Source organism: Chenopodium album, chromosome 15 (assembly GCF_948465745.1).
Source record: "Chenopodium album chromosome 15, dcCheAlbu1.1, whole genome shotgun sequence".
Classification (NCBI taxonomy): Eukaryota; Viridiplantae; Streptophyta; class Magnoliopsida; order Caryophyllales; family Amaranthaceae; genus Chenopodium; species Chenopodium album.
The window spans coordinates 19158336-19230424 of NC_137848.1; the positions used below are offsets into that span (position 1 = coordinate 19158336).

A 72089-nucleotide genomic window follows, 5' to 3' on the forward strand; every position below is an offset into this window, starting at 1 on the left:
GCTCACCATTAAGACCAGAATCGGAACTAGCGGGACCACCAAGCAACTTAACACCACGCAAAGGTCGAGCAATATTAGGTGGAAAGACACCCATAAGCCTGCTCCGAGGGTCTTTTGTAGGCCAGAAAACTTCAGTTTTTTCCACGTTAAGATGTAACCCAAAAGGAGGCCCTTCCTCTATAATCATTTGCAGGACCTTCCCCACCACCAACGTGTCACCAATAACAGTACCATCATCCAAATACCAAGCCTGAAGACATACATCAAAAGTGTCTCTGATTTTACACACTAGAGGTTGTAAAACCAAAGCAAAAAGTAGAGGACCAAGGGGATCATCCTGCTACACCCCCTGAAATGACCATAAGGTTAAGTCCCCATAATAAAATCTGGCTGGATTAGAATAGCAGAATTCCACCCATCGCGAAATGCTTGGACAACAGCAACGAACTTCACGTAACATGACCGAACGGTCAACAAGATTGAAGGCATTTTGAAAATCGACCAATAACATAGAAAGACCAACATCAGAACCACGGTCTTCAATCAACAGATTCACTGCATGAAGAATTGCCTCACCACCTGAAGAAACCCCAACACCAAATTGAAGACCATCAAAGTAACTTCCTAAAGACTGGCTAACCATAACAGCACCCACCTTCGAAACCAGACACCGCCAAACAGTACCCACAACAATAGGATGAATACCACCACCGGGCTTGACAAGTGGTGTAAGAGGAGCACTAGTAATATGCTCTCCCAGTTGTACAGAACATCTTCCAACTAGAAAGAGAGTAACCACTCTTGAAATAGAGTCAACTAACTCATCTGAGACAGTCACAGCAGCACAACTCAAGCAATCCATAAGCTACTGAGCACGTAAACCGTCCTTACCACATGATGTGCCACGTGGAAAACTCTTAATCCGTTCTAAAACAATATTAGAAGTAGTAACGAGATGAAGGTGGTCAACAGGTATATCAGGCAAGGATGGAGCTTGAGAAGTTGGGTGTTTAGACTATGAATCCATGAGAATGGTATCATTATAAGGAGCAACGCTTGAAGAAGAAAGTATCCGGACTGCAGTGGTGTAATGGCCATCACAAATCTTCCTACGACATTGCTTGATCTTACGCTCCTCTAAATCAAGGTCCTCATCATCTACCATTGAGAAAGTAAGAAAATCCTCTACCAAAGTATCCCTCACAAGCTGCAAATTACCACCTGGTGCACTCCAAGAACAAATAGCACGGGAAATACTCTCTTATTGAAGCCGACATTTTACCGAAGACCGGACGAAAGGTTTTAAGGGTGCAAAGAGGTAACACCAACAAAGAGACCCAACTAGAAATGTCATCAGCCTTAAAGATCACCTTATCAAGAGCACCTTTCAGAATCCGAGAAAACTCCAAACGACACTTGGGAAGAATAGACTTCACAATACAAAACCCCTTAGAGAACAAACAATCAAGAAGAGCCACATCAAAAATTATTATTATTATTATTGTTGTTGTTGTTGTTGTTGTTGTTATTGTTATTATTATTATTAAATGGTTCCTAAAAACGTTTATGCGCCATGTGTACCCTTTTTGTTCGCACTAAAATCGTGACACTTCACCAGTCAATAATTCATATCATTGTGCGATATCGGCACTCAATAACCCATAGCATTGTGCCACGTCGCCACTTTACAACCCAGGGAAATGTTAACTAAAATGCATAGAAAGAGGTATGAATTCCTAACCTGATGGAATGAATAACACACATCTTGCCATCTTAACTAGCAGTAAGTTATGCTTTATTCATCCACATAATTATATTTAAATGTAGAATAAAAAATAACATGCAAGCAAACTGAAAACAAAAAAGACTCATAAAATTCTTTGTATTCCAAATCATTAATATTAATAAATTCAAACACTTTATGAAAAGAAAAGAAATTACTCAAATTAACATCTCGGGGGAACGCTCAGGTAACACACTTTTTAATATTTAACTTAATTGGGTTGTAAAAAAATGTAGTACTTACTAATAAACAGAGGGAGTAAAGGAGTTGTGTAACTTTCGTAAATTTGGTCATGTACTGTGGGATAGTATAGTTAGGGCTTGTTCCGATTTAGTGAAAACAACTGAAGTGATTTGATTGGGGCTGAATTGAAGTGAAATGAATTGTTTATGAGATAAGGAAATTAAGAGCTGAACTGAACTGAACTGATTGGAGATGAATTGAATTAAAATTAAGCTGAATTGAACAAACCCTTACTTAAGTTTTGTTTTTTCCTAACTTTTCCCTTGGGTTTGGGCTTATTAATAAACTTTTACCATGGGCCGAACCCCTAATGCCCCCCTGCAAACTATCCATTATAAATTGTGTCAATTATTCTTAGACAAAGGGAGTATATGGTTGAATATACACTCAAATTCATTTATACTTTTATATTTGACTGAAGAGGAAATCAAAATAAAAATGTTGTGTCCTCGTTGTATCTTTTAAGGGATTCCAACAATCCAACGATGAATTTCTAGCTATAACGTTACAAAGTTTTTTCCTTTTGATTTTGTTCAAGTATGCTAAGATTTGAGACACCTAAATTAGTAACATTCATTAGTCATTGCTTTGAGATTTAGTTTTATAAACTCTGCTTACATCACTGACATTTAGGTGAATAGTATTGGACGATCTTAAGTATTCACCCCCCTAAATCGACACTTGTTCATACCATAATATTAATATAATTAGCCAAGTCGTTTTAATTCTGGAAACACTGACTTAATTATATTATTATTATGGGCAGACCGCAGATGTGACATAATTAGACCATCAATTTCTAGTGGGTCACATGAGTAGGTGGAAGTGAAAGAATACTTGAACAGTACTCATTTTTGAGAGTCTTGTGCTTAAAAAATGTACCAAAATAGGAAGGAAAAAAAATATAACTTAGTTTTTTTTTACTAATTACGTATTGGCTTACCGATAAGGAAGTACTCCCTTCGTTTTTAAATAACTGTTTTATTTTTATTTTTTGCACTATTTATTTGTTCTACTTTGACTCATGTTTGTGATTTATATATAAGAAAAAATATAGTCTTTTAGGTACTTTTTGGAATCGTCTCAATGAATAAATTATTAATTTTTAATTTTTAGAATTTATATTTATTGATAGTTAAAGATATTATTAATTAAAGATTAGCATCGCTATACGTGCCCAAGAGAAATGGAGCAAGTATGTAAAAATGAAGGAGGTAACGTTTTAATCTTGAATAGATTCGATTTTCATTAGAAGCACTTTAAAGGTGTTGATCCGCTTATTCTTCTTCAATTCCCCAGTCGCAAAATGATTAACGTGCTAATTTGAACCAGACCTATTAAAGAATCCAAATTAAAAAGAGTAACAGTTCATGAAGAAAAAGAAAAAAAAAATTAATATAATTTCCGATTTGTTCATGCCACGTAGAACAAAAAGAAGTAGCTTGAGATAGAAGGCAACGGACATAAAAAGTTAAAAACACCAAAGGATGAAAAAGACTTTGTGAAAAACTGTGGAAGTATGCATAAACTCGGCTCATTGGCTGGGATTCATCTTCTTTAACAAGGGAAAAAGGCGTAGAAGATGACACTTCACCAAAGTTACAAGGAAAATGTGATAAATATAATAATTCTAATGATTATTTTTCAATGGAAAAGCATATAATAAATATTTCTTAGTAATAAATACTATAAAACTCAATGAGAATAGTGATTTTTCTCTCATACTTCACCCTTGTCTAAGCAAACTATCCCTCTATCTCTCCCTTTTATTTCCATCCTCATGAAGGGCCTCACCTAATTTTGTGCCACACCCATTTCTCTCCTACATGGGGTGGCTACAATCCTTGTTCTCTCCCTTGAAGAAACTATGGCTTCGCGCTCATTCGGCTCAAAACAAGAGTAAGTCTATCTATCCTTCAACTCAATTTTTATCTTACAATGTACATAATATTACATCTCTGTCTTGATTCAGTTGTCACATTATTAGTCTTTTCAAGTGATTCTAGACATACCGTGTATAATCATAAATTTAATGTACTCATTCTCTTAATGCTATCATTTTGTACTAACATTGTTCGACTTGATCGTAAAATAGGAAGAGGGATATACATTTTGTATGAGGATGTGAAGTCTTGCCAATATGAAGATGTACATGTTTTGTGGTCGATACTAGTGGAATCGTCGTCTTCGTCACATAAACCAGCAGCATTATTGCCATCTACACAAGCGAATCTCCTATGCCCACCTCCTAAGCAAGTTAATGAGAGAGGATAACACACAATCATATCATTTTGGTGGGTTTCCATTTGTACATAGTTTTTTTTTTATTTTTTATTTTTTAATTTAATGTGTTTTTGGTACATATTATAATATAATGTAAGCCTTTTTTCGGTTTGCAGTGTGAACATCAACTTAGATTGAATAAGAAGTTCCGTAATTTTGAAATTAAACACTTTCCCATCAAATGCTCCAAAGTTTGGATGTCTTTTTATTTAATTAAGTTGTGCATTTTATGCATAAAGCATATCTTATCCGATCTAACTTATACTGTGATACAAGATAAGTAACTTACCAATTTTTTGTTCAATGTAGATATTATTAATAATTTTTAAGTGTATATAGAGGGACAAGTTTGTGAATTGTGATGAGCAAGAAATTATTGATCATGAATCTTGATTACCAACAACATAACTAAACTGCTAAAACAATGTAGATGGTCAAAGTATATATAATGTTGTTTTGATGATAAGTTTTTAGTTAATTGGTCAACATATAATGTTGTTTTGATGACAAGTTTTAAGCTAAAAGTGTAATACGCCGTAGCATTTTATCTTCTTGATCGTATCACAAGCATATTTAATTATACAAGCTTAAAATGCGGACGTGAAGAAATAAATGCAACCCTTCTCTGCCTTTCTACAACAACAACAAAAAAGAAGTCCAATTTGCAATAGATGGGAAGGAACATTTTTTAAGCGACTAACTTATAATTTTAGGTTTTCATGTTGTTAGTTTGTCGGTTTCAACAGTGGATAGGCAGTTTGTTTCTTTGAAAATGCCATTAAAAAGATTTTATTCAAGTCACATAAGATTTGCTTTGGAATGGATGGGACAACTTATAAGTTTTATAGTACTTTTACACAAATCTTAGATGACAATGACCCATAAACCAATCTTCTCTTTAATAAGACCTTCGCTACATATGATGCTAAGTAGAAAATTGTACAATTTTCAACACTAATACGAGGTACACTACTTAACATATTAAACTTTACTTTGTATTATTTTTGTTAAACTCAAGAATATCGTGGAGAAAACGATTTGGCCTTTGCATTGATAATAATCACATATATATACACAACACAATAGGAAACCTAACTTGCCTAAAACTCCTAACAAGATAAACTTAACATAAATACAATATTAACAAATATAACCAAACCGACTCTAATACTCCCCCTCAAGTTGGAGCATGCAAATCTCAAATGCCCAACTTGCATAACAGAAAACCAAACTGCTGATGTCCAAGAGCCTTGGTTAGAATATTTGCCAACTGATGACCTGTCGAAACTTAGGAGGTAGAAATATTACCGTTTATCAACTCATCACGAACAAATTAAAATGACAGTCTACCTCAGTATGCTTCGTACGTTCATGAAATACAGGATTCGCTATATGCAAAGCCGACTGACTATCACAAAACAACTGCATAGGCTTTGAATGATTGACACCAAGAACAAACAATAACTGCTTCAACCATTTTAACTCACGAGTAGTGAGAGCCATAGACCTGTATTCGGCTTTGGTCGAGAATGTGGCCACAGTAGGCTGTTTCTTAGTCTTCCAAGAAACAGGGGAACGACCTAAGAAAACAAAATAACCTGACAAGGAACGCCGAGTCAACGGACACGCCGCCCAATCACTGTCACAAAACGCCATCAAGCGTAAACTGTTCATAGGTCGCAACAAAATACCTTGTCCCAGACTATCCTTAAGGTAGTGCAAAACATGAATGGCTGCATCCCAATGAGAAACATGTGGAACACTCAAAAACTATGCCAAAACATCCACTGAATAACTCAACTCCGGTCGAGTGACCGACAAATATACCAACCGTCCAACCAAACGACGATATTGTTCTGGTTGAGCGAACGGCTCATCGGAAGCATGTGCAAGACGATGATTCTGCTCCATCGGAGTGTCAATAGGTTTACAACCCAACATACCTGCCTGAGTCAAAATATATAGAGCATCAACTTTCGTTGAGAGAGGAAGATGCCCTCCAGACTCCGAGCAACCTCAATGCCTAAGAAATACTTTAGCAAACCCAAATCCTTCATATAGAAGCATTTGCACAAATAGGCTTTGAACCGAACAATGGCATCATGAAAGGAGCCTGCAATAATCAAGTCATCGACATATACAAGAACATGCAAAGAGACACTGCCTTGTACATAGCTAAATAGAGAGTAATCAGCATAGGAATTTTTAAACCCAAAAGCTCGCAGAGCACTAGACAACTTTGAAAACCACTGTCTTGCGGCTTGTTTCAAGTCATATAAAGACTTCCGTAACCTGCAAACTTTGCCAGGTGTCGGAGTACCATACCCTGGAGGAAACTACATATATACTTCTTCATCCAAATCACCGTGAAGAAACGCATTATGAACATCCATCTAATGTAACTCCCAATTCAAAGTTACAGCAACAGCTAATAAAATACGTACTGTACCCATCTTTACAACTGGAGAAAACGTCTCATTATAATCAACACCTTCAACCTGTCAGTTGCCATGAACAACTAAACGAGCCTTGAGACGTTCCACCTTCGATTTGTCGGTGTACTTGATCTTGTACACCCAACCACTACCAATAGCCCTCTTTCCAGGAGGAAGATCCTCAACGGTTCATGTGCCATTACGCTCTAAAGCGTCAATCTCATCTTGCATCGCCTTACTCCATCCGACGTCTTTAACCGCCTCTTTGAATGAAGACAGTTCCTTTCCCTTAGTGATTGTCGCCATAAAACACCTGTGTCTGTTAGGAAAACGATTATATTCAACATGACAAGCTATAGGGAAAAGTTTGCCTGAGGAATGTGATTGAGGAGGGACGACAATTGATGTAGCAGGGTCTATATTTTCAGTGATGATGGTATGAGTAACATAATTACGATGCCAGGAAGGAGGACTTTTTTCACGATGACCACGTCCCAAATTATCCGGCGAACTCCCCCTCAAATATTCCGGCAAAATAAAAATATTCTCATCGACTATTACTTGCTCAACAATACTAGACGGACGCTCGAGATCACCAATATTATCAACGAACGAACCATTACCACCATAGATCGCATCACAAGACAAAGACGAATTCGGCGGCATAGTGGGCTGAACAAGGGGTTGCGACTGCCGCAAGCCACCCTGGGCAACGCCCGCTTAGTTTCCAGCGGGCTGGGCAGTACCTGTTGGCTGGTGGTATGCCCAGCGCCCGCTGGAAAACCAGTGAGTTGGGCAGACCCAGCAGGCTGTTGGGCCGTTGGCTGGCCAGCGCCCGCTGCCTCGCCTGTGGTCTAGGGCATGCGGGGCTGCTGCTGGGTATCTCGGCCAGCCCCTGCTACCTGTTCTGCAGGTCAGGCAGTGGGCTCCACAACCGGGTTGTGGCGCCCTCGGATTGCCGCAACAAGGTTGTGGACCGGACTGGTTCAAAAAATTGATCTTCACCATTTTTCGCATCGAACACTTGTAATCCCACCTCAACATCATCCCATAGTGATGGATTAGCAAAATATCGCTCCCATTGCAACCTTCGCTCATCGGGAAGCGATTCTAGATACGGAAATTTATCTTCAAAAAATTGAACATCACGACTAATAAAAAACTCATTACTCACCAAATCATAAAGGCGCCACCCTTTTTTACCATGAGGATACCCAACAAAAATGCATTTGCGACTCCGGGAATCAAACTTGTCCTTAACACGAGGACGATTCAAAGCATAAGCAAGGCAACCAAAAATCCGTAAGCCATCATAAGACGGCACTTGTCCAAACAAACACTCATGAGGGGTCTTACCTTTCACAACTGGAGTTGGAGTGCGATTAATAAGATGCACCGGCAGTCATAACACACTCACCACAAAAATAATTGGGCAACTTAGCCTGAAATCGCAGAGTACGAGCCACATTCAAAATATGACGATGTTTCCGTTCAACCCGACCATTCTGCTGAGCCGTGTCAACCCACGACGTCTGATGTAAAATACCTTTCTTAGCAAAGAAAGACCCCAAACTAAGAAACTCTTGGCCGTTGTCACTATGGACCATCTTCACCTTACGACCAAATTGAGTCTTTACCATAGCACAAAACTCACGAACCAACTGAGAAGCTTCATATTTACCAACCATTAAGAACACCCAAGTGGAACGCGAGAAATCATCAACAATGGTAAGAAAATACCGAGCATCAAAACTAGAAAAAATCTTATTCGGACCCCAAATATCACAATAAATCAAATCAAATATACCAGATGCTCTATTCGTACTCAATGGAAAAGAGTTGCGGGGTTGCTTCCCTATAAAACAAATATCACAATCAAACGAACAACCAGAAGAACTACTATGACCATAAGTACTACGAGAAACTCCCGGAATAGAACTAACCACTTGCATCGATGGATGACCAAGACGTTTGTGCCATAACAAACTTGCATCTGAAATCACCACTTTGTTTGCCTGAGGATTCCAAGTACGAACCGGACGAAAAATATAGACCGCATCACACTGCTCCCCCACTCCAATCAGGTTCCTCAAACTGCGGTCCTGAATAATGCATAGCTTGTCAGTAAACATAACAAAATAAGATTGTTTTTCTAACAACTGAGACACAGACAACAAGTTGCATTTAAGAGCATGGACATAAAGAACATTATCAAGAGTTAAATTATCAGACAAAATAACTCTCCCTTCTTTTGTAGCAGTAGTGCTTTTCCCATTAGGCAAACCAACAGGAGACGAAATATCAGATAAATTCGTAAATAAGTCAATATTACCAGACATATGATTTGAAGCCCCAGTATCAATGAGCCAATCAATAGTATTATAGGTGCGGTTAGACGAAGAACTCGAGCGCTAAACGACAGTTAGAAGTTCTTTCCATTGCTCATCGGTGATAGTAGGAACACTCTTACGATCTGCTTTAGTAATAGGTTCAAATGCACGGTTAGATTGAGCCCCCATTGATCAGAACACCAAACTAGCTCAATCAACAAACTAACTCAACGATTATGCAACCAGAAAACAATATAGGTTAAGGTGTTGTAATTATTAATTAAATAAGATTATTACAGCAATAACCTTATAATGTTGAACAAAGTACATATCTCGGTTTAGAGATGCGAATGAGCAGTTTGTATATTGACGGCTTATGTCAGTTTTCTTCGTGACTTTTGGTGGTTTTTGCTGCTAGTATATAGGTGTTGCTAAACATATGATGGATAGGATTTTTTAAGAAAAAAGGAGTTTTGTATTTTTCTCAAACGAAACTTGAGAAAATGTCAGTTGATTATTTTCTTAAATCCACTTTTGCAAACTCAATTATCATCATCATAATTATCATAAGTTTGATTACATTAGATCATAAACATACTACACACTGTTGTGATTGTCTTCGTTATATCTCCTAGTAATTTCGTGATACCCAGTGTGTATATAAGGGTCGAAATATTACTTTGGGAAACTGATTTTGTTCAGGCCTCGAAGTGTTAATTTGTCCAATTTCGTGTCATTTTTGTGACCTGGTAAAACAATTTCCCCAACAATCCGAAGTAATAATTTCCTACAAAGATGACATGGTGTAAGAATTGTCTTGCAATTTCCATAATTTGGACAAATTAAGAGGAGTGGTTTTACGAAGATGGTAAAAGTTCGTCATTGCAATTTTGGTGATATATCTTGGAGTGATAATTGCTCACATCCCCGAAGTTAATGGAGGAGGAAATCGAGTCATTGGAGGCCACAAGGAAGAGGATCAAGCGGGAGAACGGTTTGTTCGATACCATTAAATTGACGCAATTCGCGGTATTTTATTATTGTAATTATCCATAGCGAATTGGTTAGTGTTTCTAATTTTCTATGTTATTATATTTTATTTCATGCTTGAAATGATGAATGGTTTGATTATATTCATTGTTTGATTATTTATTTTATGATTATTTAGCATGGATATTTTATTATCAATTGTTTATTTGATGATGATTTTTTATGGAAGTATTAACATGTATGTCATTATGTTAATTGTTATATAATATGTATATTGATATTATATATATATAGATATATATATGTGTGTGTGTGTGTGTGTTTTTATTGTAGTTTCATGGGATTATTATCGATGATAATTAATGTGGCAAGAGTTATGCTTTAATAAAGTATTTATTGGTCTATGCATGGTAAAAAGTCTGTTGTAGTTTTCAATGGGTCATGCGGTAATGACTAATGGCAACGGTAATTAGAATAAATTTGAGGCATTTTGAATGTCTTGATTCAATTCAAGTGATGCTTATTTCGATAGGTCATGAACGATTAATGTGGATAATATGGTATATACTATTGTTTATTTAATTTATTCATTTTGAAATTGTTGTTTTAGTTTACAAGACTATGATTTATTTTATGTTTTTTGGTGTTGTCTTGGTAATTATTTCATGCAAAGTCAGTTGTATAAGTGTATGTATGTGAAACAAATTTGATGGCAATGAGGAGTTTGTCAAATTTGTACATATGTTGTATAATTCTTATGCATGAAACTGATTTTGGTTTATGATGAATGAATTAGATGATTTTATCTTTCGTGATGTCTATGATTTGGAGGAACTATTTAATTCTTAATTGTCACGATGAAAGGATAGATGTTTTGACAAAATATTTATTTATTTTGTTGGTTTGAATATGTTATTATTTGATGTATATTGCGGTTAAGGCAACATAGTTATGATTTATTTGTTTGTTTATATTATTTCATTGGTGTTGTCATATAATTGATGTTTATTTATGTTTAATTCTCTCATTTAAATCCAATGTGAAAAGAATAATTTATTGCTTGATTAAGTGCATATGTGTTTTTCATAGCATACTTTCCTTAGGCAATATAAAGTGTTTAGCAACCGTCATTGATATTTTTTCAAGATGTTGCTATGTTTGTTTATTGTGTTCTAAGGATGAAGCCTAGACATATTTAAATTCTACAAAGTGAAGTAGAGTTGTAAACAAACGGAATTATTTAAATATTAAGTATCGATAAAGGAGGTGAATGTTATTAACCAAGTTATTTCCAGTCTATAGGTTTAGTACATGAAATTACCGCGGAATTTACACCACAACAAATGGTGTAGCAGAAAGGAAGAATAGGACACTAGAAGAAATTATTAATTCTATGTTGTCATATTCGATTTTAAGTGATGGATTTTGGGTTGAAGCCGTTTTAATGGCATGTTACGTGTTAAATCATGTTCCCATAAAAGGGAAGGATGTTACCCCAGATGAGCTATGGTACAAAAGGAAACTAAACTTGATTCATCTCAAAGTTTGGGGTTATAGGGTAATTGTAAAAATGCCGGAACCTAAACGTAAAAGTTAGGTGAAAGAAGAGTTAAATGCATTTTATAGGATATGCGGAACATAGCAAATCCTATAGGTTCTATGTATTAGAGCAAAATGACTTTTGGTTGGTTCACGCCACCATTGAGTCAAGGGATGTATGGTTTGATGAAATTAGATTTTCTTCAATTCCTAAATCAAAGGATGTAACTTTAAATACCAATGCTCAAAGTTTTGATCAAGGTTTCGTTGATCAAGAGGTGGATGACCAAACTCATTTAAAGGAGGCATTTACATCATCATCACAACTAAGGATAAGCAAGAGGGCAAGGAATGGAAAAATCTTTTAGCTCGGATTTTCATGTGTACTTGGTTGAAGGATCAAGGGATGAAGTTTCGCTACAACATCCATACATTTTAATGTGGAAGATGATCCTTTAACATATGATGAGGCTATGAAGTCTCGAGATGTTCCAATTTGAAAGGAAGTAATTAATGATAAGATGAAATCATCATGGGAAATGACACTTGGGTATTAGCTAATTTACCGCCTAATTTTAAACCAATAGGGTGTAAATGGATCTTTACAAAAAATTGAGGATTGATGGAACTGTTAAAAGTTCAAGGCTCAGTTAGTGGCACAAGGTTTTATACAAAAGCCCGGTATCGGTTATTTTGATACATTTGCACAAGTAGCTAGATTCTCAACTATTAGGTTGTTAATTGTACTTACGGCAATTAAGAATCTAGTGATCCATTTAATGGATGTCAAGACAACGTTCTTGAATGGAGATCTAAAAGAAGAGGTTTATATATGTAAGGCTAATAGGCAAAAGTTTGCAAGTTAATTAAATCACTGTATAGGCACCTAAGCAATGACGTCAATAGTTTGATGGATAGTGTTGTCTAACGGTTTTAAGTTATATAATTTAGACATGTGTGTATAGCAAATTTATGACAATGGTTAAGGTTACATAATTTGTTTATATGTAGATGACATGTAGATCTTTGGATGGAACGAATTTGTCACAAGCTGAAATGACAAAATCCTTCCTTAGTTCATAGTTTTCCATGAAAGACATGGGAACAGAGGATGTCATCTTGGGCATAAGAATAAAGAAAGAAAAAGGGTAGTTGATCTTGTCACAATCTCATTACATTAAGAAAGTGCTCAAGAAGTTCAATGTTAATAAAAGTTCGACCTGTCTTTATTCAACACCTATGGATCCTAGCATAAAGTTATTACCTAATAATGTTAATGCAGTATAACAACTGGAATATGCTAGAATTATAGGATGTTTGATGTATGCTATGACACGTACTAGGCCGGATATCGCTTATGCGGTTGGTCAGTTAAGTAGGTTCACTAATAATCCTAGAACGTTACATTCGCAAACGGTTCGTTGTTTGTTGAAGTAATTGAAGAAAATCATGGATTATGGTTTGTGTTATAGGGGGTATTCTTCGATTGTTGAAGGATATTTGGATGCAAGTTGGATCTCAAATAGAGATCATTCATTCACAAGTGGATGGATATTCACATATGGGGGAGGTGCCATTTCATGGGCATCTAAGAAGCAAATTAACTTGCATTGCGGATTTTATAATGACAACGGAGTTCATTGCATTACATTCCGCTGGTAAAGAAGCAGAATGGTTAAGGGTTTTAATGCATGATGAGATTTCTTTGTTATAAAAGTCAATATCACAATTAGCAGTGATATATTGTGTTAACAATGTAATTTTGGCTAAGGCATATAGTCAAGTGTATAATGGTAAGTTAAGACATATTGGTGCAATGTATAGTTACATCAAGGACTTAACAAGGATAGTGTAATTACTATTGTTTATACGAAATTTAATCTTGCCGGTTGCTCTTCAAAAGCATGGGTTAGAGATGTTAATAAAAGGATGGCAATCATTTTAGATTAGAGCCCTATGGTAATCACAATTAGGAGAATCTCAACTTAACGCCCAATAAGACGTTGGGTCTTAAGTTCAATGAGATTAATTCTCTTATTTGATGATCGGGAACTTGTTTAATCATCCAAGGTTAAGTTCCAGTTTTACTGTGATGAAAAGAGGTTGTTATAACTTAATAGAATTCCTGATGTACTGCTCGATCACAAGAGCACGTTTGGAAGTCTACCTATATAAGTACGAAGTTTAGCCGCTTCAAGGAGCTATTGGGGCATAGCTTTGAAGTACTTACGAAAAGATAGGGACACATGTCTTTAGGTGTCAAGTATTAATGTAATCTTGTAATTTATATTGTGTGTGTAATATCTTCATGAATCCAATATGTATTGCTTTTGGTTTAATCGTTTTACGACACCAAATGGATACGGGTTCTTGGAATGTGTATTGCACTAAGTGGAAGTTCAAGTCTTTGTACACTTTTATTTATGTATTAGATTGCTTTTTATGATGATGATGTTTTGTAAAAAGTCTAGATTTATACTCTAAATAGGGGAGGATTGTTGAATAATTTAGAGTATGGTAGACTAATTCCATGTTATTTAATTAAAGTTACTTAGGTTAAGGTGTTGTATTATCAATTAAATAAGATTATTAGAGCAATAACCTTATAATGTTGAACAAAGTACATATCTCGGTTTAGAGATGCGAATGAGCAGTTTGTATATTGACGGTTTATGTCAGCTTTCTTTGTGACTTTTGGTGGTTTTTGCTGCTAGTATATACTTGTTGTTAAACATATGATGGATAGGATTTTTAAGAAAAAAAGGAGTTTTGTATTTTTCTCAAACGAAACTTGAGAAAATGTCAGTTGATTATTTTCTTGAATCCACTTTTGCAAACCCAATTATCATCATCATAATTATCATAAGTTTGATTACATTATATCACAAACATGCTACACACTGTTGTGATTGTCTTCGTTGTATCTCCTGATAATTTCGTGATACCCGGTGTGTATATAAGGATCGAAATATTACTTTGGGAAACTAATTTTGTTCAGGCCTCGAAGTGTTAATTTGTCCAATTTCGTGTCATTTTTGTGACCGGTAAAACAATTTCCCAACACAAATAACACCGAAAGGAATGACAGCAAATAGAATGAAGAGGCAAGCACAAACCTCGAGGACGAATTGCACCCAAACAAAATGCAATACCAACTCGGAACAAGAACTAACCTCGCAGCACCACTACACCATAGCACCACAACACGCACACCACACTTAGGCAGTGCACCAACCAACTCAACACAACAAACTAACCTCGCAGCACCATGACACCGTAGCACCACAACTCACGCACCAACTGCCCACGCAGCAACAAGACAGCAACAAAAGAGCAACGAGACAGCAGCAACAAAAACAGAGGCAACAAAAAACAGCAACAAAGAGACAGCCAAAGGCAGCAGTACCTGAACCCACGCAGCTCAACACAGAAGCAGCGTGTAACACGTCTCACCCACACACCACTGCAGCAACGTACACAACAGCATACACCACACTAGCAGCGCACACTCGCAGCACCAACAACGATCAGCACCACGCACAACACAAACACCAACCAAACACACTAGCACGCACAGCACAGATGCGCACCACCAAGCCAACAACGCACCACGCAACACAGGCGCAGCACACACACGAGCACCACAAACAACCACGCACCACGCCAGCAATGAGCGCAGCACACAAACGAGCAGCACAAACCACTCGAGCAACACAATCCACGAACAGAATTAGGGTCGGATAAACCCTAATGAACAAATTAATTGTGTAAAAAAAATCGTAAAATTGAAGGCCTAATCTCTCTTAAAAAAAATTGCGGAATTAATTAAATATGAAGAACGAAACCAAGATCGAAACAAATTATCTAGAAATTAGAGAGGCCTGATATCATGTTAAACTCAAGAATATTGTGGAGAAAACGGCTTGGCCTATAGATAATAATCACATATATATATACACAATATAATAGGAAACCTAACATGCCCAAAATTCCTAATAACATAAATACAACATTAACAAATATAACCAAACCGACTCTAATAATTTTTCTGAATTAAATCAATCCGCTCCATATGTCTCAACTTAACTCTCAAAATTTTCTTCTTCTGCATGGAATTAACTAACCAATACCACAAATGAAATATAAAGTTATACAGCTTATACTAGTACTTCGTATTAAACTTTTGTGTTTGCTTATCCGGAAACCTTTTTTTTTTTTTTTTTCCTCTCTTTTAAAAAGTGTATGAATGAATATGTTCAAAGTAATTTGTGAGTATTATTAGTACTCCGTATCATCTACTGAGAAATAGGAAGTCATCAATTAATTAGTACGTTTTTATTATTTAAAACTGACACAAAGATAATAATATCTAATATACATCAACGTATTTTGTGTGCGGCTAAACCATGTGACCGCTTGTAACAGACTTAAAATAATGATCAAGTAACCCCTAAAACATTGAATGAGTAACCCCTTTAACGTTGACAAAGTAACCCTGTAACACTAACCGGGTAACTCTTATAACATTAACAAAGTAACCCCAGCCCCATGAGGCCATGAACGGCCACTTTGTTGCCTATCACATATAAAAATTTGTGTTAATCAATATCTCTCTATTCTAAGTGAAAGTATAAATAAATAAATAAATAAATAAATAGATAAATACACAGAATACGAAATATTTCTATTTTAGGAAACAAAATACAAACTAAATAAAATTACAAATAAAAGTGAGACTTGTGAGAAATTCGATTGTAATATCAATTATACTGTGTGCACGGTATCTGTAATTTCGAATGTCTGAATTGGGTTCGGTGAGATTGGATCAATTTTGAATTTAAGACATGTTAAATTAATGACATAGCCAAGAGTATTTCTTGACTCACTTGTTTGAGAGATATCCGAATGATTATAGTAGTCAAGAAATCGTCTTATACGCCGATACCTACAATATACTATGACATCTATGACCATCTAGTACTGTCTTCATGATTTGCTCATTTGCATCAAACAAACTAAAAAAAATACTTCCTCTGTTCTTTTTTACTTGACCTGTTTCTTTTATCACGCTTGTCAATGCAAAACTTTAATAGTCAATAACTTTAATTCTCAATAATTAAAAAATATAAAAGTTATATATTATGATAGTACTTATTGAGACGAATTCAAAATGATCCAACATGTTTTTCCTTGTATATTATTCACAAAACACGGTCAACGAAAGGGATGGTGAATAGTGTAAAAGTCAAAGCGGATCAAGTAAAAAAGAATAGTGGAAGTAAAAATCAGCCGTCCATCCTCTACTAAAGCAGGGAAAAGAAAAGGCAAAGTATTCTTTAATTAAAATTAATCTCGTGATTTTTCATAAAAAAAAAAATAAAATAATAATAATCTCGAGAGGAACGTGTATAGCTCATTATTAAACTGCAGTGTCAAGCAGTTTAGCAAAAGACAAGGCTTCCATTTTATATTTATTATTAAATAAACAAATTAAAGTTGATTGGTAGCTTTTCAAATGGATAAATTACAAGTGTTATATCGTGTTAATTCATAAATTAATGTGAAATTGAACTTGTATAAGTCTATAAGAACTTATTAGCCCTTATCTAAACTAATCTAAAGTTCTAAACATATTTAACGAAAAGAAGTGAATAAAGACAAGTGTAACAAATAACTAAAGGATGAAAGCAAAGTCGTTCTTCAATTCAAGTAGTTGTGATTCTAATGAATGCTGAAGTGATTATAGCCTTATAGGAAATAGCAAATATATATATATATATATATATATATATATATATATATATATATATATATATATATATATATATATATATATATATATATATATATATATATTAAAATAACAACCACTGATGTCATCATTACCTACGTGTCACTTTTTTATTTAATTTTTTTCCCCTAAAATGCAAGGATGATATCATATTTTTTTTTTCCTTTTTAAGCTACCCTATTTAACATAGCTTTGAAAATATATTCCATTTGAATTTTTAAATTTTAAATTTTGGATTTTCTACCCATATTATGCTATTTAGTTATTTACGAGTTGTTAACAATTGTTAATAATATAATTTAATTGAAATTTCTTTATTAAATACGAAAATTATGCACTTTCAGGTTTTGTATATTCATATTTAATTAGAAAAATTAGTTAAGAAAAATAAGGCAGTTATTTTCTTTCCGTACGTGTTAAAAGTCTATAAAATCTAGTTTACATTAAAAAGGGACATAATTATATTGTTTTTGAAACCGTTCCAAAAAAAAAACATCGTTTTTGAAAATCAGGCGAAATATGATACTTAGAGTCAATGAACACTATGAATATACAAATTGAAGCCACCTGAAGAGAACAGGGATATGTATTTTTCAATTCATTCTCCCGATTTTATGAAGTGATGATTTAACTTTTAGGAGGTTTTGACTTTGACGGTAAATTACATGATGAAAGCATTATTAGACACTGACACTGTCATATTGTTTAAGAGCAATCTACTATCAAAGTCAAGATTTCAACAAGATATTATATCACTCGATATAAATTGGAGTAAAGAATAGTTATGAAATTAATGGATGAATAGTTTTTGAGAAGTTACATGCAACTCCCTAATCACAAGGCTGAGGCTGAAAAAGCGCGCTCCATGACACCAGGAAGCCAACCTCTGAAGTACTCCTGACAATCTGCCTCAGCAGGCGAGATTCCACCCAAAGGGGTAACTGATATCTAAATAATACATGCATTATACATTAGTGTTAGACAATGCAGGCGCAGCTATACACGAAAATAATAATAGAACATTGGAGGAATTGCTTACATATCCTTCTTGGAGAGATCGGATATCAATATCAGTATCTTCAATTGAGTGTTCTATTGCCTGAGTATATAAACTCCAAATGTTCAATAGATGATTTTATGGCAATAGAAGTGATTTTTTTTCTTTCTTTTTTTTGGTGAGAATGGCAATTTAATTGACAGATACAAAGATATGCATGGACAATTAAAACTCCAAAAGCTCAATAGATGATTTAAGGAATAAAAGTGATAAATACAAAGATGGAAAAATAAAACTCCAAATATTAATAGATGATTTAAGGCAACAAAAGTGATGAATATAAAAGATATATGCAAGCAACAAACTCTGCACTACAACCTAAGAGATAATTGATAAGGGGGAAACAATTTTGCAAAATGTAGTGTTTGACAAAAACAACAATCAAATCCTTAATCCCACCTTAATCCCAATTATGGGGTTAGCTACATGAACCAAACTTTTATCTCATGTACTTGCCAACCATTATCCTCTCCTTCCATTCCATTTTGTCCAATGTTATATGCTTCTTTTCTGAACTCTTTTTTGGAAACCCTCAACCCTCTACTTTCCTTAGAGGTGTGTCTTCTGATCTCCACCAGACATGCCCAAACCAACGCAATTGGTTCTGCCTTATATTATCCTCAACGTTTACAACTCCAACTTTCCTTCTACTATCCTAATTTCTAATACAAAATAAATCATAATTTCAAGAAAAAACATTGCACCCTATCCTTTTTCAGGAAATAAGTAAAGTTATATTGAAGGTAAAGTGTCACCCATGGGTAGCTTTAATAAGATCCCCAGGAAAAGATTGGTTTTGCAACAGCATGGCTAGCCCTAAAAGCATATTTGTACCTTAGTTAGCAGTTCAATCTGGACTTGCTAGTAAGATTAGGCTTTTATAGCAACATAATCTAACAAATCCATCATTTGTGTTGTGTGGCTCTGCTCCTGAAACACATGAGGACCATTTTTTAGGCGTATGTACTCAAATTGTCAAATAGGAGTAGGGTGAAGAATGGACCAGCTTAAGAGCTCTAGACCAATTTTTACTATTCCTAAAAAAGGTTAGTTGGAAGTGAAAGCCATTAGAAAGAAGAACAGCAAAGCTACACTATAAATGTGTTTTGTTGAGGTATTCTACAATTTGTGGATTCAGATTAGAAAATGATGTTTGCTATAGATCTTTACTTGTTTCCAGATGTTGTGATGATATGTGTATTCTAGTCTTCAGCTGAGCTGTTTTATCCTGGGGAAATGAGGATTCTCCCTTTTTGTAGAAAAGCTAAGAAATAAAGTTTTCATTGTCACTCGAAAACCTAAGAAATAAGGTTTTGATTGTCACTCCTATTCTCTAACAACATTTGCTAAGAGTAAACTTAAATTGAGAATCATTTTCCTCAAAAAAAAAAAAAAAAAAAAGCTTGAGCATCATTAACAGCAAAAAATGGGAAGAGGAAGATGATTTTTATTAAGAGGAAATTATGGCCAATGTAAAAGATGGTTTCACTTTTGAAATTTGGATTCTCCCCCAATTTAGCTCAATAAGATAACCCAAAATACTCGATCAATATTCAACACACTGATCCCCTTCCTAATATTCTCTTATTTATAGTATGCTCCTAATATGCTCCTCCCCCCTACATCAGTTCATTACAAATTTCTTTTCTACACGTGATTTTCTCCGTATGAAATTATGGTTGTCAACCACCAAATTGCTATAATTGTAAGTCATCTACTAGTGACATTCTTCAAAAACCCACAAAGCTATTGAAGCAATGTAAACAGTGAGATATTGAGTCAATAATCATCCATAGAGCTTGCTAACAATAAGAGAGCACTTCTGACAAAATTCTTTTCTATGTAATTCCCTTATGTGATGCTTTCTAGGAGTTTCCTATGGAGTATGCTAGGCGTTATTAAACAACCATTGTGTTTTTGTCAATCCAACGTCTCTGGGAAGTACTATACTTGCAAAATAATGCTGTTTAAGGACCGGGTTTTTAATAAAATCTAGGGTTCCTACCATTTGCTTTAAATCTTGTGTGTTAATTTAAGGCTCTTTGTACTAGTTCCTCGCAAATATCAAAGCAACCCCCCTAGAGACCCTCAAAACGATACAACTTGTCATTGGATCCACTTAAGGCTCTTTATACCGAACGACCCTTGCCACCAATAGGCAAGAGTGTCTATCAACCGCCTGTCCTACTTGTGTTACTTTGTGCCACAAGCCATTTCAAACACTTGACGCTTGCACCTTCGTCTCCCGTGGCTGAGACTGTGCCGCACAACTCCGGTATCAAAATACTCGGACCATGACACTAAGGCACTGACTTTAAGAAAACAAAAGGAAGATGAAAGGGGCATATAAACCCACTTAATTAATCAGCCTATAACCACCTCCCCACCCCACCTGGCACCTACCCTTCACCTTCTTACCAAGGTGTCATTACCATCACCACCTTACATTAAAACCCTCCATCACTACACTGTCACAACGACAACACCCATGATCTGTACAAATTTAACCACCGTCACGATGTCACCTCTTACCTAATACACAACTAGCTCCCACAACACCCAACCCCAACCCCAATGCCGACACTCTTGATTTCTCTCCTCAACAAACCCGATACTTATCTTCCATCAACATCACCTCCCCACTCCTCTGTTTCCTATACTAACACCACCTTAACCCACCACCACTTAAAGATAGAGAAAGAATAAAAACAAATAAATAAATAAAGCTCAGCAGTTAAAATATAAAGGTAGAAATGAAAGGACCAAAGGGGAGCCCTACCCTAACCTTCATAGTGAAGGTGATGAGATTAGGTGGTGGTTTTGCCGAGAGTGACGTGGTTAGGTGGTGAAGTTAAGTGGTGATGGGTCCTAGACATGGTGGTTTTGGAGTTGGGTATAATTGAGGTGAAAAGGAGAGGTGGAGTTATTAGGAATGGGTGGGTTTGATTAAATTTAAGAGTGGATAACTAAATAAGATTAAGTCGGTAGAATATGAGCAAGTATGTATTATATAGTTAAAAACATAACATTATTAGAATGTTGCAACTTGTCAGACATTCCCAAACAAGGCAAGTGATGCAAGTATTTTAAACATAAGAAGTATATGTATAATTGTAATGTGTGCCATTTATTTTTATGATGACAATTTAAACTAGGAATGGTAGTAGTTTCTGGGCTACAAATGTGACATAATTACATACACCCCAAACAAGGTAAGAACACAGATTTGATGGGTGTGGTTTGTAGTAGAGAATGATGGCAAGAGAGAGAAAGTTGGAGAGGTTTGCATGTATAGTGTAGGGTTGGGATTTTGGAGAAGTGTCAATGTAAAAAGTAACTCCGCCAGTGGGTTTCCCGCTGCCAGTCCCAAGCCTGGATAAAGGAGGAGGGTTACGGTAGGCCAGTGACAGCCAGTATAAAACTTCGTCACATCCCATGACATGAGCCAAACAGATATTTTCGTGGGGGCGTTCCCTACTCAGCGACGCGCTGCACTTCCTAGACCCGGGTGTAGTGATAAGTATGCAAGGGTTGCTAGGTCGTCGCCCAGAAGCGACGCGCCACATTGCCCGAGTGTGGTGTCAAATGAGCAAGGGCGTGCCATTGGGGCGTTCCCTACTGAGCGACGCGCTGCACTTCCCAGACCCGGGTGCAGTGATAAGTATGTAAGGGTTGCTAGGTCGTCGCCCAGAAGCGACGCGCCATATTGCCCAATTGTGGTGTCAAATAATCAAGGGCTTGGAGTTGGGATCAGGAGGGAGCGTGGGAGAAAAGAATTTAGTTTGCGGATTGGTTCTTGGAATGTGGGGTCTCTTACGGGAAAATCAGCAGAATTGGTAGAAGTAATGAAAAGACGACGCGTGAACATCATGTGCCTCCAAGAGACAAGATGGACAGGAGAAGGAGCTCGAGGCTTGGTTTTGGGGTATAAGGTATGGTATGTTGGGCAAGAAACGAGCCACAGAACAAGGAATGGTGGAGCTAGGAACGGAGTTGGTGTGGTTCTCGATGAGAGGTTGGCAAAAGAGGTGATCGAGGTCTATCGGAAGAACGATAGGTTGATAAGGCTGAAGTTGCTATGTGGCAAGGAGATTGTGAATGTTATCAGTGCTTATGCTCCCCAAGTGGGTTTAGATGCAGAAGAGAAACGACAATTTTGGGAGGACCTAGACGAGGTGGTGCAGGGTGTCCACCACTCAGAGAAGTTATATATTGGAGGGGATCTAAATGGGCACGTTGGGGCGAGCCGAGATGGCTATGAGAGTGTCCATGGAGGCTTTGGGTATGGGCAGAGGGACGCCGGTGGTGAAGCTATTATGGATTTTGCCCAATCATATGATTTAATTTTGGCTAATACTTGGTTTAAGAAGAGGGATTCACACTTGATAACTTTTCGGAATGGAGCAAATGCAACTCAAATAGACTTCCTGCTCACAAGGAGCATAGATAGACAAAGTTGCATAAACTGTAAGGTTATCCCAGGGGAGAGTGTGGTCACCCAACACCGGCTATTGGTAATGACTATTCGTCTGAAAGAGAAGGCGAAGAAAAAAGTTAGACAAGAAGAACCAAGGATAAGATGGTGGACCCTAAGGGATGCAAAAGCTAAGGTTTTTACAGAAAAGGTAATTGAAGAAGCGGATTGGGATGGAGAGGTGGATCCGGACATGACTTGGAGAGATACTTTGGTGGGCAATGTTGAAGAAAGGTATCCCACGAAGGTATGTAGACCTAGTTAAGGATATGTATCGGGATGTGTCAACAAATGTGAGGACATGCGGAGGGTTGACAAAAGATTTCCCTATTACAATCGGATTGCATCAAGGGTCTGCATTAAGCCCTTTTCTTTTTGCAACGGTTCTAGATGAATTAACTAGACCAATTCAAGATGAGGTTCCATGGTGTATGATGTTCGCAGATGATATCGTTTTGGTGGATGAGACTAAGGATGGGGTTAATGTCAAGTTGGAGCAATGGAGGCAAAGGTTGGAATCTAGAGGGTTTAAGCTAAGTCGGAGTAAGACTGAATATTTGGTATGTCGTTTTGGCACTCAGAGGGGGACAAGCAATGAAGTGGTGAGTTTGGATGGAAAGGATTTGACCATGAGTGAATGTTTTAAGTACCTAGGGTCGATCATCCAGAAGAATGGTGACATTGATCAAGACGTGACCCACAGGATTAAGTCAGGGTGGCTTAAATGGAGAGCGGCCACGGGAGTGTTATGCGACCGCAGCATTCCCTTAAAGTTGAAGGGAAAATTCTACAGGACTGCCATAAGACCAGTGTTGCTCTATGGTACAGAATGTTGGGCTTCTAAGAAAGAGCATATTAAAAAGATGGAGGTTACGGAAATGCGCATGTTAAGGTGGATGTGTGGAAACACTTTAAGAGATAGAATCAGAAATGAGGTTATTCGCAAGAAAGTAGGTGTGGCGGGCATTGTAGATAAATTAAGGGAAAATCGTCTGCGTTGGTTTGGACATGTAAGACGGAGACCCGAGGGTGCACCGGTGCGAAGAGTGGAAGAGTGGGACCATGGAGGGATTAAACGAGGAAGAGGGAGACCAAAGATGACTTGGTTGGAAGGAGTGAGGAAGGATATGAAGTGCATGGATTTACGTGAGGATGAAGTTTTGGATCGTAAGGGATGGAGGAGAAAGATTTATGTTGATGACTACACGGAATAATCAAATTTGGTTCATGTTAGCCGACCCCACTTTTGGGATTAAGGCTTTGATTGATTGATTGATTGATTGATTGTCAATGTAAAAAGTAAAAAAAAAAAAAAAAAAATATGGCACTCAGCCACTCAAGATTAGATCTTACTTAATTACACCAAGTTTTTACTCATTTTTTGGAAAGTAACACTTACAAATTAAGTTCTTAACAACTTTTCTGATTTGCTTTACTAAGGGCCTGTTCTGATACGATTATTTTCAGTTCAATTCAGCTCTAATAAGTTCAGTTCAGCTCATCTCAGCTCTAATAAGTTCAGTTCAGTTCAGTTCACTTCAACTCCTAATTTCCTTCTCTTATAAAATATTCAGTTCAATTCAGTTCACTTCAGTTCAGCTCTAATAAGTTCACTTCAGTTCAGTTCAGATCTAATAAGTTCAGTTCAGCTCAACTCAGTTCAGAACAAGCCCTAATTAGTCCATGACTGAAATATTTATTTAGGAGCCAAATTACAACCTTGTTCAAAAAGCGCATTATCATGCCCTTTTAGAGACATTCTAACAAATGGTTAAAATGTCATAGGATTTTATTGATCATGGACAATCCTAAAGATCCTATGGGAAATTCCAAAATCCTACAATCATGAACATTCCTATGGGCAATTTTGCAGAAGTGCAATAATGAGAATAATCAAACTTGCTTAGCCAAATCTAGATAGCACAACCATATGCTCTGGTTTACATGATCGCATACCCTAATTGTATAAGGAGAGAAAAAGGAGGTTTTATGACATAAACCACATAAGGTACATGGTACATAGATATAAGGTAAAGGATAAAAACAAATTAAAAAGTTTAAAATATTTTTTTTGAAATTTTTTCAAATTAAAATTCATTTCTTTTATTAAAATATTAAGGTGCACGTCTTATACATATAACATGTCTTACAAGTATAAGGTACATGCCTGAAAGGTATAAAGTACATACCCTAAATGAAAAAAGCACATAACCATTTTTTTATTTATTTATTTTTTTTTTTTTTTAAATCTTTCAAAAAAAAATTGGTGATTTTTTTTTTTTTTTTTTACCAAATTCTAAGGTACATGTATAAGGTGTATGCCTTAAAATTATAGGTACATCACATTAAGTAAAATAAATAAATATAATAAAATAAACCCAAAATTTTCTTGAGAAATTCTCTTTAACATCCAATTTTTAATTTCTCTTTACTGAATGGAAAAAAAAAATATATCATCTTTGGTAATCTTGTACTATTGATTACTAAGGATAATAACTATTTCAATTAAGATCCTTAACCATGGTTAGGTTTTTAACATTTAAAATATTTTTTTTAAAAAATTAAACCACACCCTCCACATTGTTAGCTAGCCACCCCCTTCCACCCTGCCTCCATCCTCCAGTCGGAAGCCCCCCCCCCCCCCCCCCCCGCCCCACTGATAACCTCACCCCGAAATTCCAATTAGTTGTTGACACCCCCAATCCCTCTCTTTCCCCCGACATCCCACCCCAAATTCAACTTTTCACCACCATCATCATCCTTTTCTTCACGGATTTCTTACTCTCAAATTGACTCCTCCAATAAATCTAAGGTTGAGTTAGACGATTTCTCACAGTCTAATTGATCATGTCTTAATTTATTCATATTCTCGATCGATTTAAGCTTCACTTCTGCTTTTGCTGATTTCAATAACCTTCGAAACCATGGCTTTCCAAGTTTTCATCGTTTTCGGATGGCAAAACTTCGCCGAAATTAGATCCACAAGCTTGTCGAAGAAGCTAGCATGGTCTTTGACTAGGTTTTCGACGACTTCTACGGTGATGGAATCGTTAGTGGTGATAATAAGGGTTGAATATGGGGTAAGAAATTGGTGTAAGAGGGAGGAGTTATTTGTTTTTTGGGTTGAATTTGGGGTGGGGGTCGGGGTGGGGAAAAGAGAAGGGTTGGGGGTGTCGGCGGCTGGGGGTGTCGGGGAGGGGTTGCCAGTGGGGTAGGGGATTGGTTTAATTTTAAAAAAAAATTATTTATAACATAATTTAATTTAAAAAATAATAATAATAGATATAGTTAAATTTTAATATAATAATTGGTATTAATGTCATGAGTAATAAGTATAAGTAGTTTATTATTACCAAAGATAATAAGTTTTTTTACAATTCACCAAAGAGAAATTAAAAAACAAAGTGTTACCAAAGAAAATTTCCCAATTTTCTTTAATAACTTTTTATTTTATTTTACAAAATTTTAAGGCATGTGTCATATAGTTAGAAGGTACATACTTGTAAGATAAAAGTACTTCATATATGTCTTAAAATTGTAAGGTACATCACACTAAGAAAAAAAAAAAGCAACAATTTTTTAAAATAAATTTTGTTTTTGCAAATTTTTATGTACAAGTACATGTTATGAAGTTATAAGATACATCACTTTAAGCGCAAAAACAAAACAAAAAAAAAATAAAAACAAAAAAAAGATGTACATTTTAAGTTTTATTACATGTACCTTATGTGGTCCTCACCATAAGCATGGTTCTCATGTGAACTATTTATCAAAAGCAACCATAAGTTGATACTATTTCTAGTTAACCAAAAGATGAGATCATGAAACTATATAATGAAAAAGAACCTAAATAGATTTTATAAACAAAGTTGTACCACGTCAAATGTGACCTAAGATGATATTAGCATATAATTTCTGTTTCCACAACATTTGTGACCATTAATGTGAATGCAATTGATACCACATCTTCAAACACTGAATTACAATACATATCCATTCTTACCGACTCAATAAGGCCAATGAGTTCATCTAATATTAATCACCAAATTGAACGAGGAATTAGATTGCATGATGTATTTAGTGGTTACAACTTACATTAAGAGAACCATTTTTTCTTCACTTTTAGCAAATGGCAGTCTCTCAGATATAGTTGATGCTTTAAATTCAAACCCTAGTGCTCTTATGTGTGAACCAAAAATAAGGTAAAGGTCGTCTCATTGAAGATAATAAAGGAAGATAAACATACCACTCTCCTAAAAAATTGCTGGCCTTGAGACACTGTTGATGATTTGACATCCATTGACTCTGATGAGTCCATATCCATCTCCATTGTTGACAACATTTTTCCTTGGGCAGTGGATGCAATTTGCTTCCATCCCATTTTGAAGATACTTTTACCCTGGGTTGTCAATCTGTAACCCTGCCACATCAATGACAATATATTTATCATCAAACTTAATAGGAAAGTTAGATCCTCAAAAATGAGTTTCTGAATCATGAAATTACTAATGAATGACATTTGACATCAAACTAGTGTGTGGCCTGGACAATACATCGGGTTTTACTTTGAATATCAATAAATATCATTTGAACTATTAGATATTAATAAAAAAAAATAAATAAATAAAATAAAAAAAAAAAGAAAACAATAACTATGAAACTAAATAAGTGCTCTCAAATCAATGTTTCATACAAAGTATTTAGTACATTATAATTGAAATGAAACATAATCAAAAGATAGCTAAGATGGTAAGAACATTAATTCCTTCTTATAGGTCATGTGTTCGAACCTTGTGATAAATATTTTTATCACCATTGAAACATGTTTATATTATAATGGATGGTGTGGCCTACAATACATGAGAAAGGTGATGTGGCATACATGTAATACATGTGAAGGGTGTCACGGGGCACATATTCTGTTTTAAGAACGTATTTTAATATATAAGTAAACATATATAGATATAGGATGGCAGAAGTCTATAGGAATGACTGGCAAGCCACTATCAAGCTAATGCAACAATGGCTATGAGTCTATGACCAATATTGATCCCTAACATTTACAAATACTGAAGAACAGAATTGCAGGATCAGCCCGAAAGTTACAGACTTAAGAATTGTTTTCAGAAATCCCAGTGTAACCACTTTTCAGAAAGTAAGTGATGATAATATGGAAAAGTACTTCAAAGCAGACGGAACTACTAAATTAACCAAGAGAGAGAAGAAAAAAAAAAGAGAGAGAGAGAGAGAAATAAGGCAGACAGGTTTTTCAACCCACTAGAAGTAGGAGATGCTCACTAATCAGTTTCACGCAAATCAGCAAAAATAAACATGATTCCCCAAAACATGGTCAGGCCGCGGGGGGTGGGCGGGGGGTGGAGGTAGGAGAATTGTAAAAAGTCAAGTGATTTCTGAATTAAAAATTTCTGAATCAAGGAAAAAAATGGTAACAGTTTGATAATTGGTATAGCTACAATACAGGGAAAGAACCCCTGAGATTTGACCCAGATGTAGAGTAAATCATTCATTATACACACAGAAAAAATGATCCATTTCTTCTGATATTGCACACTAACATACAAGGAAGAAATTGTGACCCTCCGTAAAAGCATGCACAGCCTTAAGAGAAGTTAAATGCAACAGCTAATCAGAGGCAAGAAAAATAAATGCATGAAAAACATTTGGAAAGTCCTATATAGTCATCCTCTCTTTTTGCCAGAGTTCAGATTACCCATAAAAAGTTGATGAAATGATTGATCAGATATTCTAGGAATTATAATCAATGGAAAACAAGATATGAAGAGATCCTATAAGTAGGACATCTATTTCTCCCTAACAATGTTATGTCAGATAGCCTAATAAGATGCAGGAAGTACCTTGTGACTCCGAATATTTGTTGGCAGGTCTATATTTAAAAAGCATCTTTGTGGATAGGTTTTATCTTTAATCTCAGCTAGCACTGCATTTATGATACGTAGACATGCTTCAGCAGCTAGAGCATAGTCATCAATATTGCTCACACCTCCAACCCTAGAAAAATAGAATGGCAATCAACACCGTCAGCTCAGCACATAACTAGTTTGCTACATCCTTATCTAATGAAGCATGCATGTAACATCAAGAAATGATAATGTGCACCCTACACAATATATCCTACTAGGACCTTCTCCGAGTATGCTTTCCTCATAAAATGTTAGCTGCTTGTGATCACAGTAGATAAGTGACTCATTTCAGTGTAAAGAAGAAGAAACCGAAAACCAGTGCAGCCTATTTAAAACAAAGGATGTTAAAGAAAATATTCTCATTGTCCATGATCACAAGATAATTTGGGTTTATTTTCAAGTGACCAAAACAAATGTGTCTCTAATTGTCTACAAATGGTATCTGGATGGCAGCAATTTATTGTTTAACTCACAGAGCAGAGTATATGAAAGCTTCTCCCCGCACTTTTTTTCCTTGACAGATTCAAATTTTTTACGAACAGAATATCAGTAGGACGGAATTTGAGTTATTGTCAGGAGTTTTTAGGACTTCATTTATTGGTGTGTCCTCATACTCTAGTTTACATGCAGTTTTACACTTCTATCTCAGCAAACTGAGGTAGCGTAAGATGCCTTAGGCATGTAATCAATGGGAATTTATTAATCTAGAATACAGAATACTTGTCTAATAATATAATCAGCATACATGTTTATGTTAAAAGTGGAAAATTAAAGCATAAGATATTGCACTCTAGTTTACATGCAGTTTTACACTTCTATCTCAGCAAACTGAGGTAGCGTAAGATGTCTTAGGCATGTAATCAACGGGAATTCATTAATCTAGAATACAGAATACTTGTCTAATAATATAATTAGCATACATGTGCATGTTAAAAGTGGAATATTAAAGCATAAGATATTGCCAACTTGAGGAATTAAGACTCATGCCATATAGTGTTGATAAAACCCATTGATTTTGGCAATTAAAAGATTTTCATTAACCAAAAAATATAAGATAATAAAATTTCAGATACATACCAATCATATGACAGAGATATTGCTGGTATATTGTTGAAGAATGCTTCTCGAGCCCCGGCTACAGTCCCAGAGTAAACACTGAGTAAATGATGAATGAAAAAAAAGCATTACCATAGAATCAAACAGCATAACATAAGTATTGGAAACCATGACTATAAAGTAACAACACAAACGAGTATTTGACAATGTACAATTCATTTTCCTAAAATCCAACTCAAAAGGCCTTGTAAGCATACTTTCCAACTATAGATTGCATCACCCATAGAGGCAATAAACACTAGGGTTGCAACCATAAACATATACTTCCTCCGGTTTTTTTTTTAACTTACAACATTTCTGTTTTTTCAAGTTTACCAATGCATAATTTCAACCATTAATCTCTTATATTATGCATGAGTAATAATGATAAAAATTAAATTTAAAGAACGAGAGAAAGCTTCTATAGTGATTGACATGCCTGACTGGTATATAGGTTTTGAGGCTGCAGAAGAATAATTGGCTTTTGCTGGATAGAAGTACAGGATACAAGAATCCGATGGATAGAATACTGTTTTAGCCTTGTTCGGATGTTATTGTATCATACAGTGTTTCTAATCAAGAAGAAAATTCTAATCACCCAATGCAGAATGACTAAGATTCTATCTCACATCGCGCACAGCCAAGATAGGGCATCCCTAAACTACCATCATGAACAAACTTAAAATTTCTGAGAGACTAACAGAGCTACAAAATAGTGACTAGGAACTATATATGGTACCCTAATTAACTCAAAATAATCCAATAGTCTATGATGTGCACTAGTGCAACACACCAAATCTTCATCAGATAGGTTCACCAAATTGAAGCTCTTGCCTCTGACAAATAAACTGCACCAAGTATCTCCATGATCAGTCACCTTCCCCCTCACTACCTTCTTAGATCCACATATAGTGATGAGACTGAGACACCAGGAAGGGCAACATGTTTAAGAATCAAATCTGACACCAATTTTCAAGCATCAACATCCAATCTAGATCATCAAAGGCATTATCTTATCTTCTTAAGAAAAATAAATGTCTGACCAGTTTTCTGCCACCAATTCATACAGCATAACATAAAGCTTAATAGAAAAAAAGCTGCATAGTCACTTACATATGATAACCACAGTTACTTCCCATATTTATGCCACTAAGTACCTGCAGGCAAACATAAAAAGAGTTGGCCGAATCTGAGATGAATGACTAATGCAAATAAAGAGTCAACTTATCAACATTCAAGAATTGAGATAATAAAGGTCTTCTGGGGGAGGAGGGAAGCACTGGCCAAAATTCATTTGGGAGTTTCTCTCTCTCAAAAAAAAAAAAAAAGAGGGGGGGGGGGGGGGGGTACAAGCAGGTAAATAGCATAATATTGCCAACTTCCAAGAAGATTCAAAATGGTTCAAAAATTCTACTGTATATCTCTTTACCACAACCACCGGATAAAAAGTGATTTAATCTATGTTTGAAATGGATGAGAGCAATTTCCACTTCACTTTATAACAGATTTTGTTCTCTACGATCTCATCATCGTTCCAAGGCCGGTTCCTAGAAATACATAAAAAGTACTACCTTCATTCCATTTTCAAGGTAACATCTAATTTTTGCAGAAAGATTAAGGAGAAAGTAGAGGTAAAGATTGAGAGGGTGGGTAGGGGTGGCTGTGTGGGCCTTCGGCGGCCAAGACCCCAACTATAGCTTAAGTATAACAGTAGATATTCACCTAAATCTGGGACATCCCAAAAGGAAATCCAATCAGAAAAAAAGATTTTGTATTTGTTTAGTCAATTCATGGTGTTGTCCTAATACCATATTTGTCTAAAACCTTTTAACTTTGCCCTTAACTTGAAATGCTATTGGCACGTCAAGACACTAATTTTCAAAAATTGAGAAATTACTATGTGAGATAGAGAAGAAAAAAATGCAAATTGTAAATCAATCATGCCTTCTAATATCTAAAATACAAAAAACTCAAAGGTGCAAACTTGGCCTCTGCTTCCAACACAACCAACCCACCAATCAATAACAATTTTATTTTGGACTTTAAGTAGTAGAAATTATATGGAAAAGTAAATTTAAAGAAATATGTAGAAAAACAACAGTAGAAATTACTTGTTTTCACTTGTTTGATTGTTTGAGCAATACTACTGAAGAATGAACAATTTACCTACTTTTCCATTGTTTAATTAGTTTGATGAGGATACATACTTTGGTTGATTTACTGAGGATAATTATTGAAACTCATAAAAGGATGTTAGATATCCACATTTTTCCTTTGATTTTGAAAGGAAAGTTCATGTGTAAAAAGTATTTAGAAAGAGATTTTAAATTCTACCAGATCCGGAACTGATGGAAACAGAGCATCTGAGATTCCCAAAGAAGAACAATCTGCTGGCGTGCCTGCAAGATGTAAGCATCATTACCATGAGTCCATGAGTGGTCTTTATGAAATATTAAAATTACATAGCAAAAATTATGTTTGGTAAGCATGACATTCTAGTATGAATGCTTATGCAAGCATCAACCGGTCATTTTTTAGCACCAAATAAAACAGCGAGTGGATCAAACTCTGCCCTATCTACAAAATTTAACCAGATACTCATTGATCCTGATTGCCTCATTTACCCGTAAACTGGCATTCTACTAAACAACATATTTACCAGTTTACAAAATGCCTGAACATTTTGTAGTGTGCATCCATAAGTAATTAGATCATTTTCTAAGTTGACCAATTTCAGTAGATGAGGGCTTACATAAGACTCTGGTCAGATGCATTTACCCTGTAGTAGCCCTTATACTGTTATCTAATGCTATAATCTCTCTTTAGTTGACCATTGTATCAGAATTTGTTTAAGTCGATACCTCTGATAAGGAAACCCAATACTTGTTATTTTGCCTAAATACGTAAATATAGTTGATAGTTGATTCCACATAAATACAGTCAACAAAGCATTTTAAACAAAGCTTCAACAGATGCGACTTTTTATGGCTCAGTGAGGGGTCATATTGGAGTAAAGGAATGACAGAAAGGTCGGAAACCAACTAATTAACTAATAAGTAGTAAATAAAGCAGAACTATCTTAAGAGCAAAATGGAACCTGCAACTGCAAAAGCTGTGGCGCCCTCAATCTCCACTTTCTTGGCAGCTATAGGATGACGCCAAGTGATCCCATGGCTAACAGCTGATTTTTCCCTGTAAGCACCATTGTGTTACTAGTATGAAGCAGTTGAAAACAATAGTCTAATTAGCAATATGTTTGAATGTCACTGAAAAGCAATGGAATTTATATCATAAAGTAAAGAAAAAATGGCTTAAAATAATCACAACTATTAACAATGTGTGTAAAATAATACAATCTCAACTATTTGCTATAAGCAGTAATCTTTTGTACTACATGTGCAAAATGATACGCCGGCCACCGGGGAAGGCATCTTAAGGAATATGTTATCCATAATCATTATTATATTATTTTTATTTTTATTTTTTTAATATGAAATAACTTTTTTTTCGAAATACATTTAATACTAATAATTTCCTCCTACCCAAATTAATAATGCTCCATCACTTTATTAAGCTAGTAATTAAGTTATGTTAAGAAAAAGTAAATAGGGTATTTAAATGCACTATTATATTGATATAATTAGTTTCAAAAATTGTTTTAAAAACCAATATTAACACTATACTTCAGCTGTTTTTTTATACTTGCAATAACCTTTTTGACATGCTATTTGAAGAATTAGAATATATTAACAGACAAATTATGTAATACTCGCTCCGTTTCATAATGTTAGTCATAGATACTATTTTAGGCATATCAAAAAAATCTACCCATCTTGAATATATTCTATTTTTAACTTAGTTTCTATTTCCTATTTTATACATATTAAATTCTGATTGGTTAAAATAGTTGATTGTTGATTGATGCAATGGCTCTAAGTATGGAAATCTCTCCCTTGAATTATGCAATTATGATTGATGATTTTCAAAACAAAATAAAAAATAAAAATAAAAAAATTAAATAAGGAAAAACTAATTATAAACTGTGGTTGTATTTTAATGTTAGAATGCAAATATTTTTCTTTTCTTATTTTATGTGATTGATTGCATATGGGATTATCATATGGAAACAATTAGTAGTACAATTTAGGATAATATGTCTAAAAATACCTTTTAAAGCAACTTTTTTGTTCAGGAAAACCTTTTAAAAATTTGTTGGCCACATGAAACTTGTTTATAAAAAAAAATTTGTTGAAGACAACCATGAACCTCTAATACACTTAATTAACCTCTAACTTCCCTTACTTCTTCTAATTACCTACTAACTCTCACTTAACTACTTAATAATAAAATTAATTCATAAATTTTTTTTTAAAAAAAAAAACCACCACCGCTGACCACCCCTTCCCATCCCCCTCCCCCCTACGAGCCGTCACCTAGAAACCCCCCACTCTTGGCGACCAACCTTCACCGTCGGCTTATTCCCTCCCTTTTCCCCTTACCCCCGTTGCGATCACGCACCCCTCTCTAAACCCTAACCCCGACAACCCTCCCCCCTCCCTTCAACCTCCACGAAACAGCCCCCCCATCTCTTTTCCACATCCCAAAACAGCAAAAGAAAGGAAGAGGATTGTTTCGACCTTCGAGGTGTGGGAAAGGGTGGGGGGTTGTTTCGTGGTGGTAGGAGGGGATGGGTTTTTCGGGTTAGGGTTTAGGAGGGTGATCGCGGCTAGGGTACAGAAGAAAGGGAGGATATGGGCTCGGCGGTGGAGGTAGGTCGCAGGGGTGAAGGGTTCTAGACAGCGGCTCGGATGGGGGAGGAGGGCTACTGCCACGAGAGGGGGGAGGGGATGGATGGCTGGGTGGGTGGTGGGGAGGTGGAGGTCTTTGTTCTTTTTTTAACTTATAAATTAATCTAATAATTAAATAATTTATTGAGAGTTAAAGAGTAATTAGAAGAAATAAGGAAAATTAGAGGTTAAATAAATTACAGTTAAGTAATTTCATAAACAAGTTTCATGTGGCAAAAAAAAAAAAAAAAAAAAAAAAAAATTAAATGTTTTTCTAAACAAAAAGGTTGCTTTAAAAGGTTTGTTTTTTTTGACAAAATTTCCTGAAATTTAATTTGTAGCAATTTAACACTTTCTTCTTACTAGTGGTAAAACTTTGTTAATTAATTTGTCCGTTTATCAAGTCTTTTATCTCCCTTAAAGTGTGTGCCAAACTAGTGTGAGAAAAAATTATTTTGCACACACGCTAATAGTTGGCATTATTTAAAGCTAATTTTCCTAAAGTAAATTGTACTTCAAAGAATTAATTTTTAGTCTATCTAGTTAATAACTCATTAATAGTTCAAAGTCATGACCAACAAGTCATTATGACCACAAACAACAGGTAGAATGCGAATGATGAGCACAATAACCTTCTTAAGACAAAGTCTTAAAAACTGTTTTAGTTCCTTTAAAGGGTAATAGTGCATAAATGCATACTGCATAGAATACTAAATAGATAGTTTATGGTATAGTACAATAATCTTCAATAGTTAAATCATGAACTTCCAAATCAAGGATGCAACATAAAGACTACAAGAAAAGCTTTATGTTCAATTAGGAAAAAACTAAAAAACTGAGTGTTTTCCTAAATAAATAAACTACCAAGCACTATGTTTAATGTAACCACAAAGGACACATACATAGTGAATTGTATACCTTAATAACAACTTTCTGCAGCCACATATCAAGCAAGATCAAAAAACACAAACTTAATGCTTCTTCAACTATACTCCAATTTAAAGAGATTTCTTAGAGAGAAGTCTTTCACATAATTTAAGAGTAGAGCATCCAATTCATTGGATTAGGCAAGACTGCAAAACCTTTATAAGAGATAAGTTATTAGATTAATAAAGAAAAATGATAGTTAGGGGACGCAAGATGGGTCAATGGGTCGCGATTAGTTTCAAATTAAATTTATGTTGTGTTAAAATATTAAAAATTGTGTAAATATTTTCCATTCTATTAGAATTTCTTTTCTTACCTTCCCCCTACTGATCATTACTTACATAATTTACTTTAGAACTAGAACCGCCATCATGTTTCTTATCACAGTTTCGAGTTTCGTCTACAATTCGTAAATGTTTTTTAAATTCTTCCAAAGTAAAATCCCCAGAAGTACACAAAAGTTTCTTCTTATAATCATTCCAACTAAAAGCTAATTTTGCAATCATTCCCCCCACAAGTAGTTTTTCCGGAATGGTTATAGCAAGATCCCTTAAATTTAGAGGCTAAGATAAGATACTGATGCACTTAGTCTAAAATAGAAGAAGAATCAATCATGGTAAATTCAAAAATTTGCATAGTAATAAAGTTATCTACCCCTTGCTTTTCTGAATTGTACTTTGTTTCCAAAGAGTCCCAAATTTCCTTTTAGATTCTTCATCAATATGTAGATATCATACAAGCAATCTACCCCTGCCTCATCCTCAACATGCTTTTTTGCATTTAGCCGTCACAACATAAATTTCATCTTCCTTCAATTTAGAAATGGGCTTAAGATCAACATGAAGAACTTCATAGTCATTAGAAAGAACTTCATGGCCTTTTTCCATAGAGTAAAATTGGAACCATCAAATAGATCAAGTTTTCTAGCATCACCAACACTCTTCACGACATTCACAGTGATAGAAACATGAAAGTTTGCTTTAAGATTGCTTGAAAAAGACCTATTGGGAATGAAGAATTAGGGACGTGTTGACACTATCCTTAAAGCAAATTTATCCCCACTACGAATGTTATGGGTTTCTAATTAATATGCTTCAAGGATTTCCCTAAGTAATGAGATCAACTATAGCAACATAATTGAAACTCCCTAAAAGCACATAAGAACACTAAGGGTAAAATAAGAAAAATAGAAAGAAAATTTCAACTGAAATTATAATTAGAGACCATAAAAGTTTAAACTTGTTTTAGTCAAAAGTCGCCACTCCCTAAATTAATTAAGATAATCTGATTTTCTAATGACTGGACATGATTATTCTCCTTAATTATTCATAGGACACTACCAATTGCACACTCGCCTAATCGAGCAATTAAACTGAAGGAGTGCAACTAGACTATTCATGTGCCTAATGGCCGGATTGGCCAATCAGGCAAATTAACTAACAAAAGGGCTTTACAACAATTAGAAAACAAGTTTGGGTTTGTGCTCGATTAGACTAATGTAGCCCTATCAGGCGATTAACCTATATGTTTTCTAAATATGTTGCATGCCCAATCCGGCCCGCGGTCAAAGTCTTTGACTTTCAATAAATTATTCATGCTCCAAATAAATTATTCATGCCCGAGGTTGTTTGCTAGAAAAGAAAGTGGGTGTCGCAGGCATTGCAAATAAATTAAGGGAAAATCGTATGTGTTGGTTCAGGCATGTAATATGAAGTCTCGAGGGTGCACTGACGCGAAGAGTGAAAGAGTAGGACCCTAGAGAGAAAGAGAGAGGCCGAAAATGACTTGGTTGGAAGGAGTTAGAAAGGATATGAAGCATATGGATTTACATGAGAATGAGGCATTTGATCGTAAAGAATGAAGAAGGAAGATTTTAGTAGATCACTATACGGAATAATAACTTTTGTTTCATGTAGCCGATCCCACTTATAGGATTAAGACTTTGATTGATCGATAGACTGTCTTTATAGCAAAAGTACCATGCAAGACCAACCAAATTAAAAGCTAAGGCAGATTGACGACTGCAGACCACTACAAAAACTAATCCGACAAGAACAATGCTTCATCAATCTCTAACACCAAAATAAAATGATAAATTATCAAATATTCGATTTTTATATACATGTAATTTTATTTTTAAGTTAGTAAATCATCGGAGTACAATTTTAATTCGACATTTATACAATATAAAAGGCGAATTGACGAATTATTTCTTATTTTTCCCTTCTAACAATAAGATGTAACGACATCCCTAAACTAAAATACAAAGAATTTCTTCAGAATTCAATTAATTTTTATTTCAATCACAAAATTCCTTTTCTGTTGCTCAGATTCAGAAACGCAATTATCAAAACAGCATCCAGCAGTAGAATTAACGTAACAGCAATTTCAATTATGAAGATAATGTATTAAAATTGCATAGAATTAATACGAAATTGAAGACAAAAAAAGTGAAGAACATACGAATCAGGTGCACAAACTCGAACATGGTAAAGATTGGTGGAGACAAGGACGCGCACTAATGCTCGCAAGCCAGGAGCGTCGATACCATCGTCGTTGGTTACCATGATCGTCGGTAAAACCTCCATTTTTGTCGCCCCGAGCTTGTATAGTGGCAGGAGCGATCGTACGCGACAGTGAGTGAGCAAAGATTCTACAATGGCTTCTTTTTAAAAACAACCAAAGATACAATCAATCAAAAAATACAGAGTACAAGTTTAAATTGACAAAAAAATAAATAAATAATTAAAATAAAATAATAATTAATGGCATTTTTGTACTAGTAAATAAATCAAAAACTTTTATAAGATGTGGAACTAGAGATGTCAAAAACTGACCCGATCTAAATCGACAATGATCTGAACCCAACCTATGCCGGATTAATGGGGTGAAACTAGTGACTTGTAACCCGACCTGAACCTGACCTGATCTTAACCGACAACCGATTTGATCCATTACTTATGACCTGAACCCGAACTTGCACCCGACCTAATAGTAACCGTCAACCGATTTAATCCGACCCGACAACAATCCGAACCCGAACTAGTACCCGACCCAATTAAAACATGTACTCGAGTCATGGAAGGCTTAGTAAAATTTTATATACCTTTTGTCCAGCTTATATACATATACTGGTACAATTCTGTAAACCCTCAATCCGATTCAGCTTAAATACCTTTTGTCATCTATTACTCGTATATAGGTTTAATAAAATCTTGATAATACTTTATCAAATTATGGAAGGCGTAATTATATAGGTTCAACTAGACCACATCGATATTTATTAGAATTGAACTTGAACCAAACCCCTACTCAACACAACCCGAACCCGAATGTACCATCTTATTAACCCACCCAAACCCGAATCAACACAACCCGAACCTGAAATTGAACTCAATCTGAATTTGACTCGAATCGAATCCGACCTATACCTGAAAAGGCGAACGACCCAGAATAACTTGAATTGATATTGACCCGACCCGAACCTGAACTTGATCTGAAGCTAGATTGACCCTATTTTGGGTGTTTTTGTCCCTCGGGAGAGTTACGACTCGAAGACTGGTCTGGTAGCGCCTGTACCTGCAAAATAACAGAGACTCCGGGTGGTTGGAGCTCCGCCTCCGACGATCAAGTTAGAACGTGCAGGAGAGAGTAAAAAGTGCGGAAAAAGGTAAAAGTGAGATGTTCTCGGATTCCGAGATCAGGTGATTTCTCTGATGTAAGAGAATGTCAGGGATATTGTAATAAATGTATCTGTCCCACAAATGGGGGAAATCTCCCTATTTATAGAGTCATTGAGAAAAGTGCCCTTATTAGGTCATTCTGACCTAATATGGTGGGCTGCGCCGTAATACGGCTTTTTCGGGATTTGGGCCAGAATGGAAATCTTTATCCCATTTATCAATCTGACACGTGTCATAAAAGGAGAGGTCCATTTGGGCCTCCTGGAGGCTGACACGTGTCGGCTTCTGATAGGGCCACGTGTCCTGGGTATTTTTACCCAAAACATTTGCCCCTCACAAATGTGACGTGGCTTGCCACAGGGCATCTGTGATACTTGTCACACATGCATTGGGTAATTATTTTTACTGTTCACCCATCTAGGTAATTTACAGGGTTGCCCCTGGATTCACCCTCTATAAATAAACATTTGCCCCTCCCATTTTCGCTCATTTACGAAAAATTCTTGAGAAAATCTGAGAGAATCTTTGACTTTTTCTTAAGAGAACGTTTCCGCCTGCCGCTTGCTTTTTGCCGCTTGACTAAGACAGTTCGAACGTCTTTCAGCAGTACCTTTCCAAGGTAACCGTCTGCTCTTTTCTCGCTCTTTTCATTTCGCTTTTTTCCGCCTGTGTTTGCTTCCTTATAAATGGTATCACAAACACACATAGCACGGCCTAGGATAGCTGTCAGTCGGTCACCTAGGACGGCTGAATCTAGAACTAGGAGTGCCGCCTGTCCCGAACTGCACTCGCCAATAAATCAGTCTGTGTCTGTGCAGGACACTATGTCCAGGACAAAAAGGACAGCTCGGCCACCTAGTGATGAAGAGGACGAGAGTCCTATTAGGGTGCCTAGGAGTGAAGTCTCATATTATCCATCAAACTTCCCAACGACGCCGGATGACTCTATCTTGGGTGAATCAGAGAGTGACTCGAGCGAGGAGACATCCGGCTCCGAAGAGGGCTCATCTCAGTCGAATGCTAACACAGGCAGTCCTAGAAGCGAAGAGGGGCCGCCTAAGAATGGTGAAGAGGCATCTGAAGAGGAAGCCGCCTCTGTGGAGCAAGGCTAGGATGAAACTTCCTCTTCTCTTCAAGAAAGATACACCCCATACTTCACCCACATATCCGCATCCACCTAAGGATCATGCGGAAAAATTTAGAAGAGACCCGGGATACCTAGGTAATAGGAGCCGGCTACAAAATAAACGTCCCTGCCCTTGACGACGCAGTCGTCTGGCCACTTGACTAAAGCTATGGAGATTCGTGCTTTGGGAGCTATGCAGCCACAATACAGGCGGGCCTTAGGTTCCCACTAGATACGGCTGTTGAAAGGATTCTGAACGGGTACCGCCTGGGGTGTGGCAGTTAGCACCCAATTCCTGGGTTAACATATTAAGGTTTGTAGCCGCATGCAAGATGCAGGGTGTTAAGCCTAGCTTTGAGGCCTTCGCCGATATGCATTACCTTAGCAAAGCTCCCAAGTCAGCCGGGCCCGAATGGTTTACTTTGTCATGTAACAAAGGTTACATGATGGCTCTGGGGAAAGAGAACAAGTGGAAGGATTGGAGGAACAAGTTTTATATCATCTCCTCCCCTGACACCATTCGGAATAGAAAGTACAACTCCTGGAATCAAAATCCCTATCTGTTGGGTTAGAAAGCCATTCTCCCGCATGTATCTGATGAAGGCTGGGATCAAATTTTGACGCCTGGGCTGTTTAAAGTTGAAATAAAAACTGTTAAGGGGGGAATTGAGAAGGAAATAACCCCAAAAAGTTATATCCCCGATTCGACTAGCTTATAGATCCCTTCTACCTGGCTGCCTGTGGCCTTAGTAGTGAAAAGGGAAGAGGTGGGCAGTCGCATGAGTATTTTGTGTAGCCTTTTGTTTTATTCTTTGCCTGTTTACTAACTTCCCATTCGGCCTTTTACAGAGGAGGCTATGTCTCAGTTGGACCCCAGCAAGAAGCCAAGGAACGCCGCCTCTGCCTATCGCTAGATGGTTTGGTAGAAGAGCCAAATTTTCAAGAAGGAACAGTTGGAGCATGTAAGTTCTTCTACATCCACCAACCTCTTTTTGGACTTTTTCAAGTTCCATATTTTTATTTCTAAGTTGTGTTTTTTCAGGAAGGATCGGTGAAGCCGCCTGTGCTACCAACCCTTGGGCAAAAGCCCCCAAAGCAGCCAGTTCCGGATGAGGATCCGACGCTAACCAAAAGGAGGAATATGGTTGCTCACAAACCGTCTGCAAGCTAATCCGAATCCCATCCCTCTACAGACGGCAAATCGCCGGCTGCCATGGCTACTCTAAAACAGGCGTAGGAGTCCAAGTCCACCAGGGACAAACCTCCGACTGGGGCTACCGGCTCTCCAGACGGTCTGTCCCACAAGCGGAAAGACAAGCAAGCCCAAGAGTTGGTTGTTATCCCAGGTACCTTCGCCTTTAATCCTTTGCCTTACCTTTGCAAGGTTAAGACTTATAGTCATTCACCAACCAGCTCTAAAGCTAGCCGGTCTGTTGGCCGGATCTATGCCAGCCTCTCACCAAGTGTTGATTGTGCAGATGCTCCCCAGGCACTGGATGTGAAACGGATCGCCAAGGATATGCTCGCTGCCGTATCTGCTGAACAGCGCGACTCTATTAAAGGAGTCGGCTCCCTGGACTTTGATGCTATCCTTGCAAATTTGGCAGAGGTAATCTTTTTAAGTTATTTTCCAAATTTTGCCTTGGCCGACTGTATACTAACCGCCTTTTCCTTTTGACCGGATTTAGGGCATGTTATGAGTGAATGGTCTTAAAAAACCATTCAGCGACAAGCAGAAAGAGGTAAGGGCTGCCAACCTAAGGGTGACTGAGCTGAAAACGGCTAAGGCAAAGGTGGAGGAGCTTCAAGATGCTGGTAAGGAGACGGATAGTCTCAAACGCCAGAATGAGAGGTTACAACACAAACTTGCCAATCAAGAGAAGCAGCTCGCGTCCAAGTGGTCCGCTAGGGTTGAGGAGGAGAAAAAGCAGCTCATTCAGGAGAATGAGGACGACTGCGTCACTCGCATGAAGATGGCGTGGAAGTCTTTGTTCCCCAATGACGATTACTCCGTTTGGGAGTATCGTTATGAGCAAGCTACGAATGAGCTAGATGCACAGGCGGGCCAGGGGGTGGATGGCGGTGAGGATATCCAGGACGAGGACGAGGCTAAGGAGGGCAACGAACAGCATCCGACCAATGATGAGATGGCTAATGAAAATGAAGCCGAGTCCTCTCCCAAAGTTGATTAAGCTTTAAGTGTTTTCTGCGGCCGAATGGCCTTTTCCAATACATTTCCGGCCTGCATGCCGAGTATGCTTGTTTCTTTACCGATCGTGGGGTCGGGTTTCTTAACAATTTCCTTTTTCACCTGTTGTTAAACCGGTTAACAATTTGACTTATTTTGGCCGTTAGGTTGGTTTTCAATACTTGTTTTAAATTTGATACTTGTGTTCTAAATTTAAAAATTAAATTTGAGTTGTGTATGGTATACCGGATGTTTTTGCCCCTGGGTGGCTGTGCGCTTGGGTTTACAAGTTGGTTGATTGACTTGGAAATTTGCAATACCTGATGGGGGTATGGCTGATTTTTAACTCAATCAATCACTAAGGTGATTTCCCCAAGCCAAGCGCGCAGCCGGCCACTTGAGCAGCCGGTAATTAATGCAGGCGGTCAATGACCGTTTCATACTAGCCGGATGGCTATTCATGTTAGCAGTACTAGTCGTATAGACTAGGATAAAATATTACACTTGTCCGTCTGTTGTGCTCTGTGGCACTAGAAGCCGGCCCTTCATTCACCAGGCGACCTATGGTGTCTGCCCCATTTCAAAAGGGTTCTCGTGTCACAATTAACCTACTTTGGCCAACTTGAACTTGGCCGTCTATGTAAGTTAATAGCCACACTGTAATTATCCAATTATACTCTATGTCCGTTTGCCCCCTATTGGGAAGACTTGTATAATTTCGGGAAGTAACCTAAGTTAGAACTTCGGCCGATTACCGACTGATGTGTCAAACATTCGACTTTCGTTATCTTAGTCGTTCTTTAGATTACCCTGGTCAGATGGCTATGAGTTAACTAATTAGGTTGTTCAATTTTTGCCGTTTGTATGTATTTGTAGAGCAAACGATAGAATGTCCTCTGCGACGATAACACCCGGAGGGGCGTCGTCGGACGCCATATTTCTCATTGGAGCAGGCGAATTTGTAAGATATACAGCCATCCGGTCCGTAGGCCTCGTGTCTTTTTCAAAAGACGGTTGCATAGCCACTAAACCTTTTTTTGCTTAGTTTATTATCTGGCCATTGGCCTCACATTACTTGGATGTTAGTGCTTTAACTTCTAATTTTAGTATTAATTTATCAGGTGGATGTGTATCGTCTGTGCATTAAGCAGGCGACACACAAGATAGGACGCATGTATATAAAGGAATAGATAACATAATTTGAAAACAAAAAGCAGCTTTTTCATTGATAGGTTTTCTATTAAAAATTTACAACTCTTAAAAGTAGTACTTTTTGAGATTGTCTACATTCCAAGTTCTTGGCAGCCGCCTACCGTCTGGTGTTTCCAGGCGGTAGGTGTTGTCTCTTATTTCCTCATAAATCCGGTAGGGGCCTTCCCAATTAGGAGTTAGCTTTCCAAGCTCATTTGCCCTACCGGTTGCCTCAATTTTACATAGCACAAAGTCCCCAACTTTCAAAGGACGCTTGTGTACTTTCTTGTTGTAAGATCTTGTCATCCTCAGACGGTAAATTTCATGACGCAAGGCGGCATTGCCCCTGCGTTCCGGGAGTGAGTCCAATGCTAGCCGCATGGCTTCCCAGTTTGCCTCTTCATCGTAAAGCATGACTCGTAGAGTCGGCTCATAATGCTCAATGAGCAAGACGGCTTCGGCTCCGTATACCATGAGAAATGGGGTTTCTCTAGTTTCCCCTTTTGTAGTGGTCCGAATGGCCCATAGGACATGAATTAGCTCTACTGCCCATAAATCGCCGGCTCTCTCAATTTTCTTTTTAATGTCGTTTGAGATAAGTTTGTTGAAGGCTTCAACTTGGCCGTTTGCTTGGGGTCGGCCGACTGATGCAAAACAATTTGAGATCCCTTAATCTCCCAACCAAGTTTTGAGCTGAGGTGTCTCAAACTGAGGGCCATTATCAAACATCATAGACATAGGTACCCCAAACCGGGTGATAATGTTCTTCCAGATGAAAGAGATAACATCCTTTGTCTTGATATTTTTTATCGCCTCCGCCTCTACCCACTTGGTAAAGTAATCCTCAGCCACTAGTATGTAGCGTTTTCCGTCTAGTGCAGGCGTGTAAGGACCTAAAATGTCCATGCCCCATTTTGCAAACGGGACCGGGCTGTGGATTGCCGTCAGATTAGTGGCCGGACAATGGATTACCTTGCCAAATTTTTTTACCATCTCCATGGTGTCTGACTCGAGAGTAGGCCAGAAGTAATGCCGCCTAGCTCTGACGGCTAAGGATCTGCCACCTGCATGGGTGGCATAGTATCCCGCATGAAATTCTTCGAGAACTTGCCTCCCCTTCTTAGGGGTAACACACTTCAGTAGGGGCTTCAAAAATCCTGCTTTGAAGAGTTCTCCTTTTCTCATCTCGAAGTTTACAGCTCGATTCTTCATGATGGCTGCCTCCTATGGTGAATCAGGAAGCGTGCCGTCTGTCAGATATGCCCGGATGCCATCCATCCAGGTGGAGCTTCGGTCAAGAATTCCAATGGGTTCCTCATGTATACTTATTTTTTCCAGAACTTCCCAAAAGACTGACCGAGGCGTATCGCAGCAGGCGGAGGATGCCAGTTTGGACAACGCATCCGCCTGATTGTTCTCAGATCTGGGCACCTGATTTAGATGGAACTCTTCAAGTGTCCCAGTCTCTACCTTGACCGCCTGAAGGTATTTAATCATAGCCGAATGGGTGGCTTCATACTCACCTTGGTAATGGCTAACGACCAATTGCGAATCAGAGAAGGCTTCAATTTTGGTTGCCCCTGCCGCCTTACACATGCGGATACCGGCTAGTAGGGCTTCATATTCTGCCTCATTGTTTGAGGCTTGGAACTTGAAACGTAGTGCATACTCAAATTTGTCCCCCTCAGGAGACTCATAGATAATTCCTGCACCACAGCCGTTCATAGTGGAGCTCCCGTCCACGTACACTTTCCAAACCTGATCAGGATTATCCGATGGAACCGGCCTTGTCATTTCGACAATGAAGTTAGCGAACACCTGACCCTTCATTGCCTTTCTTGGTTCGTAAGTGAATTCAAGACTTTGCATTTCAATAGCCCATTTAAGCATCCTACCGGATGACTCCAAGGTAGACATTGGCCGCTTGAGGGGTTGATCTGTATATGTAACAACCGGATGCGCCAAAAAGTATGGTTTCAACTTTTTGACTGCCATGTAAAGGGAAAGGCCGAATTTTTCAACCATGGGGTACCGGAGTTTCGCGTTTCCGAGTACATGGATAATGAAATAGACCGGGAGCTGAATGTCGTCTCTTTCAGCAAGGAGAACAGCAATGAGGGCATGGTCTGAGACGGCAAAGTACATGTATAATGTCTCTTTGGGCAAAGGGCTAACAAGCCTTGACAAAGAGTGAAAGGGTTGTTTTAACTTTTGAAAGGCCGCCTCAGCATCATCCCCCTCATTCGAATCTAGCCTTCTTCCTGATTTCTTGGAAGAAGTAAAGACATTTGTCACCTGATCGGCTGAGGAATCTCCCCAATGCCACCAGGAAACCGGTTAACTTCTGAACTTCCTTGACAGTGCGAGGTGACTTCATGTCAATCACCGCCTGTATCTTCTCGGGGTTAGCCTCTATCCTCCTTTGATCAATCAGGAATCCGAGAAACGTCCCAAACTCAACACTAAAGACGCATTTCTTGGGATTTAACATAACCTTATGCCACCTGAGGTTGGTGAAGGTTTCTCGGAGATCAGCAAGGTGATCCGTCTGTAGCTTGGATTTGACTATCATATCATCAATGTACGCCTCTACATTCCTCCCAATTTGATTAATGAAGACTGTATTAATCATACGTTGGAATGTAGCAGGCGCATTCTTCAAGCCAAACGGCATCACAGTATAGCAGAATAACCCCTGATTAGTGACGAAGGCCGTCTTTTCTTGATCTTTTTTCCACAAAGGTATCTGATGGAAGCCGGAATAGGCATCCATAAAACTCATCAGGGCATGACCGGCTCTGGGATCGACTAGGCTGTCGATCTTTAGGAGCGATTAACTGTCCTTAGGACATACCTTGTTGAGGTCTGTGTAGTCAACACACATACTCCAGGTACCATTCGGCTTTTTAACTAGCACAACGTTCGCAACCCAATCCGGGAAGTTACATGGTCGAATGAACCTAGCGTCTAACAACTTTTTAATTTCGGCAACTGCCGCCTGATTTCTTTCCTCATCGTGGTTTCTTTTCTTTTGCCGAATGGGATTCTTTTTGGATCCACGGCGAGTTTGTGGACAGCAAGATCCGGGCTGATGCCTAGCATCTCTTCCACTTCAAAGGCAAAAATGTCTTTGAATTCTCTCAGCAAGAGGTGCAAGTCTGCACTCAAATTAGCAAAGGCAGTCGTCCCCACCTTAACAGTACGCTCTGGACGGCTGTCATCCAGAGCGAGATCCATGTGCTCACCAGCTGGTTGGGGACGGAGCTCCTCTGACCGCTCCCCAGTCAGTAACTGCTATTTCTTTTCTTTCTTCACCTCCACCAGCTGATCAGATTTCCTCTTTGTTCCGGCTGCTGGTGGGGCTGGGTTGGGATCCTTGACTTCATCAAGGTTTATTATTCAGGGAGCCAACAAAACCATCATCCATTTCATATTTCAGCAGCATGAGGGAAGGGATAATGACAACTTTGGATTCGTTCAGAGTTGGACGACCCAAAATGATGTTATAGGCGGTCAACTCCTCTACTACCAAGAACTTGACGACTAGGTGTCGCCCTTCTCCTTTGTCTCCCAGCCGGACAAGTAAGTTAATCCTGCCGACTGGGTACACCATTCCCCCCCCCCCCCAAAACCAACCAGGGGATGGGAAACCGGATGCATGCTGCTGGGCTTGTACTTTAGCTTTTGCAAGCACTGTAGCTGATAATGTCCGAGGAGCTACCGGTGTCTATAAGGATCCGTCTAACCAGTTGGTTGGCGACCTTACACTCAATGACCACCGGATCGTCATGCAGACGGCGGACACTGCCCCGGTCCTTCTCAGTAATAAGGACGTTTGGGAAGGTTCCGCTGGCAGACGCCTGCTCTTCATCAGCAACTTTGGCCATCTTCTTCAAATGGTCCTTGGTGCCCCGAATAGTCGGGTCACCACCTAAGAACCCGCCTGCTATGGTGTAGACTGGCTCTTTATCAGTGTTCGAGCTATTAGTAGGCTAGACAGTCTTGGATGACTGTCCCGAGTTCTTCTTATTAGTCCCTTTGGACTTGGAGATATAGGATTTTAACATCCCCTTGTCAGCCAGACGATCCAACGCCCACTGAAGATTGAAGTAGTCGTTGGTGTCATGGCCAATCTCCTCATGGTACTGGCAGAATTTATTTTTGTTCCATGACTGAACAAAACTTTTCATAAGATTCGACTTCTCTAAAGTCAGCCGGTCCTTGATCTCCATGAGGAAGGAGTTGCAGTCCTTATTAAACTTATACCTCGAGGAGTACGATTTAAATTCCATCTTTTTCTTCTGGGACGGCTGGTTAGATTCATTAACCGCCCAGACATCTTTTCTCTTTTTGCTCTCTTCTTGTTTCTTAGCCGGTTGAGCAGATCGACTATCTTTTTGCTTGTTGACTTTTTGGAGTCCGACTGGTTGCTAGGCGAGCATAGGTCAGTTGCTTGTATAAAGTTTTCTGCCTCCATCAGTGCCTGCTGAAGGGTGAAGACCCTTTTTCTGATGAGATCAAACTTAAAAGTTGACCCGTCCTCCAGACCCTTAAAGAAGTCTGTAAAGGCTACTTCGTCAGACAGTCCCTGAATTTGGATTCTGGTCAGGTTGAACCGTCTGACGTAAGAGCAAAGTCCTTCATTCTCCCCCTGCTTAATGGTGCTCAAGTCTAAACTTGTTTTCTTCGTAGGGATATTCATGGAGAAGTTGGACGTAAACAAATAGGCCAGTTTCTTGAAGCTTTCTATACATCCGGCCGGCAAGTTGCCAAACCATTGTTGGGCAATGCCTTTCAATGTGGTCGGAAAGCAGCGGCACCACGTAGTATCATCCAACCCTTGTAAATACATGAGGTTGGTGTATGCCATGAGGTGGTCCTCAGGGTTGGAGGTACCGTCATAGGTACCAACCAAGACATTTTTAAACCTTGGCCAGCTGTGCCGCCTCGGTTATATCTCTGGTGAACGTAGAAGGTTATTCACCAAGTCTAAGCAGACGGAGCTGCCAGTCCAGGGGTTGGACATGATTGTATGCCACCTGTCCTCCATAGAGGGCCGACTGCATATATTTTAGGGCATATTGCTCGTATGGCATTTGAGGCACATACAGGGCTGACCCAATCATTTGAGGGCCAGTATGGACGGACTGGCCGCCTGTATGGCTCTCAAGCAAGGATTGAGTATTCCTTGCTAAAGTTGCTTTGAAGTTGTCTGGAAAGCTTGAAGTGGAAGCCGACTCAGACAATTGCTGACTTCTCCTATGCTCAATTATTTCCTGAGCGTCAATGGTTGATTTTTTGTTACCCCCCAGCTGATCCTGCCGGCGGGGTCTCCTCGGACACTTCTGGGGCAGAAGGATCTTAGACATGTCAAGTGTTGCGGCTGCCTTCTCCTTTAGATGTGGAGTTGGCTGCCTGTCCTTGACTGGCTTCCTCCTCTCAGCTTGAGGAGTCTTCTTTACCGACTGACCCTTGCTTGGGCCAACCTTGCTTTTACTGATCAGATCCTAAATTTCACCCTTGAAACTAGTTATGAATTTCATGAGTTCGTCCTGGGTGACTGGGGCTGATCCTCTTGCCATCTGGGTTTCCCCTTCCGGCTGTCCAGGGGGCCTGCTCGTACCCGCCTAGCTCTCATCTCATTCCAGATTATCTTTGGGACGGAGGCGCCTGGTAATAAGTGACCCGTGTTTGGCCACATAGGTTTCGACCTGAAGGTCATCATCCTCTTGGTCTGTAAAGACCTCTAGCTGATGACTATTGGGGTCAGGAGGCGGTACAGACTCTTGAACCATCTTTGAGGTACTTTTCCCACAGACGACGCCAAATGTTTTAGGTGTTTTTGTCCCTCGGGAGAGTTACGACTCGAAGACTGGTCTAGTAGCGCCTGTACCTGCAAAATAACAAAGACTCCGGGTGGTTGGAGCTCCGCCTCCGACGATCAAGTTAGAACGTGCAGGAGAGAGTAAAAAGTGCGGAAAAAGGTAAAAGTGAGATGTTCTCGGATTCCGAGATCATGTGATTTCTCTGATGTAAGAGAATGTCAGGGATATTGTAATAAATGTATCTGTCCCACAAATGGGGGAAATCTCCCTATTTATAGGGTCATTGAGAAAAGTGCCCTTATTAGGTCATTCTGACCTAATTTGGTGGGCTGCGCCGTAATACGGCTTTTTCGGGATTTGGGCCAGAATGGAAATCTTTATCCCATTTATCAATCTGACACGTGTCATAAAAGGAGAGGTCCATTTGGGCCTCCCGAAGGCTGACACGTGTCGGCTTCTGATAGGGCCACGTGTCCTGGGTATTTTTACCCAAAACAGACCCGACTTATTAACTTGATCCTGATTTAACCCGAAACCTGATTTGACCTAACTTGAACCCGACTTGAATAACCGAATTGACAGCTCTATTTGGACCTATTAGAAGACCATTTTCAAGAGAGAGATAGTATTTTTTATAAAGGATACCAATAAGTTGTTATTCAAATTTAGATACTCTAAAAGAAAGTTCGTAAGTTTAGATTCTTAACTTTAAGTCTCAATTGACAAAAAAAAAGTGAGTCCTTATCAATTTTATGTTGGTTTATTAATTTATGTATTTAACTTATAATATTTTTGTAAAAACTTAAAATTGTTTATTTAATTGGATATAGTGGGCCATATTGAAAAATGACATTACTATACATAAAAAAGTCTCACCATTGGAAATTTATATATTGCATGAGTTGCTAAATTTAAAAGTAGGTTGGGCATCACTATTGGGTGTGAAAAACAATTCATTTTGTATTTTAATACTCAAAGTTTAGTCTCACCATTGGAAATAGTCTTAATGTTATTTTATCTACATAAATTAGAGAGTAGCCCGGACGTTTAAGGATGTTGAGAAAGTTGTTGTTCGTTGTTGTGAAGAAGGGGATTATGTAGTTTCTCTTGGAAGTTGGATGTTTGAGGGAGATGGTGATCATGAGTGTTCTTCTTTTGAGGATTCAATGATTGATTTCCATGCTATTATTGGCGACGTGAGGAATGGTGATGAAGATGAGACCATTTGTGAGACCATTGCTCCTATTTCCTCTTCTCATGTCTCTTTTTCAAGAAAATTAAACCATATCCCCTACATTCCTATATCCCTCCCTTCTTTTGTCAATAAGCCTATTGGAGACTCCCTTGTCTATGATGATTTACATGTCCCTCATTCGTCTTCTATTGAGGAAAATGGTGATTTTGCCACCCAAAAATATTTTGAGGAGAGTTTACCTTATTTTTCATCATCATCATCATCATCATCATCATCATCATCATCATCATCTTCTTCTTCTTCTTCTTCTTCTTCTTCTTCTTCTTCTTCTTCTTCTTCTTCTTCTTCTTCTTCTTCTTCTTATTTTTGAACTTGCTTTTAATTCATCTTCTTTTTCTTAGTATCTGTCTCCTAATTTGCATGCACTACCCTTGTTGCACATCCTCTTCCCCTCATTTTCCTACTTGCTATCTTATAAGATGTGTAGTAGTGCATTTGACAAGCTCTTGCGTTCGTTGCAATATTATTTACTAGAGCGGTTAAGGTTGGACCTTAATCAAGCCTTTCTCGGGAAGTAACCCGTATTTTATTGCTTTCATTTTCTTTTCTTTTTAGAATATATAGATTTTCTCTCATGGAAATGTTTGTGTGCCTTTTGCTAGGTACATAACTTGATATACTTTGGTGCATTGGTTTGGATCAAGAATCAAGGAAGTTTGACACCACAATAATTGCTAGCATATGGAAAGCGAGATTCAATTCTAGAGGAAATTGGCTTTGAAAGGTTTAGTTGGGTCATTTGCGGGTATTTACACCCACCTATATCCAGTAGTATCTTTCCTTGCTCTTTCTCTAATGGTTGGTGACTTGTTGGACATGTGTTGGTATTGTTGGTTTGATTTCTTTCTCTTCCACTCCCATGGATTCTATGATTTATGATTTGAACTAGTGTGTGGCCCGGGTGATGCCCCGGGTTGCTAGTTTGTACTTGTTTAATTTTCTAATCAAATTCGACTTTTTAGATAGTAAGACTTGTTGGTTTTGAGTTTAAGTCTTGCTATTAACATTGTTTAGTTGTCAACACAACCATTACATAATGGAAACAAATAGTATAATAAGACATAAATTAACGTATTTAAGTTAACTATAATTTTGTTGGATAAACAAACATAATTAATAAATGGCTAAGATGGTAAGACTCTTAACTTAAGACTAAAAGATCATCAATTCCTAATGAAATGGATGTAGCAGTGGCTTGCTGGAAAAGAGCGAAGACTCTTCCTACGCCACAACCTCCAGTGTAACCTCCCATTGCTCTCTCTCCGATAGCATGCGTTTCTCACTCACAAGTCGTAGCTTCGCTCCTCCGCTGTGGCTGTGCTCCCTCGGTGGGTTGGGGGTCGCGACCATCTCAAGGCACATCACGACCTACAGGAAACACCGGCGAGGCCTTCCAAACTCTTGGGATCCTTGCTTTTGATGTTGTTCCCTTGGAAGCGTTGATGTTGGTCCTTTTGTGGTCGAGCCGATGGGCAGGCAGCTTTTGCCTAAATAATGGTAAAGTAAGTCGGGTGCACCCCGGCCCGGGTTTTCTGTTGAGGATAACAAAAAGCGAAGCTCTAGACTGGTAGGTGCTCTATACGGGGGAAATGAAAGCAGAATTCATTCGGATCCTCTCATTTTGGCATATATTTTCTTTCTATCGAATGCAGCCGAAGTCGGATTTCCTTTTCGTGCCATATATGCTTAGGCTTTACTAGTGAAGAAGAGAAGCCAGTAAGAAGGCTCCGCTCGCTCGCGATGATAATAAATAGAACATATTTTTGAAGAAGGATTCATTTATAGACTGAGCAATCAGTTAACACCAACCCAATCTCGATCAAGTCAAGAGTGAATCGATTCGATCATTTCGGGGGAAATGAAAGCAGAATTCGCTCGGATCCTCTCACATGTTCCCCGACATCGTTCCTAATTCATCATATTTTTGGCGGTCATTGTGTGTCACCACCTCCCACCTATCCTACACATTCGATCAAGGTTGTCACTGCGAGACCGCCTTACCCGTAATTGAAACACAAGCTGGAGACGTATCGGCCTATATTCCCACCAATGTGATCTCCATTACTGGTCGGCACGAGAGATAAACCACTATAAAAACTCCTGGCTTAATAGCTTGCTTGGTCCGATTGTTCATCTTGCTTTGCTGGTCCCGCTGCCCCCAAAGCGCTTAGCTTCTACTAGTGGCGGGGCGGCAAGGCGGTCTATCCCATTAGGCCTAATCTCATTAGCTGGCCTACCAACAACTAGGGTTCGACGTAAAAAGAGGACCCAATCCCATTCCGGACGTAGGATTGGCTTGAGAAAGCAAGACTAGCAAGAAAAAATTCTTTATGGCTGGCAACTGGAGGGAGACAACACGGGCAAAGCAAAGGGCAGAGCTTCGACTCTATGAGTTGGGATCTGCGATTCATTCTCGTAAAGATTATAACACACACTTTGCCGAGATGTGAGGTGCAGGTGGTGATGATCGCACGCAAGGGTAGCTCGCTCGATTCGCGATTAAGACTCGGGTGAGAGGGAAGGAATTAGGAGTCTGCGGGTCAAATAGGCCCTGTGAGTGCGCTTCAAATGATGAGTCCATCTGTGAGCGAGCCCAAGATCGTATGATTTTCTATCAATCTGAAGCCTAATCCGGAAAACCCAACCTCCACCTCCGTCTCAACAATCTCTTTATCAGAACGTTTTCTCTAAAACATCGAGCTTACCTCATGTCAGTTCACGATGTCTGTTGTCAAACTTGCTACCATAGCAACCTTGTTGGTCTTGAGTTCAAGTCTTGTTATAAGCATTTTTTAGATGCAAACCTAATACATGTGAAAGTTACATGTCATGTTTATAATGACATGTGGCACATATTGCTGACATGTCGAACTTGAAAAAGGTGACACGTGGAACATATTCTGTTTTAGGAACGCTTTTTAATATATAAAGTATAGATGTATTGTCTCATTCAAACTTGGGAGAGGGTATTCTATCATGTTTGGTGGGATTTTGATTCATATATGTCATGCACTTTTGTATATGCATTTCCATATTCTTTTATTTTGAATATAAACTCCAAAAAGATTTTTGTTTCTATTAAGGCAAATTTTGCAAGGTCTCTTTGTTTTGTTCTTGCGTTGGACATAATACTTTTGGACTTGTATAATTGAATGCTTTTCTTCTTAAATGGTAACGGTGTGCACGGTTTGAGAGTATGCTTGGTTGACTCTAGGATAGAGTATGCTAAGGTAGTTGTTTAGAATTTTTGGGACCTTGAAACCCGAGTCTACTTGTTTGTGGTAAGAAAGTGTTGCTTCCTATAGTGGATTTGAAGCTAATAGTGAATTATTGCTACAACCATGTGAGGTTTTATTCTTCTAGCCTTCTACCTAGCTATTTTGCATGAGCGGCACATGGATCCTTGAGTATCGCTTACTTTATCTAGAATTTGACTTTTACCTTTAGAGATCGCGACCGAACCATTTAGGAAGGACATAGGCATCTTTTCGGGGTGGTAATTTTTCCTTTTCTAGGTTTAGATTTTTATATTTTTTGTTTTGGGTTTACCTTTGCCTTCTTGTTAACCATTTGAGCCTTATACCTTCTTTTCTAGCCATATCTCTAGCTCTCTAGCCATTTGTTTTGTTTTTGTTCCCATTCTTGGTTTTTGTGAAGCATTTGGTCCATAGTTTGTTGTTGCTTATGGTGTATAAGTGTGGATATTTGGTTCTTTTTCTAAGCAAGCATGTGTTATATATAGCGTGTGAATAAGACAAATGCAAGTTGAAAAATCCATCCATAGTTAAAAGAGGCGAGGACAAAGCAATAAAGTGAAAAATAAAAGAAAAAAACAAAATCAAAGCAAAAGCAAATGCTTTGACAAATTTTTTTTTTTAAAAAAAAAAAAAAAGTGAAAAGCTCAAAAATATTTTGATGTAAGTGTATTTCTCCCTAGTTTAGAGCATTGAGGAAAATGCTCAATTTAAACTTGAAGGGAAGCGTTCTTAAGCTTTTTGTATATATGTTTGTGATCTTTGGCTTTGAATATGCTTGGGGGTGTTGGTGTTTGCTTGATTATGGTGTTGAGGATTGATCTCCCTTTGCTTCACAATTTAGGTATACCACCAAATTTCAAATTTTAGCCTACCTTTACCCTTTTCGCCCATACATTAGAACCCTTTTCAAGACCTTTTGACCTTTTTGGTTGAGTCACAAGTCGGTGGAGGGAGATGTGAGTCAAGCCTATGGAGCGGTTTGCATAGTCAAGATGTCGTGTAGCCCTAAAATCTCTTCTTTTCCGGTTCCTTCGAGGAATCATTGTGATTCTCACTAGAGGTGGATTGAAACTAGTAGGGAGAACGCGGTAAGGTTGTTTGGGATGAAGGTGAATTATGTCCTATTAGTTCTCTACGCTTAGCATAATTTATGTTTCAATCAACCTTGGATATCTTGAAACGTGCACTCCCTTATTTTCTTTAGAAAGAATTGCATTCATTTGTGCTTGCTCATTTGCAAAAGTCCATTCATGAACATTTGTTTTCTTTTCTTTTCTTTTCTTTTGGTTTCTTTTTCATGCTTTGCCTTGTTTGTTTGGTTTGAGAGAGTTGTGGGTTAACCTCTTAGGAAACCCTCACGAGACCTCACTCGCTCTCATTGGCGACTTTGGGGTTTAAAGGGCTTGTTGTAGCTCAAAACAACTGTGGTTCCTACGAAAGTGAATTAGTGTATATTCTCGTCTCCCCTCTTCTTTTGTTTGTTTGAATAAGCTCATCATTTTCCTTTGGTTATTTTTGTTTTGCTCGAGGACGAGAAAAAGTTAAGCTTGAGAGTATTTGATGAGTGTCATAAATAGCACTCATTTGATAAGTTTTTAGGATGTTTTTACCTACTTTCCATAGATTTCTTTCTTAATAAAGGCTTAGTTTTATGCATTTTCTCTTTAATTTCCTTTTTCTCTCTTATTTTGTGTTTTTATTGTTTTTCTAGTGTTTTCTCCTTTATTTGTTCTCTTTTTGTGGTTGTAGGTATTGTACGAGGTTCGGGTCTTGATATTGGTGGCTTACTAAGTCAGAAGATGCCTTTGGAGCAAGCTTATAGCATTAGGAAAGCTCAAGATGTAAGAAAGTGGCATGCTCCAAGTTCTAGCTCTTGCGCTCTCAAGTCGCGCTCTCATGAGATCACGGTGTTGAACCCACCGTCAAGGCCATTTGAATCTGCCATGCATAGTGACTATCATGAAGACCTTGTGAGCGCACACGAACACACATTAGCAAGCACACGAAGCTACGAGGACTCGAAGAAACCCAGACGAGCGCGAGTGCGCAGCTAGTGTGCGGCCGTGTCTCCCTGGTTTCCGGATTTTCTCGTCTTCTATTTTCGGAAACCTATAAATACCTTTTTATGACCAATTTTTGTAAGGAGCTTTTAGACATTATTTTCCTCATAATTTTAGCTTAGTTGAGAGTTTCTTTCTCTTGTTTTAGGGTTAGTTTAGGAGTAGATTTAGAGAGAGAAGGTGAGAGATTTCAATGGTGATTTGAGAGATTGATGATACAAGGGTGACAATTGTATTGAAGATCTTCTCTATTATCAATGAGCATTTCTAACTCTATCTCATTTTATTGTTTGTTTAATTTCATGTTTGTTTGATTTGGTTTTGAAATTGAATTCTTGTTTAGTGTAGTTGTTCTTCATATTTTGTTGATTCTTGATTTCATTCTCTTGATTGTTGATTTTATGATGTTTCTTGAGTATTTGCTTGGTAGGGATTGGGTGAAACTTGTATGATTGATTGATTGTGATTAATTTGAGAGTTATGTTGATTGATTGTTGAGATTAAAGTGATTAATGTAAGTTTGCATGTGTGTAGTTTGATTAGGCCTTGAGAATTATGCTAGATTGCATTGTGATTTCTAATGATACGGACCATTGATTTAGGAATTGCAATTGTGATTCTCCTAGTTTGTTATTCGTAGAGACCACTAGCATAACGATTAGGAGATAGCTCTTTGATTCCAATTGATAGCTCTTATCATTTGTTTTCACAACCATTGATTGGCACGTTCTTCCCAAGTTGTTGCAATTGTCATGATTACTTGTTGGTCCCTATTCCCTAGTGTTTCATTTGTTTGGTTCTTTGTTTAAGTAGTTGTTTAGTGTTACCTCTTCACCCTTGATTTTGACCTAGCTTAGGCACACAATTGAAAGCACTTGAACATAACTGTTCCTAGTGGTTCAACCCTTGACTTACCTCTATTCTTGTATTTAGGTTTGTTAAGTGATTATAAATTTTGTTTGGCTTAGGGAGGATTAGTCAACGACCTAGGTTTCCCCCTGTCATGCATAGTCAGCATGACTGAATTAACCAAGACTGAACAATTGGAAGATGAACCACTTTTAGATTATATTAGTCGATGGAGAGCTTTAAGTCTAGAATGCAAAGATCATCTGTCAGAGACCTCCGTTGTTGAAATGTATATTCAAGGGATGAAGTGGGATTTGTTGTACATCCTACAAGGCATAAAGCCGAGGTCCTTTCAAGAACTAGCAACTCGAGCCCACGACATGGAGATAAGCATCTCGAGCCGTGGTACAAGCTCTTCATATTTCGTCAAGAAAGAATAGAATAATTTTAAGAAGGCGAAAAGGGTAAGCAAGAAATCTACCAAAGAGTCATTGGTAGTCTCCACTACATCTGCTCCAATTTAGATTTCTGCTAAGCCAAAGATCGAACAAAAGAAGGAGTCATCCTCAAAGGACACAAAGAGAGAGGGACCCACCCTCAAGGAATTGCTGGCAAAAAAGTACCCGTTTCCAGAATCAGATTTGTCAGGAATGCTAGACAACTTGCTCGAGAAAAAGATCATCGAGCTGTGTGAGTCTAAACGCCCCAAGAAAATGGGTAGAACGTTCGATCCAAACTATTATCGATACCATCGATTGGTGAGTCATCCCCTCGAAAAATGCATCACTCTCAAGGAGAAAATAATGAGGCTCGCGAAAAAAGGAAGGATTGTGCTAGATTTAGATGAGACGGTAGGATCTAATCATGCCACAGTCACTGTGGATTCTTCACCATGTGAACGACATGCATAAATCATCTAGTTCTGGAGCTTGGAGCTAGTTGTTATACAAGTAATGAAGCTTTGCCTAGCATTGCATTAAGATCCTACTCCATCACAGTATGAAGAAGAGGAGGAAGGGTGGACGTTGATAACAAGAAGGAAGGTAAGAAAGTCGGCTACATTAAATTCAAAACCTTCTAAGAAGCACCAGCAAACGAGGAAAGGTCTCAAAAATGCGGAGGAAATGAAAAGGACGAGGAAGCAACGCGCCCTACACATCCCACGTGAAGAAGTAAATCCCCGGATGCCAATCACGTTAGATGAGTTTTTCCCTCGAAAGTACTTCAATGAAACTTGTTGGTGTATTGTCTTGCTACACAGTGGAAGTAAAAGATGGAGTTGAGGAAAGCCAACCATCTACAGGTCTCAATCATACAAGAGATCCCGAAAGTGACTCAAAGATTTTAGCTTTATTAGACACAGTCCTATCTCGTATGGGATGGCGCCAAGCTTTGTTTCTTCCAGAAGAAATGCGGTTTGCTATGGCACGTGCTATAGAAAATCCTACTTGTAGGGATTATTTCAAACATCAACTTTGAGTCCCACTGTGATCATGCACTTAAGCATGGTGGCGTCCAAAGGGAAATAAGCTAGATCAAAAGAGTCTCCAACAAGTTTTAGGAAATTGTAAACCGTTCACGGGTGTGAAGGTTACACCCCATTCACGATCACAAACATCACTAACTCCATAGTGGTTCGTAACCATGATTGGATATTTGGGGATGATGGTACGAATTCAACCTAAAAGAGATTGAACCCTCCCTAAATAGGCCTCTGCTTTATTCTTATCATATTCATGTGCGCTTTCCGATCAACATACATATAATAAATTAATCCTAAGCATATTTAATCTAGGTTGGTTGACTATTAATATAATGCATAAAAAAATCTATTATTGGCGATCACTTGAATTAAAATCATATTAGCCTAAATCAAATTATTAATTATCTTATTAGGCGTGATTTCAAGTACAAATTCCCTTTAATCCTACAGGAGAGGCGTGATCAAGCAATAACAATTAAATATGATTAATCAAGCAATGTAAAATTATTGACACAACAATCATCATCATCACAATATCCTCAAAGCATAATATTAGCAAGATCCTAGGCATGATATTAACATGATTAATAACAAATTCTAGCATGTCATTAAACAAAAATCAAAGCTTTAGCCTAAACATGATTCTAGAAAGCAATAAAAGCATCCTAAAATGTACTAGGAATTAAAATAATAATCTAAGTATGATTTTTTACATCAGAAGAATAATTAAGTAATCAAATTACTCAGTTTGAAGCTCCGTACCTCTTTCTATCAAAAGAATACACACGTTAGTAATTTCAAGAAAAGATTAAATCAAACAATCAAATAATAATTGAAAGATGGATTTGGGACCAACCCCTCAAAACTATCAACCTTTCACGTCGAGGTTCAAGGCAACTTCGAGCTTGGCTAGGTGTATTCAAATCACGCGAATGAGGAATGGTGATCAAATAAAAAAGAATCAAAGGATGTGTGTTTATGTGGCTAGGCTTAGAAATCAAGAGAAAGAAAGAAATATTAAGCTTTTTCTTAGAGAGGGAAAAAGATGATGATTGTTGGTGAGTAAAAACGGAGGAAATCGTCCCCTATTTATAGAGAAAAATGACCGAAAAAGATCAGAAAAAGTCAGAATCCTACTCGAAATAAAATAGTTTTCATCGCGTGGCAATGGATGCATCGTGTCGCGATGTTTTTATCGCTGCGCGATGCTTTCCAAAAGATAAGATCCGTACGGATCCGACTTCCAATCAAATTGGGTTAGTCGAATATCCGCACTTATCTTTATTAAATCAGAATTAAATCCATTAAAAACACATGTTTTATCCGATATAAAATTCTTAGTCTTTATCTTTTCAAAAAGAGGATAAATTAGAACACGAAGTAAATGATTTTAAGGACACGAAATGAATGATTTTGGGTTTAAAGGCACGTAATGAATGATTTTGGCTAAAAACATTTTAGGTAAGGTAAGAGATGGTTAAGGATAAAGGGAAATTCACGAGACTCTTCAACTCTTCACCATACTCGGTAATTAAAGACGTGAAAGGTACTCATCACTAGGTTTGGTTTTAAGGGAGACACAATCAGGTGTTTACGCTACTCATTACACATCAAAGGAAAATATCAAACAAGGCATCTATGAGAACCATCTTGATCGATGTGTAGCATGTAGTGCATCGTTGGCTTTCACCAATGAAGATCTTATGCTCGGTTCAAAACCTTACAATAGATCTCTTTTCGTTTATGGATACATTCGCAAGCAAAAGGTTAATCGCATACTCATAGATGAAGGTTCTGCAGTGAATATCATGCCAAAATCCACCATGAGGAAGTTAGGAATCACCGACGAGTAATTGTCTTAAAGCCACCTCATGATTCAAGATTTCAACCTCGGGGTGTAATGAGCCATCGGCATGATAAGAGTTAACTTGACCATTGAAGAGATGACTACAATAACGATATTTCATGTCATTGATTCAAAAACATCATACAAGTTGTTGTTAAGGCGACCATGGATGGACGAAAATGGAGTAGTATCATCAACCTTGCATCAATGCTTCAAATATTACAAAAATGGTGAAAGAAGGGTAAGCACAGACGTGAAGCCTTTCTCAGAGGCCGAATTTCATTTTGCTGATGCAAAGCTCTACATTGATCAAGAGGAACCCATCAAAGTGATGCCATTGGAAATCGCCTCCATAGGAAAACAAGCCCCAAAGAAGCAACAAATGAAGGAAGACCCTCCTTCAAAGGAGATCTTGAGTGAGAAGGTTGAAGACATCAATGAGAAGAAAATTTCAGTTGCCCTATCAAAGAGTGGTGAATGAAGTCTAACTTGCATATTCTAGTGCTACGTTACATCCCTATGTCACGTCTAGGAAGGTCAAACTCCGTTCAAAAAATGTGAAGTGCAGGTTGCTCCAAAGAACGTTGAAAGTAAGTCGTCTTCATTAGATGAAAGCATGACTCTGCCAGTGCGACAAGTAAGCCGTCATAAGATATCTTATCCATCATCTTTAAGGCTTGAAAATATATCAGAGGTGCCTAGCGCTAGAAAAGAAGGGTTTGACCCAGTCGCTTACAAGTTGATGAAAAGCTCAGGGTATAAACAACAACTATAGCAACAAGGTGAGCGTGTTTGGGTGAAAAAAGTTGGTTTAGATTTCGTGGAACCTCAACCAGTGAAGATCTTGGCTCGAAGAAAGTCGGTACAAACATTCCAATACATTGCGATGGAAGAAGTCAAAGAAAGTGTAGGTTAAAACACTACACCAAGAAAAAGAGGCTTCATCTTCCATAGGATCCAACCATCATCTACTAGACCACAATCTTCAGTTTTCGATAGTTTGGAAGGTCCAAGTCTTGACTCATCAAAAAACATTTTTAGTAGATTCGGTGGTCAATCAAGAGGCATACAAATGAAAGCGCCTAAGGGTATCTTCAAAAGATTAAGAGTGGCAAACAAACCCATCAACCATTGCCTACAAAGCATGCAAGTCAAGAAGCATGAGAGAAATGTCTTCAACCGACTAGGGAACACTGAAATTATCTCTAAATCACGAAGGCAAAATAAAAGGAATGTGAAAAAATTTGAGTTAGAGAATGACGTCAAGAGCAATATCCCATCTTGTATGAGGAGCCTTAATCTACTAGAAGTAAATACAGGTGAAACCCTGAGTGTAAAAGGACGCACGGTGATTCTCACCGGCCAAGAAGTTCTCGCCAATCGTGAAGATGATGAGTGTGAGAATATACTCGCTACTTCTAACCACGTCACTGTCTCTGAAGACAATATCTTGGACGAAGATTTGGAGCCAGCAGAAACCCCTAAGACCCTTGAAGACAGGGGGCAATCCACTATTGATGATTAAAAGGAGTTGAATCTTGATTCTACGGATAAACCACGCCTGATCAATGTAAGTGCACAACTTTCTCTTGATGAGGAAAAATCTTACATCAATCTGCTCATGGAGTACAAAGATGTGTTTGCATGGAGCTACAAAGAGATGCCGAGGCTTGATCCTAAAATCGCAGCTCATCGTCTAGCAATCAAAAAGGGAATTTCATCGAAGAAAAAACCTCAATGATGCTTTCGGCCTGAATTACTCATCGATATAGGTTTTATTCGTGAGGTCAAGTATCCAACATGGATTGCAAATATCATCCATGTAAGGAAAAAGAACGGACAACTACGTGTTTGTGTATACTTCAGGGATCTTAATGGTGCTTGTCCAAAGGATGATTTTCCTTTGCCTGTCACCGAGATAATGATCGACGCCACAACAAGACATGAGGCTTTATCTTTCATAGACTGTACAGCGGTTATAATCAAATTCTCATGGCACCTGAAGACCAAGAAGCAACCGCTTTTCGCAAACCAAAGGGAATCTTTTGCTATAAGGTGATGCCTTTCGGCTTGAAAAATGCAGGGGCCACATAACAAAGGGAAATGTAGAAAATTTTTTGAAGATATGATGCACAAAACAGTTGAATGTTAGGTTGATGATCTCGTTGTCAAGTCAAAGAAGCGGGATGATCATTTATTTCACTTGCGAGATGTGTTTGAGAAATTACGAAGGTATCAACTGAGAATGACTCCTTTAAAGTGTGCGTTCGGCGTTAGCTCTGGTAAGTTTCTAGGATTTGTAGTAAGGCATAAAGGGAGTGAAATTGATCAGTCAAAGATTGCTGCAATCCAAAACATGCCTGAACTAAAGAATTTCAAAGAGTTATGTGGTCTCCAAGGACGATTAGCATACATTCGGCGCTTCATTTCAAACCTCGCTAGAATATGTCACCCATTTAGTCATCTTATGTAGAAAGGAGCTTTGTTCAAATGGGATGACTTGTGTCAGAAAGCTTTTGACAATATTAAAAAGTACTTGTCAACTCCACCAGTCTTGGGGGCGCCGATTCAGGAGAAGTCACTCATCTTGTATATTTTGGCTCATGAAAGGTCGCTGGGGGCATTACTCACTCAGGAAAGTGAATAAGGCAAGAAAAGAGCACTTTACTATCTTAGTCGCACCTTAGTTAGTGCCGAACTAAATTACACTCAAATAGAGAAAGTGTGTTTAGCTATGATCTTTTCCATTCAAAAGTTGAGGCACTACATGCAAGCACATACAGTACGAATGATTTCCAAAGCAGATCCTATCAAATACATTTTTTCAAGACCGGTGCTATCTAGACGACTCGCGAAGTGAGCAATGCTCATAAGTTAACACAACATTATGTATGTACCCAAAAAGGCAGTTAAAGGGCAAGCTCTAGCCGATTTCTTAGCCGATCACCCAATTCCATCACATTGGGAGCTTTCGGACGATCATCCTGGAGAAGAGGTGTTCAACATTGACATTTTTCCACCATGGGACCTATACTTTGACGGGGTTGCACGACGAGATGGCGCCGGAGCTGGTGTTCTCCTTGTGTCACCAGAGAAACATGTCCTCACTTATTCATTCTCCCTAACTAACTTGTGCTCGAACAACGTTGTTGAATCAAGCACTTATTCTGGGGTTGCAAATGGAAAAGGGTTGAACATCCAAGATCTCGATGTATATGGAGGTTCCATGTTGGTAATCCATCAACTCCTTGACTAATATGAGGTTAAGAATGAAGACTTGAAGCCTTACCACAAGTGCGCTTCACAATTGTTGGAATCATTTGACAGCGTCAAACTCCAGCACGTTCCAAGAAGTGCTAATAAGATAGCTAACTCCCTTGCAATCTCGCAGCTACTTTGGCACTGGGGGCAGAGGAGAGCACGACAGTTTTCATTTGCAACCGATGTGTAGTGACTTCTTTAGAAGACGAAGAGAAAGAATATGCGCGCATTTTTTCAGTCTACAAAATAAACACAGTGGATTGGCGCCAACCTCTCATTGACTACCTAGAGAATGGAAGACTACTAGGGAATTTAAAGCACAAAACAGAGATCTGACGACACGATCCACGCTTCATCTATTACAAGGGGACTATCTATAGGCGCTCTTTCCTTGGAACTTGGTTAAGATGTCATGGAAATGAAGAAGCTACTAAAACTATTGAGAAGCTCATTCAGGAGTTTGTGGAGCACATCAATCTGGTCTGAAACTACATGATCGTGTCAAAAGGATGGGATACTGTTGGCCCACGATGGTACAAGATTGCATAAAATTTGCAAAGAAATGTGAAGCTTGTCAATTTCAAGCAAATTTTATTCATACACCTCCAGAGCCGTTACATCCTACTGTGACATCTTGGGCGTTTGAAGGATGTGGGTCCAATTACGCCAAAGTCGTCAGCTGGTCATGCATACATCCTTGCCGCTACAGATTGCTTCTCAATATGGGTAGAAGCCATCCTCTACGCGAGGTCAAAAAGGAGAATGTGGTAGATTTCACCAGAAACCATATTATTCATCGATACGATGTGCCGCAGTACATCATCACAGACAATGGTACTCCATTCGTCAATAGGTTGATGACAAGTCTGTGCAAAAAGTTTAAGTTTACACAACATAAGTCTTTGATGTGTAATGCTCCTGCGAATGGACTAGCTGAGGCCTTCAACAAGACTCTCTGTAATTTCCTTAGTAAGATAACAAAGAAACATAAACAAGATTGGCATGAGCGGCTTGGTGAAGCTCTATGGGCGTATCGAAAAACCTACAAAACTCCGACCCAAGCAACTCCTTACGCAGTGGTGTATGGTGTCGAAGCTATCGTACCATTGGAAATACAAATCCTATCATTGCGTGTAGCCGTACAAGAAGATCTTACAGAAGAAAAGAATGCTAAACTCTGATTGGCTAAATTAGAAGCATTGGATGAGAAAAGGCTTGAAGCTCAATAAAGTTTGGAATGCTATCATGCTCGACTAACACGTGCATTCAACAAGAAAGTACGTGTGCGTTCATTCCAGGTCGGAGATATTGTTCCAGATATTGTTCTAGAAAGACGGGAAACAAATTTAGCTCAAAATGGGATGATCCTTACATCGTCCAAGAAATATACACCAATGGAGCATTCAAGATTATTGATGCAGACGAGTTACGTGTAGGACCTATCAACGGCAAGTTCCTGAAGCGTTACTACACTTGAAGTACCATTTGATATAATAAGCTTCTAAGCAAGAGCCTATACTGCAAATATATATATATATATATATATATATATATAAGAGACTTGATGAACTACGTTGGCTTGATCTTGTGAAGTGGATTCCCGCTCTACAGGTACATAGGCAGCTTGAAGTTGCGAAAAAACTTCGAGTCCAGCCACATCAAAAAAAGAAAAAAAAATCTTGCCTGTTGATAAACTACGTTGGCTTGATCTTGTGAAGTGGATTTCCATCTTTACAGGTACATGGGCAGCTTGTAGTCACAAAAAAACATCGAGTCCAGCCACATCAAAAAAAAAAAAAAAAAAAATTCTTGCCCATTGATGAACTACGTTGGCTTGATCTTGCGAAGTGGATTTCCCGCTTTACAGTTACGTATGCAGCTTGAAGTCACCGAACAAAAACTTCAAGTCCAGCCACATCAAATAAAATAAAATTTAAAAAAAAAAAAAAAAAAAAAGCATGCCTTGCAACGCTCCTGGCCCGCAAGAGCTCAAACTGTGAACGGCTAAAAAAAAAAACCTTTGTACGTGTCAACAACTCTACGAGGAAATAAAGACAATATTGTGGTAAGAGGAAAACGAATAATCATTGTTCATTTCATGCTACCATAAATCAAGTCAAAATAACAATTCAAAAGAATTAAAAAAAAAAGAAAAGAAAAAAAAAGAAGAGAGAGAGATAAAAAATAAATAATGAATATGGCATCTAATCTAAGGTCTTCAATGCGTCACGTCGAGTATCGAAGATCTTTTCAACTTCTGATAGCTTGGATTACCCTTCCTTGATGGCTAAGACACTCTACTCAAGAGAAGTATAGGACATCTTCTTCAAGTCGTTTACATTCCTTGTGCACTCCGCAAACTGATGCTCTGAATCTAAAACAAGTGATGCAAGTGTAGCCTCCCTATCAGTCATGCTAGAAATTTCTTAAGCTTTCTTTTGCCCAACTTCCTCAATCTCTTGATGAAAAGTTTCAACTTTATTTCCGTTCTCATTTTGAAGGATAACAACATTGCTCAACTGAAATTCCATTATTGAAAGTTGTTTCTCGAGATCTCCTAAAGGTGCCTTCCCTTCACATTTTTCTCGTTGAGCATGGAGTTGTGAAGCAATCTCTACATAACTTCTAACAGATTATTCAAAACTGGAGCTATTTATCTTTTTAGCTCTAATGTACTGGTATGCCTCAGTAAGTTCTTGATCAAGCTCGTGAACCTCATCTAAGGGGCGCGCAGCATATTTGTCAATCTTCGATATCGTGTCCTTTACATTGAATTTATGGGTCTTTGCCGAACTAAGAGCAATAGGGGAGGGACCGTATCCATCAGATGCCATGCTTGCTACAACACCAACGATGACTGGATCCTGGGATGTATCAATTAAATCATTGTTGAGTGGAGGATCGAAAGTGTTATTACAGGCTTCCGACTCATCTTAGAGACTCATGGACTCATGATTGACCTGAAAAAATTAACAGTCATTGAACTATAAAAAATAAAAAATAAAAAAAATATTAAAAAAAAATACATGTCCTTTGTCATTAACGATTTCATCGTAGCAATCGCCAAGGACGTCATGTAGAAGCTTCACTTTGAAGAATAATAGAAGAATTCTTGTTATGGGAGGTCTTCTTGTCATCCACTTTCTCTTTTAAAGATGAAGACTCTTCACAAGGGTTGTTGAGCTTAACCTTCAATGGGGCTTGTTCGAATCAACTTTATCTCCCAAATGGATAGTATAATCTTTCCTCTTTTTGGACTAGCTTTGGCTACGAGTTACATGAGCGTCTAAAGGACTTGGTGAGCTGGAAGTTGAAGGAGTTCGAGGACTAAATGGACGACCTGGAATGAGGAACTCGAATTTTGTTTCTAATTGAGTGCTTGCCTGGAATAATTGGAACACATGCTCTGGAGTGATGGCATGTACCTGTGGCTCAAGTTCACCTGGCATACCCTGGTAGAAACCAAATTAATGACCAAACCTGTGAGGGTTGTACGGCTTAATCACGTAACTATCATCATATCTTAGAGTCATAAAGTAAGACCTCATAGCGATGAAGTAATTATAAATTTGGCGTAAATGTTATTGTCATCTACAAATCTTTTAGATTCAGACTAATTTGGACAAGTTCCAAGCCAGTTGATCGATTTACTATAACGTATAGTCGACCTAGCATCAGCAGATGACAAGTGAATGACTGCATCAGGGTGTTAAAAACCAATCATATGGGCACCGACATACTTGTGATTTGAGTAGACATTCGGTGCCTTCGAAAATACTTTGCTATCTAAATATGGAAATAGTGTACTAGGAAGAATCCTGGACTTCTCCCGGCTAATGTGAAAGTCGAAAGCTCGTTCAAGCCTCTATAAATGCTGGTTAAAATTGAAATAGCCAAAGATATTTTACGACCACTTACAAGTAAAGATGCAGGCTTGAATACTCATAGACGAATGAAGCCTAAGTCTTTCAATCTGAGGATGAAAGCGCACAACCAGCAAGAAAGAAAAGTGGCAAGATAAGTCTATTTGCCATATGCCTCGGGGATACGTAAGATGTTAAAAGCTTCATGTAGATCATCGTTCCATAGTAGAGTCTCACTCACGGTAGCAAAACTGGTCATAGGCACTGGAAGTATGTGAGCCTTTCTGTCGTTAGAGGAAGTCGAATATCTCGAAGCACCAAGAAACCAAAATTGACACCAATTATCAAATTTGACGTGGGTTCTGCGGAACTTTGCAGCAATGTGTTGATAAGCCGCGAAAAGGTACTTGCAACCATAAGGAAGATACAAAGAGTCATTCTTGTCATATCCTTCTAACTCTGTGGCGGATAGGACGACCTCGTCATAAAAAGAACCATTTATAGGGAGTCCACTGAGATAGTGCAAGTCCCACAAACTTATTGAGATTTCACCTGCTGAAGTGAGTAGTGGTGTTGGTCGTTAGGCTCCATATCTCTCACAAAAGGTCTGCATCTATGGAGTGTTGCGTTCATAACAAAACATAGAGGCATAAACAGCGTCAAGGATATTTGTGCTTGTAAGAATGTGTTTAAAGTGTTGCAGTATGTCTTCCAACCATTCCCAATACTGAGGAACATGTGAGAATTTAGCTTCAATGAGTAATTTCGAACTCCATTTAGTGACCTCCTTGCGAGAAATGCGCCCAGATCGGAGAATGTGTCCAATGCCTTAGCTTCGGTGGATGGCCGATGATGTGATGATTGGAGTACCACCTTTGGCGTCTTACTCGGCCCTTCGATGACCTCTTTCCACCGGTGTTTTAAACTTGTTGAAAGATGTTCTACTTTCCAATTTTTAGCAAAAGTTCTAGTCATAGAGCGAAAGGTGGAAAAATGAATTCCATCTAGACCCACAGCTTCATTCAACACCTATAAGAAGTCATCTCCTGATGCTCCATCAAACTTGAATTGCGCCATATTATTTTGAAAAAAAAAATGTACGTGAGAAATTATGGTGGTATCAAAATATCATCATTAAAAACAAAAAAAAGTTCACGTGGCTTGTGAATTTGTGATGATTAGTTATTAATATATCATGATCATCATCATATATACATACATATATATATATATATATATATATATATATATATATATATATATATATATATATATATATATATATATATATATATAAAAATTAAAAAGAAAAAAAGTGTTTAACATAAACAAGGGGCACTACATTTAGCTTATTTCTTTTTCAAAAAGCAATTCAAGCAAGTTTCAACGAAGCATACCCAGTACCAAATTCCCTGTAAGGTTGTTCATTCAAGATGGCGCGAGGCTCGAATGTAGCTTCGGTTTGCGGTGGTCAAAATTCGTGATGACGAGGCTTAAATGTAGCTCTGACATAAAGTGGTCGAGACTCTAATGGCGAACTCCGGCTTGGTGTGTCAAAGAATCAAGCATCGAGGCTTTGTAGTGCGGTGTGGCGAGATGAACCAAGGTCCAGTAGTGTTGTACCTCTGATCTTCGTTGACATCGAACTAGTTTGGGTCGAATGGGTGTTGATGCTCCAGCATTGTCGTCGTACGAGGTGTGCGTTTGCCGATATCTCAAAGCTTTTGAGATGGTGATGCTAAATAAACAGCGCCAATGATTTGATGTCATTAATGCATAGAGGGTGATATTTATAGAGCTATAAGTTAACTTGTCCTCTAAGAAGATAATTTAGAAGCTTAACTGACTAATTTATCTCAAGCCAATTAAATGGGAGATATAGTCAGGATAATATAGTTCTATTTCATGAGATAATATTCTATCTTTTCTTTTTATTGAATAAAGCTCAAATGCCACGGTTAGCGCAACGTAGTGATGCTTATCATAGTATGTATCTTCAATAAAGGTAAATAAAGTGGCCAAGTTGACTTGATTTCCCATAAGATGATAGATTTTAGTTGTTCACAAAATATATCTCAATTAAAAGTTGGACAGTTGTCAAATTGTGGCCATTGTATTAGATTAAATCACAACCCTTTATTTTTTTTCTTTGACTGATATAAAACGTTAATAAAGTTGACTCTTGATTTTATTTTTGGAGATCATTTAAAAAAAATCAAGCATTAAAATCAACTACGTTCTAACCTACTATCAATCAGTTTCCCATATTTCACAAAGTAGTCTTATTTTTCCCTTTCTCTACTGTTGATTGATTTCAATACATTCTCCTAAATTGTGTACTATGTTGCTTTCCATTCAATTCTCATCCACTTTGCATGGCATCTCTTCAAATCTATTGGAATTAATTCGGTAAGTTTAATCATTGTCATATTTTAGGCTATTTCAACTCTCAAATATGGTTGAATTCATGATTTGAAAAATGTTTTGAAGTATTGTTATTGTAGTTTTTGATGATCTTGATGTTGTTTAGTTCTTAATTTCACTTTATCTACATCAATTGTTCAATTGGGTGTTTAATTATAATAGAATTTAAGCGATAATTTTTAAGGGTTTTTCTATGGTGTGGTTCAAGAGTTATCAATTGAATGTGAGGTTGATTAACAAGTAATTGTTTCTCTTTCATTGTTTTTACTTGATTTATATGCGTTTTTTCTTATAATAATCTATTTTTTTGGTTGATTTTCTCACCAAATAATGCTGAATTTATTTGGTTTTTTTTTCGCATCACATTTCATGAATTATTTTCCCCTTCTGATGTACAACTATTCTTCGTGCTTTATCTCCTTGCTTTTGTGATATGATTGCGTATAAGCTTTTTAAAATCAGTTTATAAATAGAAAATGTTTTGGCTGATTCATGGTTGTAAAGAGCAAGTGGAAGTTTCATTGTCAATTAAAATTGGTCAATATGTAGTAGTCCATGAACGATCATGAGGATTCTTTAATTGCTTGGATTACTATCAGTTCATTAATCCTCATTAAAATTGCTATGAGTATAATATATACTTTTGGGCTGAATCATGATTTCTCCTATCTATACATTTCACTGCAATTGCTACCAACATGATCAACTGCCAATAAATGTTTGACCTAAGAACCTTTAGATTAAAGAATTTGATGGTAGTATGGGCTTTGATATTTCTCCTCTGTTTTTTTTTAATTTTTTTTCAATTTTGTGTGTGTATGTTAATGTCTTGCAGATTAGCATATGACAATGAGAGATAAGAGCCACAAACTAGACGGGATTATGACTGCTTATATCTGACTTTAATTATCCTGCTTGAGGTGGGAATGATTCTTTTTAGAAGAAGTATTAGGGGCGATGGTGATATTTAAGGATACCTCTAAATTTTGCATTTGGTGTAGCAGAGTTATTTGTTTGTCCGTATATTCTCATACATCCTACGACTGTGAGACTACTACAGCATTGTCATTGCTTGAACTGTGTTTTATTCTATAGGTTGTGCTTAGAGGTGGTCAGGAAGCATCACATGTGACAACTACAGATCATCGTGCAAGAAAGTTTGAGGCAAAATTCTACAATAAGGTAAATTACATAAATTATTTTATGTGAATGAATTATTGATTTTGTTATTAGTATGAATGGGTAAAAATGAGACTGGATCTGAAAGGACTTATCCTCTTATTGATATTTTGAATTGCATTTGGTCCACAAATGAAATAGTATAAACTGTTTCTTTGTAAAGATTTCTTGCATTTACATGTCAATTCCTTCATGTAATGATGTATGATTGGTCAAAGAAAGAGCATGTAATCTCCCCAATGCTCATGCCTGTAGTATTAATTTGCTTAATTTTTTACATATTTTCCGTAGTCAATCTAGTTTACGTGATATATGAGTATGTTAATAGCTTAAGCATTGCGCATTGTATTTCTTTTAAACTTGTATTCAACACATTTTAGTAGAATTGTAGCAAACATGTATCAAGGCTTTTGCAAATAAACCAAAAACCTAAAACACCTAACTTTTTTTTCCTAGTAAATTTAGCAATTACTTTTATGTGGTTGCAAATAAAAAATCAATGTTCACTGTAACTTGTTGAATTTAAGATTTTCCTTCATTAATTATTTGTATTATTTTGATTGTAGATCCTCACAGCAGATATTGGAGGTGTTAAGGAGAATTTCGGACCTGTAAATGCATTGGTGTTCAATCCTAGTGGTAAAAGGTAAATAATCTCCTTAGATTAAATCTGTATTTAGTGCTTTTTATTTATCTATTTATCTTTATTTTTTCCTTTGGAAGTTATAATAAGGGTTCATGGAAAATGTTCTCAAGTATTTCTGTTGTTGTGGTATGCACTTATGTAGCTTTGTCTGTGGAGGTGAAGATGGTTATGTGAGATTACATCACTTTGACCCGGATTATTTCCATATCAAGCTCTAACCATCTTGAATTTGCCTTTTTATCATGTGTGGTTTGCAACGAAACAAGAAAATTTTTGA

General features: G+C 37.9%; 1 protein-coding gene across 2 annotated transcripts; it reads right to left on the reverse strand.

The window, feature by feature from the left end:
* Nucleotides 1-15040: 15040 nt before the first annotated feature.
* Nucleotides 15041-38363, reverse strand: LOC145582045 (uncharacterized). Of its 2 annotated transcripts, XM_081639079.1 has the most exons (10): nucleotides 38140-38363; nucleotides 33060-33154; nucleotides 32297-32361; nucleotides 31076-31119; nucleotides 29945-30022; nucleotides 28802-28955; nucleotides 27172-27345; nucleotides 18434-18493; nucleotides 18215-18342; nucleotides 15041-15350 (listed from the first exon to the last, which is right to left on the reverse strand). In XM_081639079.1, exons 1-9 carry the CDS (start codon nucleotides 38262-38264, stop codon nucleotides 18229-18231), a joined length of 909 nt encoding a protein of 302 aa, XP_081495205.1. In that variant the 5' UTR covers nucleotides 38265-38363; the 3' UTR covers nucleotides 15041-15350; nucleotides 18215-18228. The 2 variants fall into 2 exon arrangements, with proteins under 2 accessions (XP_081495205.1, XP_081495204.1); XM_081639078.1 differs by lacking the exon at nucleotides 15041-15350 and having other exon boundaries at nucleotides 18123-18342.
* Between the last annotated feature and the right edge of the window lie 33726 nt (nucleotides 38364-72089).

What these genes read in the sequence shown, in the direction of transcription:
- LOC145582045 (XM_081639079.1), bottom strand. Translation starts at nt 38,264, where the DNA reads ATGGAGGTTTTACCGACGATCATGGTAACCAACGACGATGGTATCGAC. An exon ending in CGAGTTTGTGCACCTGATTC is followed by an intron (nt 33,155 to 38,139) that starts GTATGTTCTTCA and finishes TGGTGCTTACAG; the next exon opens with GGAAAAATCAGCTGTTAGCC. An exon ending in AGCAATTTTTTAGGAGAGTG is followed by an intron (nt 18,494 to 27,171) that starts GTATGTTTATCT and finishes TTATATACTCAG; the next exon opens with GCAATAGAACACTCAATTGA.